This window comes from Nipponia nippon, unplaced genomic scaffold, assembly GCF_047370975.1.
Source record: "Nipponia nippon isolate SJK-2023a ecotype South Korea unplaced genomic scaffold, ASM4737097v1 scaffold_3, whole genome shotgun sequence".
Taxonomy (NCBI): domain Eukaryota; kingdom Metazoa; phylum Chordata; class Aves; order Pelecaniformes; family Threskiornithidae; genus Nipponia; species Nipponia nippon.
Window position 1 is genome coordinate 110,462,264 of NW_028262347.1, and position 60,948 is coordinate 110,523,211.

The following is a 60,948-nucleotide window of genomic DNA, read 5'->3' on the forward strand; positions in this document are numbered from 1 at the left end:
CCTGCCACCAGCCGCGGTGAAGGGGTTTGCCCTGTGAGTGGGTAGGCAGCAGCAGCGTGCACACAGGCACGCCAGCAGCCGATGTCAGTGCTACAGCTCCTGGCTTTCATGCACAAGAACAAAGAATGGTCAACAGTTTGTCACCAGTAACCACTGTGTTTTGGGTGTACGTCAGTGTAGCATGCACGTGTGCCTGCACTTCTCCAGCTTGTCTCCACCCCAGTCAGGTTTGTAGTCTGGAGCCACAGCCCAAAATCTGCCCCACTAGCGATTACAATAGCCCCAGGGACTGCCTCATTTGCACTACAATCAAAGGGAGCTGTAGCCATAGGGAAGGCAAGCAAGCCCTGGCTTCTCCACCTCCACTGCCAGAGAGCAGTCTTCATGCTTGGGTATAGCTGTGCCACTCAATTTGGACTCCCCACCCCTGTGTTACCAGCTTCCCCCAAACACTAGCCAGGTTTAAAGGTAAACTGAGGCTTATTTAGCATGCCTTAAAGTCAAACTTTTAGTTGGAAGACTAGAAACAGTTACAAAAAGCAAATAAATTATAACATTCAGTCCTAGGTTAAACTAAGTTTCATTCCATAGTGCTACAGCATCTCTCAGCTAGGCTTCCCTGGCATGGTAAAGTACAAAAACTGAGACCCCCAGGGTGCCATGGTCTCCCTGCCTGACAGATAAATTTTCCCCTCTATACTGGAATAAATTATGCACCTCCAGACCCTCGTGTGCACAGCAGGCAGGGTGTGGTAGCAAGGTTAACAGCTCACTCAAGTCCAGAATCCTCTCTCCCTGACAGCTAAAAAAGGCACCCTCTCCACTTCCCGGCTGCAGAGAGAGAAATTCCTGGGCAGCCTGGCTGCAGGGAGACGCTGGTGCCTGCTTGATGAGTGCCAGCGGGAGGGAGCTGCCCAGGCACACACTCGCACGCTGCTCCGCTCCCCCTACAGCTTGGTGGTTTCTATATTCGTGATGCCGGCGTCCTTTGCCATCGTGGAGAAGACGCCCTGCTTCTTGAGCAGCTCCTCAGGGCTGTCGTATTCCACAATCCTCCCAGCCTGCAGCACCATCACCCTGGCAGCAGAGAACGAGAAGTCCTGAGTTCCCAGGATCGGAGCCGATAGCACTGCTGCTGCCAGCACTACAGCCCCACCAACCCTCGCTCCTCCTAAGCCACGTTATGTGGTTCACCTCTCAGCACAGAGATGAGGGCACAGCTCTCCTCCCTGTGCTGGTGGGGTGACACACAGAAGGTGTTAACCACTCCTCTATGGCCTGTTGCTGTGAAGAAGGATCCCCCAAAATGTTTCTCCCCACAAAGGCATAACTACTGCATGGCCATCCTTCCCATCCCTCTATTCTACTCTCTTAGAAACTCTGTATTGCTGTCCTGGGCACTGCATCCACCCCTGCCCCTCTGGCTGCATCCTTCTGCAGCTGGCCACCTCTTGCCCCATCCTTGAAGTCCAGAGCCCCATTCCCCTTGCCCCGTGGTACCTGTTGCTGTCCATGATGGTGTGGAGGCGGTGGGCGATGGTAAGGACAGTGCAGGCAGCAAACTCACTCCGGATCGTTGTCTGGATTAAATGATCAGTTTCCAGATCTACGGCTGCTGTTGCTTCATCAAGGATGAGGATCTTGGCTTTGCGGAGAAGGGCCCGGGCCAGGCACAGGAGCTGCCGCTGCCCAACACTGGGATGAGGTGGGGAGCGTGAGTTACCAGACAGAGACCAGCATGGCTTTGGCAAGCCTACTGCCACACAGCCCTGACCCCAGCACTGTGCCTGCCCAACCCTCCCTGGCCTGGCTCCAGCTGACCATCTGCCACCCTGAGCACCATGTCCCTCAGCATCTTGCTCTCTGGGCCAGCACAGAAGGCTTGGTTCATGCTGGCTCCCTGACAGCCCCAGCTCCTGGACCGTTTTCTCCCACCTTCATTCCCAGAAGCTTATGTGCCCTTGTCCCTGGACAGCCACTCTGCTGGAGGCTGCTGTTCCCCTGGGACCAGGGGGTAGGGAGAGGAGCTGGGCATGCTCCACTCACCTCAGGTTCTCCCCTCCCTCGCTCACAAGATGCAGCAGCCCCTCGGGAAAGTCTTGCACGTATGTCTTCAGGTGGGCCAGCTCGAGGGCCTTCCAGACCTCACTGTCTGTGTACTGGTCAAAGGGGTCCAGGTTCATCCGCAGGGTGCCAGTAAAGAGCACGGGGTCCTGCCAGGGACAGCGCTGCGTTCAGCCACGCCGTGGCCAGTCAGCAGGGCTGAATGTACCTGCTGTGGTTTGGCCACAGCCTGCCCACCCTGCTGCCTGCAGCTGGGCAGGGGCGGTGGCAACGGGATGCTCACAGGCCCTTGGACTCTCCGCAGCACCCAGGGATGTGCTAAGGGCAATGTGCTGCCCAGGGAACCGAGCCTGGGGAGGACGTGCAGCAGTGGGATGCGGGAAGGTGGGCTCAGCTCACCTGGGGAATGATGGTGAGGTTCTGGCGCAGGTCGTGGAGGCCGATCGTCGCTATATCCACCTCGTCAATCATGATTGTCCCTCCAGCGGCTTCCAGCACCCGGAAGAGGCAGTTGGTGAGGGAGGATTTTCCAGCCCCGGTCCGGCCCACAACCCCAACCTGTGGAAGCAGCTATTTAGACAAGCTGACAAGGTTGAAGAAAACAGGGGGCAGATGCTCTCCCTCTTGGTCTGGTGGGCCTTCCTGCCCTGCATCTGCAATCACCATCTCCCAGACTGTCTCCTTTGGTCCCTGCCCCGCAGCTTGAGTACCCAGGAGCCACATCCCATCACCATCTCTCCCCAGCCCACAGACTGAAGCTAGGGGGACAGAAACAACTTTAACACCGTGTCACTATGGAAATGATGTAGTGAGGGCAGACTCAGAGGTCCTCACCTTCTCAGTGCTCCCAATATTGCAGGTGATCCCCTGAAGAACCAATTCCAGTTCAGGTCGGTAACGAACTTTGTAGTCAATGAACTGGATCTCGCCTTTGCTGGGCCAGCCGTGGGGTGGACGCTTTTCTGTCACCCATGGAGCCTGGGGGCACAGGAGCATTCGGGGGGTTGCACCCTGCGATGCTGGCTAGCACCATGCTGTGCAGCAGGTGTTTGCCTGGACCCTGGTTTGCTCACCTCGTTCTTCACCTTCGTGTACTCATGTACCCGCTCCACAGCCACTATGTTCGTTTCCAGCTCTGAAGATGTCCGCACCAGCCAGTTCAGTGTCTGAGTAATCTGCGTGGCAGAGCCAGAGGATGCAGAACTCAGCGGGACCCAGGAGCAACCACCTCCCACCTCAGCTCAAGGACTCAGCCTGGGCACGAGCACCCCTGGCCCGGCCCCTAACTCTCCACTCCCCCGCCACAGCCCCCTCTCCCCAGCCCTTCAAAAGCTTTGCTGCAGCATCTCTGACCCACAGCGGGAACGTGCTCCTCCCCATGGCAGCAAGCATCCCCCTCACGCTGGGATGTGTGCTCCCCTGGCTCCATACCAGCTGCCCAGGTGATGGGACACCCCAGCTAATCCCCTCTCCATGGATCAGAGCTGGAGGCAGGGCAGCATCCTGCAGCCAGCCCAGAGCCATCAGGGTGTTGCTCCTAGGAACAGCCCTGCCCTGGAATAAGAAAAAGCTTTCATTGACTCACGTTGAGGGCAGAGGAGACAGAAAGACCCACGATGCCACCCTCCAAAGTGCCCTTTGAAATCACAGCTAGAAGCGCAGAGGAGAAGACCACCAGGCTCCCAACGAACTCCAGACGGATGGCCAGCCACCTGCACCAGGAGAGCACAGCTGAGAGGCGCTGGGAGAGGCATCTGCCTGCGCCCAACACAGGGCCCACCAGTGAGACCAGCGCCCCACCAGCACCCCCATGTACCCAGCCCTGAGCCCAGCGCAGTACACGTGGTACCTGCGCCTACACAGCATGCGATTTGTAGCCAATTCTGCCAGCAGGTTCATTTTATCTGTCAGCCCCTGTGTCTCACACATAACCCCCTGTGCTGGTAATGCCATGTATCTGAGGAGCCCCGACTGTACAACCCTCACACCCCCAAAGTATCTACCCAGTAGCACATCAACACCAGGTACTGCCTCCATCGCTCTCCCACCTGGCCTGGAGAATCAGCCTCTTCTCAGAACCCACCAAGAGCATCTCAGCCCTTAACAGCACAGCTCACCCTGCCCAGGCTCTGGACACTTCCAGGAGGCCACACTCTGGCTTTCAAAATCACCCTAAAAGGTCTCCTTCCCGCAGATGGTGTCCCTGGCCCCAGCTCCCCCAGTTCCTACACAGACCCTCAGTCCTGAGATCAAGAGAGAGGACTGCAGCGTCTCAGGGAATACCCTCAGGACCCAGAAGCCCCTGGGCAGAGGTCCTGCAGGCTGTGCTGTGGCATAAGGAGTAAAACTCACCTATTTGAGACTATCCAGGAGTAAACACTTTTCTGATTGATGTCCATGGTGCTCTCATTTTGCTGCAGGAACCGTTCTTGGTGTCCATAGGCCCGGATCACAGAAAGGCCTGACACTGTCTCACCAAAGTGGGAGTAGATGGGAGACCTAGTTACAGAGTCCAGACGCCGTAGCTGGCGTGACGTGGAGACATAGAAGCGCTGAAATGAGGGGCACAGTTTGGTCACCAACACAAAGTCCAGCAGTGACACAGATACCGCTCTAAGCAGGGCAGAAGCTTCTCTCAAGCCCCGGTTACTCACCAGCACAAAACAGTAGAAGATGCTCAAGGGAATGACAATAAGAGCAAAGAATGGGGTGGCCAGGGAGATCATGAGGATTGTGCTAATGATGCCCATGAAACAGGAGAGCCAGCTGCGGAAGGACATGGGAATGGTCTCATCTATCGTGAAGATGTCCTGGAGCATAAAAGAAGTGTGGAGAGGCAGTCAGTGACCCCAGAGAGAGGGAGAAACTCAAAGGCCCCACACATATAGGGTTCCTACACACTCTTGTGGTAACATAGTGCCAGACACTTGCAAAAATATTGGATGACACTGAATTGGTGTTAGGGTCACAACCCCATTTAGGGCCATAGCTTGGGAATGGCTGATGTAACAGAGAAGCTTTCTATAATATTTCCCTATTGCACAGACCAGCTTTGGGAACTGCATCTTTGTCTGGACCCAGGATGCAGGGGCAGAAACTGAGGCAGAAAGAGGGACAGGGCTGACTCGAGGTCCATGCAGGTGCACCCAGGTCTCCAGCTGGCCATCATCCCTCTCCTAGGTGGGCACCACATACTCCCTCATCTCAGAGCAAATCCAGCAGGCCCGTAGGCTTGATCTCAGGAAAGACTTTTATTCCCAAAAATCAAGGGATGGCACCAGAGGAAGACATGGAATGGCAGCACACTTGAAACTACCTCTTTGTATTCTCCCTCCTTTCTTGTTTTCTCTTTATGAACTTCATTTACATAGCAAAGACTGTGTATTTTGCTGAGAGTCCATAACCAGAAGGACAACTTATTATGGGACATGAGCCCTAGGCTCCTGCCTCTCTTGCTAATCTGCTCTGGATCCTCTTCAGTTTCTCCATATCCTTCTTGACCAGGTTGCCCCAAAAGAGGACAGAGTATCCAAGTGTGGCCTCCCTAGCACTGAGCAGAGGAGATAATACCTTCCTGTGATCTGCTGGCCACTCTCCTCCTAGTATAGCCCAGAATGTGGTTTGCCTCACAGTCAGTCTCGCATCCACCATGCCCTTCTGGTCCCTTCCAGGCCCTGATCTGGGCTCATCTGTGCAGTGCTGAACAGCAACAAGGTTCTGCCACCACCCAACGCTCTCCAGACCTGCTGGAACAAACACCTTCTCCATGTTGGGGCTGTTCTCTTACCTTGGCAAACCTATTCACGATGCGGCCAGCCGGGGTCGTGTCAAAAAAGCTCATGGGCACACGCAGGATGTTGCTGAGCAGCTGCTGATGCATAACCCGGGAGGCTCGCATGGCACCTTGAGCAGACAGCATGGTTGCAAAGAGCAGGAAGAGAGCTGCAAGGAGAGCACAGGGTGGTCATCACCAGCTCATGTGTGACACTGGCCCCAGGCATCCTTTGGCTTAAGGGACACATTAAGCAGCTCCAAGCCAGCAGCTCTGCAGCAAGCCACTGTGATAGTCCTGCATCCCACCTTCTTGGGAGGCCCCAGTAACTGCGTCCCACCACAGGGGAAGAATGCTAACCCTTTTGGAAAGCCTTGGGCCCTAGCACTGTCTCCAAACTGATTAAGGACAGTGATCTTCAACCTAAGGGGGCAACACAGACTTCTTGGGGCAATTTATGCTGGCTTCAGACTGATATCTGTCCCCAGTTCAGCCAGGAGCCAGAAGGAAGGCACAGATCCCCTGTACTCCCACACTCACCTTGTGACAACCCCAGTGCCCCAAAGACACCGATCCGCAGGTCTCGCTGCTCCATGGGATAGGTCTGGTTCAGGTAGCGCTGCGCATCGTCAGTCCAGGCGCTGAGCCATAGGTTGGTCCCCACGAAGGTGATGTACTGTCCAATGTAGCCCATGGCAACCCAGAAAGAATACCACAAGCCAACAGCACGCAGGTACCGCAGGTACATGGAGAACTTCACCTGTGGACCAATTTAGCCCATCACCGCTGCCCAGCAAACCACGGCCAATGGCACCCAGCACAGCCTGGGGACTCCCGCCTTGCTGCCCACAGTGCTCCCCTCCGCCACCTTGCCCACCCATCCCAGGCAGCTCCGTCTCCTTCAGTGTCTCTTGGCTGCAACGGGGCCACAGGCAGCCAGCACCAGCTTCTCTGAGTCACAGTCAGAATCTTACAGCACTGAGCCAGGGCAGCACAGTGCTTCCTCCAGCCATCCTCCTCACCTTGCCGGTTTCCACAGCTTCTTTCTCGATCAGCTGCTGGCCCTTCAGCTTCTTGGGGGGCTCCTCCTGGGCCTTCTTCAAGGAATTGGTGCTGCTTTTACTAAGGCTGCAGGGGGGTGATGGGCACTATTAGTGACAGGGTGCTGGATGGGTCGTACTCTCCTGGGGGTCCATCCCCAGTGCTCTCCAGAGCCCTCTGGGAAATAATGTCCTAACTGGGGCAGCTTTGTATGATCCTTGTGAAAACCCTAGGCATTTGCAGCCATGAAGTCATACCCCTCAGCCCCAAAAGCAGAACCAGCCAGCAGCAAGAGTTTCAGGGAAGACCACAGGGTAAGGCTGTGACACACCAATGTGAGTAAAGGCAAGATTAGATGCTCGTGACCCAGCCCAGCTGGTGGTAGGAGCAGGCAAGGAGGCTCCCAGCCCCTTCTCCACAGGAATCCGCCCAGGGAAGACCCTAAATCACCTAGATCTCCTAGGAAGCAAGGCAGGGCCCAGAGGAGAGAGCTGAGAGCTCAGGGCGAGTTCCCACCTGCGACTGAACCGTCTCCGATGGATGCTGGCCTCTCGCTTCAGGGTCATGGTCACCACATCATCAGGGCCCTCCTCCACACAAGGCTCAACATCTTCATCACCCTGCTCTTCATCCCCAGCTGAAGCAACAACTACAAGCACAGGGATGAGGGGAGGTAGGGTCAGGCGCTGAGAGGGCAGATCCCATGCACCACACCTCTGCTGCACTCAGCTCCACTCCTCACCCCAGGCCCAGGCTGTGTCCTACCACCGCACGTCAAAGCCTCTTCCAACCCTGCTGCAAGCACCGTACAGCAGGAGAAGGAAGAAATCTGTTGTGCTGGAGAGAGAACTGACAGGGGACATAGGGCTAAAGGCCTGCATGGAGGCAGTCCCTGCTGCTGACTTATCCCAATAGTACTGGTGGGACCTCATGCAGAGATTTGTGCTAGTTTAGGAGGTGCAACATCTGGTAGGTCATGTCACTTCAGTTCAGGAGCACCTCTCTAAGCAGGTGGAGATGGATCCTGTGGGGATGGACTGGAAACAGCCAGGTTCCAGCTGGACAACTGGGCTGAGCCCATGCAGGGTGAGCATCCACCTGACCTGACACCACTCCTCCCCATAGCACTGCGGGACATAAAGATGAAACATTATCCAACAGCACGTTTAGAATAAATGAAAGGATCTTTCTCACCCCAGCATCACTAAGATATGGAGCCTGTTGCCACAGAAAATTATGGGAGCCATAAACATAAATGAACTAAATAGGGAGTAAAAAAATCAGACAGGTCCTTTGCTGGCTGTTCAACATAATGCCTGGATGCAAATCTTAGGCAGAAAGTCCTTGTGCTGCTGATTGCCAGAAGCTGGGATGGATTCACAGCGGCCACCGCTGGGGCCTGGGCTGGATAGAGCCAGGTCAGACTGACGGATCAGGTCTTGGGCTTTTCATATCCCCAAGACACACACACGGCCCCTCTAACCACCGCAGCCTCATTGTGTTCCCAGTACCTGTGGAACTTTTCTCTGAAGCATCCTCCTCCTGGCTGCCGTACAAGTTCAGGAACTGGGCAAAGGCCCCCCTGTTTGCAAGCAGGGTGCTGTAGGAGCCGTGCTCAGACACTGCTCCTGCCACCAGCACCACGATGTTATCGACCTGGGGCAGGAAGCTGATACTGTGCGTCACCAAGATCCGTGTCTGCAACAAAGTGGTTGCAGGGTAGTGAGCATCAGAGCAGCCCTCGCCCCCCAGCCATGGGCCTGCAGGCTCTCCATCCCCTACTTGAGGACCTCTCTGCTTATCACTGCCTGGCTATGGGGACACAGAGCACCCCTCTGAGGACCCGTGAGGCCTCTCCTGCCTGCTGCAGCCCCACGTGAAAGCACAGAACCCCTCTCTGTCCCAAGCAAGCAACCTCAGCCTTCTCTGAGTGATCAACACTGTGCCAGTGCCACTCCTGCCTGGCTGGGTGGTGGGCAGGAGGGCACGGGTGCTCACCTTCTTCTGCAGCAGCCCTTTTGGCCCCAGCACATGCTCGAAGAGGTACTTGCTAACGTGAGCATCCACAGCAGACAGGGGGTCGTCCAGGACATAGATGTCTGCATTGCTGTACACTGCCCGGGCCAGGCTGACTCGCTGCTTCTGGCCCCCGCTCAGGTTAATGCCCTGGAAGGAAGGGACCTCTCAGAGCACTGGGCTGGCACAGGGCAACAGCTCTGTCCTCTGCTGGGGGTGTTATGGGAAACCTGTAGTGCCCAAGGCTGATACCTTCTCTCCAATCTCTGTCTGGTCACCCGCAGGCAGCAGTTCCAGGTCTGGAAGAAGGGCGCAGGCTTTGATGACCTGCTGATACCTGGCTTCATCCAGTTCTGACCCAAAAAGAATGTTGTCTTTCAGTGTGGCGTTCTGGATCCAGGCCTGCTGGGGGACGTAGGCCAGCGAGCCCTGGAAAGACAGACACAAGAACACTGCCATCTCCTGCAGCTTGTCCTTGCCCTGAGCCACCGCTCCAGACCAGTCCTGCCCTGCTGCCTCCCCACTGAGCTCCCAGGCAGCCTCACAGACCCCATGCCAGCTGGCTCCTCTCACCTGGATGTTGACGTGTCCCTTGATATTCTCCATCTCCCCAAGCATGGCTGACAGCAGTGAAGATTTGCCCGAGCCCACAGCGCCCACCACGGCCACCAGGCTCCCAGGCGCGATGTCCAGGGTGACACTGCAAGGACATGAGGGCTGAGAAAGCAGCACTGCTGGGTCACCCGCCGGCTCCTGCATGGGACCAGCACAGAGCAGTGTCTCTGGGGCACTCGCCTCTAGCAGCATTGTGAGACGTGACTGTCATCCCCAACTAACAACATAGAAAGACTCCCTCTCCCCACCCATCTGCCCCCAACATGGTGCAGAGCACTCACTCTCTTATCACAGCGTTGCCATCCCGCTCCCAGGCAAACGTGGCCTCCGAGAAACGCACGGCGCTGCCTGTCAGCAGAGAGCCATCCCTCAGGGCTGGGAAAGCCTAGGGTTGGGCCAGCCTATGACCCACAGGGACTAACCTGGAGGTTCACCTACCTGCAATGGGGTTGTGGTGGATAGCTGAGGTGTCCAGGTCTTCTCCGCCCAAGTAGCGCTCCAGCCTCTCATTCGACACATTGGTCTGCCGTGGCAGAAAGAGGATGGCATGTGGGCATGGGGTGCAGCCGAGTGGGCTAGCAGGAGCTCCATAAGCAGACCACCCCATACACACAGCCCCCACCCAAGCACCAGCCCCAGTCCCTGAGCCCCGAGCCTGTGCCACATATGCGAGTCCTGTCCCATCCCATTGCCAGCAGAGTCCTGTGCACTGACCCCTGGGTGTCCAAGGCCCAGGTCTACCACACAGCTGAGTCCCCTCTGCTGGTTTGATGCTCAGAGGTATCATAAGGTCCCCCTGCATCTCTTGCCCTGTGTGAGGGCTGACCTGCACCAGGGAAGAGAGGACCAAGGGCAGCATGGCCATGGGGAAGCGCAGCACGTTGAAAAGGGAGATGGCAGTAAAGGCCTTCTGTGCATCCAGGATGTTGTTCTCATTCACCAGTATGTAGACAGCAAAGCCGACCAAGGAGACCTAGGACAGATAGCAAGGAAAGCCACCATCAGTGTGGCTGCGTGCAGCCCAGACCCTCATGCTCCCCTAAGACCTCAGCAGTGCCTTCCTGCTGGGGACTTGTTCCCCTTCTGCTTCCCTTCTCCTTTGGGCCCCGTCTCACCACTCTGATGGGACCCCTTTCCACCACAGCTCTCCACCAGCAGCCAGGACCATACTCTGCATCCCAGGCATCTGTCAGCCAGCCCCTTCCTCGCTGCAGAAGCATTCCAGCCAAGGTTCCCAATCCTTCCCATCCCCTTGGACACAGCCCAACCCCAGCTCTGAGGAAGATGCAGCCCTCCCCAGACCCGCTGGCACTCACCAGGAAGGGGGCACACGTGAACAGGAAAATAGAGATTGACTGCAGGTAACTAAAGTTCACCAAGTCCTTGAGCTCACGTGCACGGATCTCATTGACTCGCTTCTCAAATGAGGGCTCCCAGGCAAAAAGCTTCAGGATCTGTGGGATGAGCAGGGTGAGCGGGTGCTAGCCTCATGGGAATGCCCACCTCCACGCCCAGCTCGCTGGTAGCCAGCACCTCCATCACCAGCTCCTGGCTTGCTCAGAAGCCTGCCTGGCCACTGCATTTCTCCTCTCCTGTCCTGCCCCATGGCTTATAGCACTTTCCCACAGCATTGCCACTCCCTCATCCTTGGCTTACAGGTCACTGCCAGCCCCTCTGCCACCATGGCAGCCTGCTCACCACCACAGCCATCCAGGAAACCCCCAGAAAACCCTCTCTTGGCTCCTAAGTCTTGGTCCAGTACCCAGAGCTCCTCCCCAGCCAACCTTTCAAAAGGTGAGGAAGCCAAGGCAATTGCAGAGACTGAGGCTTGGCCACCCCAGACACAGGAGCCCCAAGCTAAACTATAACACTGGTGCTGTAGGGTTATACAGGTGTTCTGCCTGCAAGTACAGTGCACCAAGAAGAGAGGTGCAGCAGCTGCCCGGAGGGGTCTCCACTCCACTGCTCACCTTGATTCCATTGAGGATTTCACTCATTATTTTCATGCGTTCATCCTTGTTCTTCATGTTCCTCACCTACAAACAGAAGAACCATAAGTCACCTAAACCAGACAGCAGCTCACCCTTGGAAATACATCTGGGCTGCCACAGGGAAGGGAAGGGTGAGCTCCAGAGCCCAGAGAAGCCATCCCACAGAGCTGGACCTTGGCTCCCTGGGGCTCTGGACAACCTGGGAAAAAACAGTACCCTGTTGTCAGGTAGAAGCTAGAGCTTTATTTTATGGTTGGTAATATCTCACTTTCAGTCCTCAAGGCTGCACCTAGCCCTGTTCAAGTTCAGCTGTGATGGTAGAACAGGTCTCACCTGCCTCCTGCTCATCTCAGTTGATCACCCCCCGGCTCAGGCTAGAGACACCCCCAGCCCAAGTCAGATGAACTTCCTAGGCTGGGAAAGATCCCCAGTATAACAGGGAAGGGTAAGGGAGTGTAGAAAATGAGTGAGGGGAGCAACAGTGGGCCTCAAGAGTGGGAGGCCAGGAGGATCTTGCACCCACCACTGACCTGGATGGCTTTGGCCTTGGCCACCAGGAACCCATTTATGGGAATGAGCAGCACCATGACTGCGATGCCAGCCAGGACAGAGGGGCCCAGCTCTCTCCAGAGGAAGACAATGGACAGGATCATTTGCAGGGGGGATGACCACAGCTGGTGAACGAAGTTGGCCATGTCCATGAACCTCTGGGCATCAGCCGACATCAGATTCACAGTCTCTCCCACCGTGGACTCCTTGCGGGTTGCACTGGACATGGTGAGTGCCTGGAGAGAGAAAGCACAGTCACCGCAAGCCGTTCTGGGAGCAGCCTGGCTGCCAGCACCATGGCGCAGAGCAGGGAATTAGCAGGCCAGGCTGAAACTGCTCCTGGTGCGTCTCTGCTGGCCACGGGTGCTGTCGTCACTGCGTGCACACCAGGAGCCACTGGATGCTGGGGGCAAAGAAAAACATCCCCGTGCAGGAATCCCAGTGGCAGCTGCCCTTGGTGTTGCACTGCTCTGAAGAGAAACCTCCCTTGGCCCCTGGTAGCTGTCAAACACATGGCTGCAGCACCCAGGTCCCCAGCATTGGGTTGGTGTCCCAAAAGCCAAGCTCTCCCTGTGTCTTCCTGGGAAGCAAAGGGCACACACCCCAGTCACCCCAGGTTGATGGGGCAGGCAATGGATGTTAGTATCCACAGCCCAGCTTGGAGGAAGCCAACAGAGGCAATGACAGGGCCATACCTACCTTCTTGTAGATGGCAGCGATGAGACTGGCACGCACGTTTATGCCAAGCTGGAAGCACAAGCTGAAGTACTGCTGCAGGCAGAGGGACTGGATCAGTGCAGTCAGGAAGAGCAGGACGGTGTACAGATAACCTTGCCAGGCAAAGGACTCCTCATCCGACACAAAGGCGATCAGCAGCCTGGAGGGTAAAGAAGCCCATGAGACCCCCACCCTACTGAGACAGACCTGAGCAGGATGCTCCAAACCAATGCAGGGAGAGCATCCTCATGAGAACAGTGACAGAGACCCTGCCCCAGACAGCTGGCTCGATGCTCAGCAAGCTGGGGACCCCTGCTCTGCCAGGGACACTGCATTTCACATACAGCAGTGGGCCACTAAAGTCAGATCATCCACAGAGACTGTGCAGCTCTGCAAAACAAACTGGGCAGGTCCTGTTGGGCTGAGCTGGACTGACTCATGAAGGGCCCCAAAGAAGAGACAGGACTGTCTCCAGGGAGGGAGCAGGACTGCAAAACATAGGATGTAGGGAGCAGGGAGCAAGATATCACCAGTAAGAGCTGGCAGCCAGCTCAGATCAGTTCTTCATTAAACTGTAACCCAACACATTCTCACACCTTTGGTGAGGGCACAAAAAGTCCCCAGGGTGTGGGGCTGGGAGAGGCACACATATGGAGATGGTGGGGAATGTGGATGCATTGCACATAGGGAGCTGGTGCAAAGCCAGGACAGGGCATGGACAGGGACAGAGAGAAAGGACTCACTTCAGCAGCTGGGGGCTGACAAACACAAGTCCATCATGCACCAGCTTGAAAGCCACCGATAGCAGGAGGTTCTGCCAGAAGGTCTTGCACAGGGTTTTTACCAACCACCCCCTGGGGAAATCCTTGCGAGGGATGGAGTCCCCGTTTTCTCCCTTCTTCTTCTTCTTCTTTGGCTCCTTCTCCTCCTAGAGGGAAGCCCACACAGAAGTAAAGGAGCTGGTTGTGCAGGCTTTCTGCACCTGGAAGGATGCTTCCAGGGCAGTGCCACAGACCCCAGATCAGATCATTCCCGAATGAAGCCTTAGCTTTACCTCCTGTCATGTTCCCATCTCTGGTCATGTCATACACCCCCAGTACTAGCACCTCTCTTGTGCACCAGAGACAATTGTTGCAAACCCCAGGCCAAAAATCAGGCACCCCAGGAAGAACCTGAGGCCAGGGGTGATCATAGAGCGATGTTCGCTCTGATCACATTGCTAGGAGGTATCTGGGGTAGGCAAAGACTGAGATAAGGGAGCTGCTTGTACTGCAGACTTGAGGGTGGTTCCTGTCCTTCTGTAGGGCAGAAGGATGGAGACTTTCTTGGTCCCTCAAAATATGGGGATCTGCCGAGGACAGGGAAGACCCTGTCATGGGTTCCCTCATCCTTGGCCATGGCCCTGCAGAATCAAAGAGGTGAAAACCCAGCAAAGGGGGCTGCAGGGAGGTGAGGTGACCCTACTCCCCAAGGCTGGACCTGGATCTCTCAGTCCCATGCAAGGCCAAGAGTAAGAAGGGATTTACCAGCACCAGGATGTCTTGGCTCTGGGCCTTGCTCATGTTGTTTCCATGGTCCGAGTCACCTTCCCGGCATCTTTTCTTGCGTTTCCGTTTCTCCAGTTCTGCCTGGGCCTTCCTCACTGCAGTCTTCATGTTCTTCTCCAAAACAGCGTAAATAGCCTGCGTCTTGTCTTTAGCTTTCAATTCCCAGATATCCTCTATCTCCAAAGGCTTGCGATAGCCCTTGAAAACCATGCTGTGGGACAGAGAAATCTCCCCTCAGCAGATCTCCCACACTACACCCAAGGGAGAGTCCTTGCTGCAAATGCAGAGCTTTCTCACCCAGCCTGGCCCTGAGCTCCCCCTGCTAACTCCAAGCAGCCTGTGCTGGCTCCCCGAAACAGCGCTGGCCCAGCCCTAAGGCATGCCCGCATTTCACCAGCCCAACCTCTCGCGGAGCCCTGCTCACCTGGTGTACCATTCAAAGGTGATGGAGCTCAGGAAGGAGGCTGTCACCTCTGGGTTCTAGGGTACAAAGCAAAGTGGGTACCAAGAGATCGTTGATGCTGAGGGGTGGCATTGACAAGAGTTGACTCAGCACCCCCAGCCATTAAGGAACTCCAGGGGTTTCAAACGGTGCCAACTCCAGCCCCAGGAACCTCATCTTGCAGCCAGAAGCAGCCCCCCTTGGACACACATGCAGATGCCCCAGGCTGCAGGCTCTCAGCTCTCGCTGTGCCCCCTGCTGAAACCCTCAGGTCTTCCCTCCCCCAGGGGCCATGAGGAGTCTCTGCATGGAGCCCACCCTGCCCCATGCAACGCCAGCCGGGATGTGGTACCCCGAGCCCCGGACCCACTCCCACATGGACTTCGCACCTTCTTCCCGATTTCCTTTGTTTCTGGGGCAATATCTGAGAAGCCTGAGACAAGGAAGAGCAGCAGCTGGAGCCCGTAGGAGATGAAGAAAAGGACAAACCGTGGTACATTGGAGATTGGTGCCTGCAGGAATGGAGAGCCCAGGGTGACTGTTGGGGCTTGTCTCAAGGCTACCTGGCGCTCAGAGACAAGATCCATCCCCAGGACAGTGAGCATGGCTGAGCCCAACAGGGCAGCTCGAAACTCGCTCTGGGTCCTGGCTCAGCTGCCCTTCACCACCCATTCTGGCTTCTCCCTGACCTCCTCCCATAAGTCCATAAGGGAGAAATTGGTACTGGAGAGCTTATGCCTCCCCAAAGAGACAGGATGAATTCAAAGAGCCATTCCTTCTCGCGTCTCTTCTGGTTCTGCAAGGTCCCTAGGGCAGCTGGGACCTCACTGATACCACTGATAGTTTGTCAAGAAATTAAGTCTGAAGGGACTTTCTTTGGGGACAGAACAAGACCATGGGGAAGCACAGAGCTTCCTGCCAAACCCAACCTGCAGGGCTCTCCGGAGGAGCGACTGGAATGGCAATATCCCACAGAGCAGGGACAGCGTCCAGAAGCAGAAAAGTATCCCTGAGTCTCTGCACAAGCAGAAGCGTCGTGTGTCATGGATCAGCAGGACCAGGAGCTGGGGGAAAGAAAATCAGTCAGAGGTTCAGGTAGGGCTGCAGAACTAGGTCTGGGCTCTAAACATGCCTTTGGAGCATGCATCCTGGGACACCAGCACACGTGATCTGCTGGGATTCTCTGCCTTGAAGACGCTGTGCTCCCCGTGCCCGAGGTCGCTGCCAATCCTACATAAGCTTCAGAGTTAATTGCACAGGGCAAAGGTTTATTTCAGGAAGACATAAGATCAGGCTCCTCATAGGAAAAGCAAGGTCTGAAGACACCCTGACATTACAGCAAGGCATTATTTCTCTTTTTAGCTGTTCTCACCACAGATTCTCAGATACACCCAGCTGTGAGGAGTCACATGCTGTCTCCTGCATATTGCCTCCAGACTTGGAATAAAAGCCAGATCAGAGACCCAGCAGCACAGCCTCTCTGGGCAGTCCCTGTGGCTTATAATCTCACGTGAGCTCTGCACGTGAAACTAAATGACATGACAAAATACGAAGGAAGCAAATTGGGGTGTTACTTTTGCTTTTAAGTGTAGCTCCTGAGCATTATGGCTTTGTTAAGACTGTTAGAATACCCCATGTCTCATACAAGAAATTTGCAACTTCCATGCTTATATTCCATCAAGCTAATAGCCCCTATCCCCTCAGTTTTCTCCTCTGCCTGGGTATCCTGTGGCACTTAACTCTCCACAGAAAACTGAGCCGCAACCCATGGGAAGCTGTGAGACACCAGAGCAGCAAGCCATGGTCTCCTGTTCACACTGTGCAATCAGTCCTGTGAAACCCATACTGCTGCTACTAAGGCTTCTGCCAGAAAGCTCAGTTATGCTCACAGGCATAGTATCTATCCCAGTTTTAAGGATAAAAGGAGGGAGCACTGTACAACCAGACCCCTGCCCTCAACCTATCTCCCTTGTGCACCACCCACACACGTTCAGGGCTGGTCCCTACCCATCCTCCAGGCTACGCTTCCCTCATAGACACGGCTTCCAGCTGATCTCTGTGCTATGGGAAGTTTTCTGCTGCTTGGCCCCACAGTCTCGAACCCTGTCTCTTCGGTGACACATAGCACGTTTACCGGCTGATCCCTTACCCAGGTGGCGATGTACAGGCTGGGGTTTGTGTACCGGACAGCTGGCAGGGGGTCCTGCTCTGTGTCCTCTACAAATGCCAGGGCCAACTCTGCCACTGCCGTCAGCATCAGCAAGGTAGCCAGCACCTGCAGGGAGAGGGGAGCAGCCATGAGGGGAGACCCACCCCATCATGGGCACCAGGAACCACTGGGAGACAACATAGCTGGGCATGAAAGCACTGTGTCCTATACACCGTTACACCCTTTCCAACCCAAACCTGGCCTGGGAGAGCTTTCTAGGGCCCTGTGAAGCTGCAGCACTTCCACAGGAGCACTGCTGTCATTTTAAGCTTGGAGGGTAACAGCCAACAAGACAAGAGGCCCCAGTACACACCTCTGCCCTGCCTCCCAGTGCATCCCAGCCCTGTTATCCCTTCTGTCCCACATATGCCTCATCCTGGGCCTCCCTTTACGTTTCTGTCCCAGATGGTGCCCTAGCCCTTTGCTCCTCTCCTACACTACTCATCTCTCCATCCCACACGTGACTCCAGCCCAGAGGCTTTCCACTGACCGCCCCTCCATCCCAGGCTGCTCCAGCCTGCCCTCTGTGCCCCCTCAGCCCCACTCCACCTGTTTGATGATGTAGAGTTTGGTCACAGATGATTTCTTGGCTCCAGATTTGCACATGGGCAGTAGCTGCCATGGAGCCAAAACCCAGAAGAAGCCAAGGGGGACCCAGACCAGCACAGTCTGCTGGAAGCACACGGGCAGGTCAGCATCCGGACGAGCAAGGTAGGAGGCGTTCTGGGGGCAGCAAGGACAGACAGCCAAGTCATTTGGGATGGCTTGACCCTCACCTGGCTTACGGCACAAGAGCCAGCACTCCTATAGCTCCTGCCCACCCTGCTCCACCCCATCACAACCCCCTCCTCAACACCCACCTTCCTGGCTGAGCATTTCAGCACTCAGCCAAGGTCCCGGGTGATGCCCCCCTACCCATCTACCTGCCTGAACCTGGGAGGGCCTCCCCCACACAACCACCCCTTGCTGGAGCCAAGACAGCTGCAGCAGCTGGACCCCGAGAGGTCCATACAGGGTGTCCTGTGTTCCCAGCTGGGCTGTGGGGCTAAAACAGGACAGGGGTCACTCAGGGAACTGTCATTTTCATCATTGCCTCGTGGATATCACGCAGGCAGTGCACAGCACTCAGTGCCGTGGCAGTCCTGGATAAATACCAGAACCTCTGCCAACCGCTGGTAGTTGGGTCCCGCTGGCTGAACAAGCTGTGAGCCTTGGGATCTACTGCTCTCCCCTTCCACCAAGCGTCCCACCCCAAGAACGGGCGATGGGGGTGATGCAGCCACTCACCCAAAAGACGGAGCCACAGAACTCCTCCAGGGCTGCCGACATGGCTCAGGGGAGAGGAGACAGTGGCTCCTTCCCCTCGCTCCGCCTGGTTGTGATAGTCCTGGGTGGATGCGCGGGACAAAATTCACCACACTCCCTCAAGTGGTGTTGGGACAAATCCCTGATGACACACAGTTAATTGTTAACTTGGTGCAATTGCACAACACCACAGACCAAAGCAGTGACCAAAAGGGCTTTGGAAACGAAACATCATGGGCTCCGGGGAAGGGAGGAGAGGAAGACCCAAGAAAGAGATCAAAGGGGAGATGCAAGGAAGCCACTGTCACAATCACTGCAGGACACCACAGCCGTTGCTCAGAAACTGCAGTCTTCATCAGTGCACAGCAACAGAGACAAGCTCGTATGGACCCACTACAGACACTACTTTGGTGCAACAGACCTCTCCTGCCAGAACAAGCCTGCTGAACGCTGCCGAAACGTCCAGTAAAGGCTGTTCCCTCAGGAGCCAAAGACAACAGTACCCTTTTTCTCATGAGCCACCCAGCAAGGAGGCCCAGGACATCAGCAGTGCTCCAGGCCTGGGAATGTGCAGCATCTGGCAGCTGAGGGGGCTCTTTCTGAGTCCCCGGGATCTGGGTTCCTTTTACCAACTTCTTCCAGCCTGCAGAGCCTGGCGACCTTCCCAGCTCTTCCTTTTGCTTCTCCCTTTCCCACATCTCTGTGTTGTCTGCATGTTACAGCAGCTGGCTCTCCACAAAACCCAAAAGAGACTTTGAATCTTCATTCTAAGGCAACCCCCAACATTTGAGACAGCCGGAGGACCATTCCTAAATCACCACCCTGCTGCTTAGAAGGGTGGAGGTGTGGGGGCAAGTGGGGATGGTGCTACTCTAAGGCTGGAACTGTATTTGCTTTATCATGCATGCTCTTGGGGAGCAATAGGTAAAAGGGGATGGTGCTGCTCTAAGGCTGGAACTGTATTTGCTTTATCATGCATGCTCTTGGGGAGCAATAGGTAAAAGGGGACGGTAGGGTGACTGCAAGGATTCTGCTGTCTCATGGTTCATGGAGTTAGTAGATAGTTCAGAAGTCAAGGGTGATACAATGAGTAATTGATCAGGAACACCCCCCCTTACCATCAATACCAGAGAACGGTTCAATGTCCAACTCATTAGTTACTTATTACTGTCTTGTCTGATTAAATCCACTTGTTTTTGTAAATAAAGCTACCCCTAGTGCTAGGTCCTCCAGGCTGGGACAAATACAATGCTGATGAGAGCAGCAATCTGATGCAACAGATAAGGAATGAGGGAATGGAGCAATCACTCCCTCGGCCCTTCTCCATCCAGAGTGCTGATGTGATTCTTCTTTCTGCTCGTGGGCACACGTGTCCTCTGGCCTTGCTCGTACCCACCTGGAGCGCTGCTGCCCAGGGGACCACTTGCTCGCAACACCTTCCTATTTAATGCTCCGTCCCATCGCTTGTCGCAGTTTTCAGTACGTCACAGCCCATCCTCACCCCATCCTCACCCCACCTTTGGTCTCTCATTCAGAGTTGAAGTGCTTTGCTCAGCCCAGGATGCCAGCTATCTTTAATGTTCAAAGCAAGCACACTCCCACTTTCTCTACCCTCATACCTGGGACATGCTCCTCCTAAAAACCCACAAAGCCACGTCACTGTCCTTCGGCTACTTCCAGAAAGCTTCCTTCACTACAGTACCCAGAAAATGTTCACTGAGACAAAGCTAATCAAAGCGGCAAGACCTCTTCAGCCAACAATACCACACCGTTTCCCTGTGCTCCCCTGCCTTTACCCATCTGTTGCCCACCACCTTATAACCTAAGTTTTCAAAATGAGGCATTGCTTCATGCCTGTCTCGCACAGGGTCTGGTCCAGGACAGAGGCTTCTGCAAGGCAAACTACAAATTAGTCCAGCCCTCGCTGCTCATCTCTGTTTCTGAAGGGTTTGTTTCTCTGCTTTGTTATGCTGTAAGCCCACATGAGTTCAAAAGCCTTTTTTTCTTTCCTTTTTTTTTTTTTTTAAACTTTACACAAAAGAGAAGAACCAAACTCTGTGTTTATGATGCTGAGGGGACTGTGTTAACAGAATACTCATGTTAATTGAGCTACTGGTATCTTAATCATCACCATGACTCATGAAATTTCACAACATAAGCCATGAACTCTTAAATCAGGTATTCTGAACTATATTGACTATAACCACAAATCTAATCATTTCTTCTGCTGAGTTTGGATCCTTCCTACTGCCTGCACATCTGTCAGTGCTGAAGCAGGCCCTGACACCAGCACTAAGCAGCCATTCCCTTCCCAGCTCCTGTGTTGAGAACTACCACGTACATTCCCGAGGTGTGTTTTGGGAGACGGATACCTCTGACGGATCCATGGGAAAAGGTGGATGTACCCTTTGAGCTGAAGGTATGTAGTTAGTCTTGGTTATAGGTTTCAGTGACCTGATTCTGTTTAAGGTGACAAAAGGTGCTGCCACCTTGTCAAATATTACATTTTCCTGTACATCCTCACAGGCTGTATGCTATTGCCAAGATGGGCAGACAAACCTGAACCTTTTTTTTTGCTTCCTAAGGTCTGCTATCTCTGCTGTCAGGGGGATTCTCTTCAGCTTTGTGGATCTTTTAGGGAAGAGTAGGCAGCAAGAATAAAGGTGCTTTATCTCTGGGTCTCTACTCTCTTAATGGACCGCTCTGACACCATTCAGATCTTTCCTTGGGTATTTTCCAGGGTAACAGAAATGAGCCTGAGGCTTCAATTCTGATTCGGCAGCAATAATCCAACAGGCACGTTCCCCCGAGCACTGTCTGTAGAACAAGCACTTTGTGCTTCATGTTGGGAAAAGGACCTGGAAACTCCCTGAGAAAAAGCAAGGAATTTTATCATACACCCACCCCACCTCAAGCGCTCATGGCCCACAGCCCAGCCACAGCCCACAACTACCTCACCTAAGCCGTCAGGTAGTCACTGACTCCTTCCCGTTACAACTTAATGTGTTCATCACCTCTACCTAACCATGTGCTTCTCTCTACCTAGCAGCTGCTGTGTTGCTAATCCCCAGCCGTCCTGCTGGCTGACCACAGCAGGCCTTGTTTTCCATCTGTAGCTACGATGTTTCCCTCCCTGGCATTCTGGATGTGATTGTATTCTCCTCTGGTGCAGTAGGGGCCTGATTAATTCAGGCTATGCAACACAGATCACAGTCTTACCTGTAAAATATAAATAAATTTTAAAAAAGCACTGCAAGAGAGGGGCAGCTGCAGTGTTTATTTGACAGTCACATGCAGTGCTACACAATTCAGTCCCCCTACTTGCTCAGCTCCCTTCCTCCCAAATACTGCCAGCTTGTTGCCGCAACATCTGGGAATGAGTCCTTTTATTTAAAATGGCCGGCGTAAGTTTCCAGGCCAGGGACTGGTCATTCAGGGGAAGCCAAGGGAAGAGATGTCAGGCTTCATCACCTAGTTCACCTCCTCTGCAGCCTGAGGACGGAAGCGGTACCCATCTGTCCATGTGGCAGGGAAGACCCTGGAGTCTTGGCGCTCTTGTCCCAGCACGGTGCCTTCCACTACAGAATGTTCTTTGCGATCGCGTTCAGGGTCCTCACTTTGGCCACATCTGCAACCTTTATGGAGTATTCAGGGGCAGAGAAGGACGCTCCCATGGCAACGTTTGGATTTCTGTCAGGAAAGCCACTGATTACTATGTGCAGGTGATACGGATGAGTAAGGCACACTAAGAAAAACCCACCATCTCCCCTGGCCTCAGCAGTGGCCAGAGAACCTGCTGGTGCCACCCAAACCAAAGACGAGACAGCAATGGAAAGAAGAATAATCCAAAGGCAAGAAACAGCAGCATCAACAGAAACCCAGTGCAGACCTGTGGACAAATGTAAGCCATTCCTCACCCATTCCTCAGAGGCACATCCCACTGGGCTCCCAAATCCTACATGCTTGTGTTAAAGGTCTAACTACACCAGAACCTGCCTTCCCGAGTGCCACACAAGTGCACTCACAAGCCCTAGGGCAGCAGTAGCAGAAGAAACGCCCCAAGGATCCGGTTCTGCGTGGAGCTCATGTCCAGATGATGAGCACTGCTGGATTCATACACTGCAGAATACAGAGCCAGGCATCATGATGCCAAGCACAAGAGCGCAATTAGCACCCAGGAAGCTGTTTGAAATTTATACCTGTTCTACAAACTCATGTTCACATTAATCCAGCTTTTCCCTTGTGCAGTTTTGCTAAAAAATAAAAATAAATAATCAGTTACCTGAACTTCATCCCTGAGTCCCGGGCTGAGCGAGCAGAGCAGTGAAACTCAGAAGCAGTGGAGCCTTCCAGAATCCTCTGCAGGTTGCGCTCTGTGATGCCACCCCCTGGTGGGAAGAATCCCGATGTCACACACAGCGCAGATGGCACCGTCCCAGACCTGACATCACCCTGGGACCTACCCCCTAAGGGACAAGCGCCATCGACACTGAAGGGAAAAGACAGCCCTTGAGACAACGGAGACCAGGGCACGTGAAAAGAGGTGGGAGAAGCCTTGGCTCATGTTCTCCCACAGATCTAGAGCTGTCCCCAAACCCTCCAGTGAGCAGGAGCTGCAGGGCTCTGCCATCCCCAGCTGGCTGCGTGGCCTTTACTCGCACCAGGGCAGGAGCTCCTCCTCCGGGGGACCTGGCTCAGAAAGCCAGACCAGACAGCACATCCCAGGGCAAGAGGCTAGAAAGCAGGGGCTAGGGACTACAGGGCCTGTTACAGATGACAAAAAAAATTACCTGGCACCACCACAATTCTGCCCTTCGCCTGAAAGAAGAATAACATGTTAGCGATATTGCTCAGCACTACATTCGCACGTGCATTTGTGGGGCGGCAAAGAAACCTTACATGCAGCGCCTTCCATAAGCTCATGGATGTCACCGCGGCTTACGACTGTGCACTCTCACCCATCTTTTTTTGTACTATTCACGTTTTACAAGGAAAAGTGGAAAAGAATTTGCAGTTACAGCTAAGACAACTTGTCACCATTTCCTCCTGCCTCTCTATCCCACCGGGCTACCTCTCAGGTACGTCCATTGCATTTTCCTAACAGTGACTGTGAAACCCCAGCAGGGACCTCGCCTGGCTGTTTCCATGGGCTAATCACGTCAGCTACTGAAACCACCTCTTACCGCCCTCCTCCCTGTCTGCGAGCAAGAACAACCCAACAAGTCTTTGCTGTGGGAGGCTTCGGGCTCCAGCCCACGTGGACTTGGGAAAACAGATTAAGGCCAAGCCAGACAAGAAGGGCAAGTGCTTCTTGACGGAAGTTCCCTTACAGAGGTGAGGGCTACTATAAAGGAGCTGCCTCCAGGCAATGCCCAGGAAGCAGCCACGGTAACCCAGGGGAGCACAGGGAACACTTACCTGTTCCGCAAGTCTCTTAATTAAGGACAATCCTTCCAGCGCTGAGCTGTCACAGCCACTTGTCAACACCCGCTCAAACCCCAGAGAAATCAGGGTCTCCAACGCCACCAGAGGGTCGTGCACCATGTCGAAGGCTGAGAGACCAACACAACAGGTCAGAAATCACTGAGTTCATCGTGCTCAAGCCCTGTCCCCCAGCCAGCTCAGGAGCCCAGGAGACAACAATAGGAAGGGTCCTTCTCACAGCTGGCCAGCCCCATGGGGAGCCACAGCTCCTGACTATAACATCCCCCTCGCAGCAGTGGCGGGGCCACTGTGCTCAGCTCCTCAGACACCTCCTCTCCACACAGGGCAGCGACACATCCCCCAGGCCCGGACCCTTCCCCTGCTGGGGGAACAGCCCAGCCACAGCCTGCTCTTGCCCAGCACACAGAGCTTCCCCCCCCTCCAAAGAATGACTCAAGTACAATAAGCTCAGCTCCCTCCTGGCCCCACCTTCCCCTGGCAGCGGGGTCCCTGCCAGGGCCGCTGTCCCAGGTGACTCACCTCGGTGAAACGTGACTGGCAGGGGACGGCACACAGCTGCAATAAGAAGAGATATGGTCAGTCAGCGCTGGCACAGAGAGTCCCTCGCCCTAGAACCAGAAAAGCTCATGAGGCGAAAGAGGGCAAAGGCTTCTCGGGCCGTTCCTGGGCAGCTCAGAAGTCTCCCAGTACTTGCTGGAAACAACACAGCGGCTCCTCTTTGGCCACACTCTTGGCAAGGAAAACTCTTCTGCCCTTTGAGGAAGCAACAAACCTTTGTTTTTATGAGTAACCCCAAAATCCTCCATCTCATCTGGATCATGCAAAACCCTCATTCCCACCAGAGATGTCTTTCTCTGCAGGAAGGAAGCAGGAAAGTTGTCTCTTCTACCTGGGGAAGGGACAGGACCAGTGCTCCTTGAAAGCAGGAGAGTTGATTTTTGTAATTTCTTTCACTACCTATAATTTCTGCTCTATTTCAGACCACAGCAAACTTCACCAGCGGGGCTCTATTTACTGGGCAAAGGTTATTTATTTCTATGAAAAGAAATCCAACTGCCTCCTGCCCTGGAAACACAGGTTCCAGCAGAGCACCTCATTGCTCTAGTGGAGGCAAATCCTGGCAAGACCCCTCTCTTTTGCTGCACTCCCTACAGCACATTCACCTTCATACGAGAACATCAGCACCACATCACCAGGGAAAGGCCCAGCCCTCTTTAGCTTTAGTTGTAGCTCACAGAAAAGATGTGGAAGCAAATTCTCTTTCTATGTGTTAGGGGTCTGGACTAACAATTTCCCACTGCAGCTTCAGTAGCCTTTTATACGTTTCCATCTCTCTCTCATTATCTTTTCTCACTGGCTGTGTTAGCGGAAGAAATGAAGATGAGTTGCCAGCTACCCACAAGGCCAAAATCCAGGAGAGACATATCCTAGACACCTGTAGCAGGGACGTAAGAAAAAGAACAAAGGGCAAAGAAGATGAAGAAGGGAGAGAATCCAACAGTTTCATATTCTGATGCCCCCAAAGCAGCTCACCTAAGCCTCTCTCCTTCTTAGACCCTATTATGTCCCCAGTGGCCTCAAACTCTGTGTGAGCTGCTTGGGGCAGCGGTCCTTGATCTGCAAAGCTTCTTACCTATTTACCGTCTCACAGGTATGACACTACAGGAAACTGGAGAAGGTGGAGAGAGACATCAAGACCACAGACAAGGCGTGCAGACCAAAGCACCCTGGAGTTCTTTCTACAGCATCGGACAGAGCAGCACCGAATTCCCAGTCACGGCACAGACATCGCCCACAGCTCAGCACAGCCTTTCTGACCGGAGGCACTCTTACCCAGCAGCGCCGTGCAGAGCTCCGTGTCAATGCGCCCGTCCTCAGTCAGGGCCCCGAACACCAGCCCGTCGGCCCCGTGCAGCTTGGCAAGGCGGATGTCAGCTTTCATCACTTCAACCTCCCGGTCCGAGTAGAGGAAATCTCCCCCACGAGGTCGGATCATCACGAACACGGGGACCCTGACGCACTGCTTCACCACCTGCAGCAGTCCTGGGGCGGCGGGGAGGGAGGAAGGCAGCTCAGCACCCAGCTACCGGGGGAGGCAGCAGGGAGGGGCACACGGGGCGGGGGCACGGAGAGAGGGGAATCATAGAATGGTTTGGGATGGAAGGGACCTTTAAAGGCCATCCAGTCCAACCCCCCTGCCATGGGCAGGGACATCTTCAACCAGATCAGGTTGCTCACAGCCCCATCCAGCCTGGCTTTGAATGTTTCCCAGGAGGGGGCACCCACCACCTCTCTGGGCAACCCCTTCACTGTTTCACCACCCTCATCGTGAAAAATTTTTTCCTCGTGTTCAGTCTAAATCCACTCTCCTTTCGTTTAAAACCATCACCCCTTGTCCTGTCGCAGCAGGCCTTGCTAAAAAGACTGTTCCCATCTTTCTTGTAGGCCAACTGTACGTATTGAAAGGCTGCAATAGGGACGGCTGGGGAAGGGCAGGAAGGCGCTGGGGGGGCGCTGGGCGCCCTGACACCCCCGCCCGGGGCGGGGGAGCGGGCTGAGGGCAGGGCAGGGAAGGGCCCGGGCCGCCGCGGGGCAAGACGGGGGCGGGCGAGGCTCACCCATGCTGGGGGTGGTCCCTCCTTCCACGAGGCCCGCGCACAGCTCGATCCGGCCAGCCCCTGGGGAAAGGCACGTCAGAACCGGCCCCGCCGGGGCCCGCCGCGGCGCTGCTGCCGCTGCCGCCCCCGAGGCCCGCGGGCCTTACCTCCGCGCTCCGCGTTGACGGCGGACTCCACCGAGTCCACGCACACCTCCATGAGGAAGCCATCGTCCATTCCTGGGGGGGAGCGGCGCCGTCAGCCCCGCCCGCCCCATGGCGGCCGCCCGGCCCGGCCCGCCGCCGCACCGCCGCCGGCCGCCGGCCCGCCCCCGCCCCACTTCCGCCGCAGGCCCCGCCCCCTCGCTCTCGCTTCCGGCCTCGCCCCCTCGCGGCCCGGACCCGCGCCGCCCGCGGGCGCGAGGGCGGGCGCGGGAGGGCGGGGGGGCGGGGGGGGGGGGGGGGGGAGCCGGCGCGCCTCGCTCGCGCGCGGCGGCGGAAGCCCCGCCCCCGGCGCTCGCGGCTCCGCCCCCGCCCGGGCCCCGCCCCCGCCTCGCACGCGCCCTCACCTGCGCTGGCGGCGCGCGGGGGTCGCTGCTGGTTCTCGGTCACGTGCCGGGGATTGTCATGGTGACGCCCAGGTGTGTCCGGAAGTGCTCGCCCCGCTTCCGGCGGCGGCGGCAGCGCGCCACTTCCGGGGTCACTCGGGATGCTGCGTGCGGCCCGCGCTGGCGTCCGGCTCCTGCGGCCCGCGCGGGGCGGCGGCGCTGCCGCTGCGGGACGGGGGGCGTCGGCACCGGCACCGGGCCTGGCCCCCGCCCCGCTCCCGCCGCAGCAGCGGTGCCTTCAGCGGCGGCTCCTGCAACAGGAGCCGCCGCCCGCCGCCACCCCGCCCGCCGTGGGGCGATGGCTCCTGGCCTGCAGCGGCGCCGTGGCCGGTGCCGTGGTGCTGGGCGGCGTCACCAGGTGAGCGCGGCACCCCCCGCCCTGCCGGCACCGCTTCGCGCCCCGCGGCCGTGCCCGCTCTGGGGCCGTGGAGGGGCTCAGGGCTGAGGCCGTGTGGAGGCAGCGGCCCCCGCCGCTGGTGACCCGCTTAGGCTGTCCCTGCGGCCCGCAGCCGCCTCCCGCGGCTGGGACCCGCCCCGAGTGCGCCTGTGAGAGCCGCTCTGGTGCCGTCCATCCGCGGTTGCAAGGGGCCACGGTGGGGTAGGGCTGGGAGTACCGGAGAGACACTGTCCCCAGTGCGTAGGTGCCAACTGGGAATAACTTTCTCTCACGCATTTTTGGTAATTTTAGGTCTGTTGGTCACTCACAGACTCCCTGATCTCTATCTTATTTCTAACTGTGAGTTTAAGGGTGGTCTAGCGCAGCCAAGAGCTCTCATTCTGACCCAGTAGAGCTGCGTGCTGTCAGCGAGCAAGTTGTGCCCACTGGTGTCTCTGTCCGCTCCCAGGCTGACAGAATCAGGGCTTTCTATGGTTGACTGGCACCTGGTGAAAGAGATGAAACCCCCGAGAACACAGCAGGAGTGGGAAGCTGAGTTCCAGAAGTACCAGCAGTTCCCGGAGTTTAAAATGTGAGTGTGCAAAAGTGGAAGGAGGGTGGGCTGGGAGCGTCCCTCCTGCGACTGAGCAACACCAGGAACCCTCGCAAGAAGGGAAACGTATTCTAACATCACTGGGAGGGCACACAAAGCGTGTCTGATGGCGGCTCCTTCCCTGTCAGCTCTTTTCTCTGAGGAAGGTGATCCCTTGTCATGGACTGCCACATCACACTGAGCAGTTCTTTGTTTTACTGTCTTTTAACAGCCTGAATCATGAGATGACGCTGACAGAGTTCAAGTTCATTTGGTACATGGAGTATTCGCACCGTATGTGGGGCCGCGTTGTGGGTTTGGCCTACATACTGCCTGCCGCCTACTTCTGGCGAAAGGGCTGGCTCAGCCGCCCCATGAAGGGCTGCGTTCTTGCACTCTGCGGGCTGGTCTGCTTCCAGGTGAGCGAGCTCTGTAGCCACAGGGATTAGTGGCAGCGTGTCTTGTGAATGTCCTCTGATCGAGTGTAGTTGAGACGGTGGTATTTGTGAAAGCTTGGGCGGGGGGGGGTCAGTGCTGGTTGCTGGTTGGAGAGGGAGGAAACCAGTTGCTTTGACCCTAATGTTTATCTGCTCTTTGCAGTCGCTGCTGCCCTGTCTGTGCCGAGACAGACATGAAGGGTTATTCACTGCCCTCTCTTTAGCTGGCTCTGACCCCCCTCTTTTTTTGCCAGGGACTTCTGGGATGGTACATGGTGAAGAGCGGACTGGAAGAGAAGCCAGACTCGTACGACATTCCTCGGGTCAGTCAGTACCGTCTCGCAGCACATCTTGGCTCTGCACTGGTTCTGTACTCTGCTAGCCTGTGGACGGGGTTGTCTTTGCTGCTCCCACGACACAAGGTATGGAGTGGTGTGTCAGAAGTCAAAAGCATGGGAACATGTCAATTCGGAGAGTTGGGGGTGTGACGTGAAGGGTGAGGAAAGGCTGTGAAGGGTGATGGTGCTTCCATTGTAGTCTCTGTTCATGACTCTGACCTAATACTGTGTTACAAAATACTCTTTCTGTAAACTTCTTGGTTATGGGACACTTCCTTTGACTCGTGCTGTTCTGCTCAAAAGTGATTACCCTCAGAGTTTGTGCAAGCTCAGGCAGGGGTGTGCCTGGCTGGACTAAATGATGTGTGCCAGTAACTGTCCAGTGGCTGTTTCAGTTTCTGCACAGGGTTGGACTTGATTAGTTGTGGTTTTGAGGAACCACTGCAGTGTGACTGTGCTGCGTGGTGGTCTCTACGTTCCTCCTGTAAAACACAGGCCAACCCCTTGGCTCGTATATGCAGTGAAGGCTTTTCTTACCTGCTGCAAACAGCACTGGAAATGCTTTGCCTTGATCATTTTCTTTTTTATTTGTATTTTACAGTTACCCGAGACCCATCAGCTTCTTCGCCTGAGGCAATTTGCTCATGGCACTACAGCTCTCATTTTCCTTACTGCTCTTTCAGGTAAGAGTGTTTCTTACTGCTGTCCCACCTGCGGCTCATTCCTCTCTGCCTTGTTTTTCTTCTGGTCTGGCACGGACTGTGAGCAACCCCATTGTGTTTTCTGGGAAAACTTTATTGCTGTCAGGGAGCTGAAAGTCAAGAACCTCCCTTACTGGTCGTTCCTGAGCAGGTGGAGATGCGCCTTCCAGCCTGCCTGTTGCTGTGTGATCTCTGTATATGTTTCTGAAAGAAATTCAGGGTCAAGCTGAGCTCTTGAATCAGGACTGTGCAACCTGGAGTGCCACCTGTGCCTACTCTGGTTGTCTCATTTTCTGCTCTGGAATTGCAGGTGCCTTTGTGGCAGGGCTGGATGCCGGCCTTGTGTACAATTCCTTCCCCAAAATGGGGGAGCGCTGGATCCCGGATGATCTCCTTGCCTTCTCCCCCATGCTGAGAAATATCTTTGAGAATCCTACAACTGTACAGTTTGATCACAGGATCTTGGTAAGTGCTGTCTTCCTGCTATGTCTGTGCTGCTTCTCGGTTGCCTCCTGCAGCCAAGCTGTCCTCTTTGGGCTGTGGTTCTTGAGTGATATCCAGGGTGTCCGAAGGTCCTGAGAGCGTGTTACCAATTCGCTTCTGCAGAAAGAGGAAGTTTAGCACTTATTTATTTTCAGTGTGGTCTCCTTCCTTAAGGATGTCTTCCTCCTGCGCAAGTTACAGACTGTTTCTTTGTGTCTCCTTTTCCGTAACATCAGCTGCAGACCAGGGTAATGGTTTCGGTCCTGAAATGTCTGGGAAAGTTGTGTGAAATAAAACTTGGAAATCCCGATATTGAATGCTTCCTTCGGCGTTTCTGAACTTGCTTTACCCAGTAGCACCCTGTGAAAATAGCTAGCTAGAGCAATCCAGATATTAAATCCCACTGCTGGCACTGCTGTGGACTAAGCCATTGCTAAAACGAAAAAGGAAGATTAAGTGACTTAGAAGAGGAATCCGCTGGGGTGACCTGCACAGCCAGGTTATGCGGGTAAGCTACAGCTGAGTGGTGAAAACAAGATCAATTTTTGCAGATTACAGCTTCCACCTTTAGTTGTCAAGGTGACAGACAGGGAAAGGGCAGAAAGAATCCCTAATGACTTGAAGAAATGAGGAAAAGCTATTGGAAAGTAAAGCATTAATTTGGAGAAAAATGGAGCTCTCTGTGACTTTAGTTAAATTTCAGGGCTGTTAACCTGGTGGGCATGGGAGCTCTGGGATTTGGTCACGGCCGTTAACACATTTCTACAGTTAAGTATTGCTGGCAGAGTTTCTTCTCCTGCTTGGAAGGCGCGGCCAAAGGCCACTGCACCCATTTCCTTTGAACTTTCCTTGAAGGGTCGTTGTTTCCCTTCCCTTCTGTAGGGGATCACCTCAGTCACAGCTGTCACAGCTCTGTACCTCTTCTCGCGGAAGATCCCACTCCCTCGCAGGACCAGGATGGCAGTGACTTCCTTATTGGCTGTGGCTTGCATGCAGGTACGGGTTTGGTTTGTCTTTTTTTCCCCTTTTATTTTTTTTTTCTCCCTTTAGTCCTTTGTAGCACGTTGACAAGACAGAAGAGCTGTCCCCAGCTTGGATCTGTGCTGGCCCCAAGAGCCTGGAGCTGAGAGGCGGAGCTGCCTTGACCCAGGGCCTCACCATTCTGCATGCACAGCCTGAATTTGAGGGTGGGAAGTCTAGCTGCGGCTGTGGGCCTTTCATCATACTTTGTGGTGGGGATGTGTATTGACGCTGCGTCCACAGCTGCTCTTACTCCTTCTCCCTTCTTGGCAGGTGGGCCTGGGCGTCAGCACCCTGCTGCTGTACGTCCCCACGCCTCTGGCCGCCACACACCAGTCGGGCTCCCTGGTGCTGCTCAGCATGGCACTCTGGCTCATGAGCGAGCTCCGGCGGGTCCCCAAGTAACCCGCCGGAGGGAGAGCCCTCTCGGGGGAGCTGGGCCCGGCGGCGGCCGAGACCCCGCACCCACCCCGGGTGCACGGCAGGGATGTGCACCCAGCCGGGCTGCGCGCAGGGAGGAGGCGGCGGGTGCGAGTGCGAACTTTGTAACATAAAGGAGTTTGTACGGAGCGGCTGGTGTCTGGCTGGGTGCCTCCTTTCCGGAGCGAGGTGAGGAGGGACGCGGGGGGCCCCGGCGGGAGCGGCTGCAGCGGGCGGGGGGTCCGAGCCGCGCCGCCGCGGCGGGGAGGGGAGGGCGGGCGCGCTCCCTCTGGCGCCCCCTGGCGGCCGCCTGCCGTACGCCCGGCCTCGCGTCCCCGCCAATGGGAGGCGGCGGTGGCGCCAGCGCGCCGCGCTCAGCCCGCGGATTGGCCGCCGCGAGCGGCAGTGGGCAGAGCCGCATCCGGTGCGGCGGCGGCGGCGGTCGGTCTGTCGGCGCGGAGCGGCCATGACGGCGCACAGTTTCGCGCTGCCGCTCGTCCTCTTCTCCGCCTTCTGGGGCCTCGTGGGCATCGCCGCCCCCTGGTTCGTGCCCAAGGGGCCGAACCGCGGGTGAGTGAGGGCCTCGGAGGGATACCGGGGGCGGGGGGGGTCCGGGACCGGGCCTCCCCGTCCTAACGGCGGTGTCTCCGCAGGGTGATCATCACGATGCTGGTCACCACCGCCGTGTGCTGCTACCTCTTGTGAGTACTGCGGACCGGGCCCCGGTACCCCCTCCGCTCCCACCTCCCCCATCCTCCGTGTGGCTTCACCGGGCCCGGTGGCTGCTGCCCAGCCTCCTGCCCGTGGATGAACGGGGCAGCCCCCGGGCCGCGGCCCGCCTCCCTCCCGGGCACTTCACCCTCTGCCAGCCCTTTGAGGCAGCCGCGTCCCGGGATCCTGGTCCCTGCTCCCGTGCTGCTGGCGCTGACGGCAGGCTGGGTCCCTTTGCAGCTGGCTCATCGCCATCCTGGCCCAGGCCAACCCCCTCTTCGGGCCGCAGCTGAAGAACGAGACCATCTGGTACGTGCGCTTCCTCTGGGAGTGAGCAGCCCCCGGGAGCCGGCGCCTGCACGGAGACCCCCACCACCGCAATCGTCACTGTGAGTGGGCAGAGGGCTGGGGTGGCAGAGGTGTCCCCACTTGCCTGCCTGTGTCCGGCTGGGGAGGGAGCTGCAGCCCGGTCCTTGCTGGATGGGAGATGCTTTGGTTTTTGTCCATTGTGGCTGCGGTGAGCTGGTCGCAGTGTGGGGCTACTGGCTCTGCGCTGGGCCTGAGAAAACCGAGCACTTCCCCCTGAGTCTGTGGTTCTCTAGATTTGTGGGGGCTCCCTCATGGGTGCAGTTTGGTGCTAACTTCTCCTCCTTTCTCCCTCCCCCAGCTCTTGCTACTGTTCCAGCCTCTACCCTCCCATACCAGGCAGCCCCCAGAGGTGCTGGGACAGAGGCTGGACCCGCTGCCCCAGCGCACCCTGAGCACTGCAACCTGGACCAGTGATGGCTGGGCCCCTGAGCATGGCAGGCAGCACCCCTGCCTGGGATGAGGGCCCAGTAAGCCCGGCCCTGGGAGCAGCCACGCTGCCAGGGAGAGGTCTGCTCAGCTGGCTGAGTGCTGCGGTCACTGACACTGAGCACTGTCCTAAGAGAGACCTGTGTGTAGTGCCAGCAGATCCTGCCCCTGCAGTGCTCGCCCCGCTCCCTCCAGTGTGCTAGTCCCCCCGAGTGAAACCCCTGCTCGTAGCCCAAGCTGCCCAACTCGTTACCATATCCCTGGTCATTTCAGGCACTGGCTGCCCCTCTGCATGAGAAGGCAGGAGCCCATAGCATCCTCTGTTTTATGGTCAGTCCCCTGCAATGAGCGTGGTCCTTGCTAAGACAGATTCTGGCTGTGGGTGTGAGAAGGGAGGGCTGACCCTGGAGGAGCATGCGGACCCCCTTGGTGTGATGAGGGAGATGCTGGGGTGCAAAGCAGGCGGTTCTGCTGCTTGGCAGCCTGCTGGAGGGGATTAAAGGGGTGCTGTGTCTCCTCCCGCCTCAGCAGTGAGGGTGCTGCAGTAGTGTCTAGGTACCACCACCCCCCGCAACCTGTGTCCAGGTTCTGAGAAGAACTGAGTAGGGCATTGTGTTTTAGGTGTCCCCTTATTTATCATATAATTTATCTGTATTTATTTACTTGTCTGTATTTGTTAAATTTGTGTTGTGGAAATAAATCCTTTTTCTAGTAAGTGATGCTGAAGGGAGAGTCACTTGCTGCTTTGAGGCTGAGGAGCAGTCTGGGCTTTATTCAGACTTCTTCCCTTCCCCCTAACCCTGCTCTTGCACCATGAGAACAAGGCTGGGATCCTCAGCTGTTGAGCAGGAGGTTGGCAGCATACTGGTGCATGGAAAGTTTTATTGTTGCTGCCACCTGTGCACTTGCCCCTGTGGGACCAAGGTCACAGGCAGGCAACAGCATGTGCTATAGAGGGAGAACTGGGTACCTGCCCAGCCTCTCTGGTGGTAGGCAGCTGTGCTGGAGCCATCCCCATGGCTGTGCAGCAGCTGGGGAAGCTTAGTGGCCTCCTTCCCAGGCTGTGGTAGGGAATAAGGCAAAAAGCAGGGAGCAACATCTTCAAGGGGCTCTGAGTGGGCAGGCTCAACTTCCTTGTCTTGGGAGGAGAGAGGGGGGCAGCAAAGGATGCTGTCTCCAAGGATCACAACACTCCGGTTTGGATCAGAGCTTCCTTTTCTGCTACCAGCTCTGGAGTCAAGCTCAGCTGTCCTGCTGCTGGAATCACAGAGAACATCTGCTGGCAAGAAAGCAACTCCATTGTTCCACCGCGGTGGCACAAAGCAACGCTGTGCAGATGTGTGCTGGCCCCCAGTCATGCCGCCAGCCCGGAGCTGTCGCTGCTGGGGAGGTGCTCGCTAGAAAACAAGACCAGTGCTGGATGGCTCAAGGGGTTTGTTTATTGCTACAGGAATGGGAACAGTTGAGTTCAAGTCAAACATGATGAACTTCATTGGGTCCTTGGGGGGCTCCAGCCCCAGGGGAGGAAGGCTCATGCCTGTGCGCACAGCTGCAGCTCAGACCTGCCCTGGGGCAGTGAGCTGGGCTGGAGTGAGGTGGTTCCCCCATGGGCAGGCCCAGCCTGCGCTCACAGGGGAGAGAACCACTGGTCCTGGTGCTAGTGCCCGATTAACGTGTGGGACACCACGGGGCAGATGTGCCCAGGAGGGAATGTATGAAAGGAAACACAGCCCACTTTGGTGGTGCCGTAGGAACCGATCCCTGAGCCCTCGGTGCTGAGCCTGGGGCGTTGGCTAGGACCGTGGGAGGATTGTCCTGGGAGGGGAAGACATGGCCAAAGAGCAGGATGCTCCAAGAGGGACTGGGCTGGGCAGCAGAGCTCACAGCTCACTTGATTCCTGTGGTGACTTTGACTTTGCTGGCACCTGCTGTTCTCCAGCCCGTGGGCTTGTAAGGGACTGCAGAAGGGCCACCCCAGGTGATGAGCTGCAGCACCTCACCAGGTTGCTCTGCAAACTGGTGACTGAGTCATGGGGTGGCCTGGTGCTTCAGGCCACAGCCCTGGGCTGGCCACCTCAGTGAGTGTACTGCTTATCTGAGGGACCTGTCAGGGCTGCAGCCTTGAGCCTGCTGGCAGCAGAGGACTTTGCTCTACCCCACGTAGCGAGGTGAAGGCCAGAGACCAAGGAATGCAAAGATTAGGACTGGGGCGAGGCAGAGAAGAAAGGTCTGGTGTCCATAGCTGCCTCAGCCCACAGGCTCTGGTTCTCCTGTGGAGATGATGGAGTGCAGAGTGGAGATGGTCTTTAAGAAACAGTCCAAGCCCTCGGAGCCCAGGCTGTCAGCCAGTCCTGGTTCTGCTGGTGCAGCTGGACGGTGGGTATCACGGCCCATTTCCCTGGCCTGGTGGCACCACCACCTTGTCCAGCCAGAGCAGGGTGAGCTGGGCTGAGCGCAGCTGCCGGCGGTGGATGCGGCGCAGCCGCAGGAGGTAGAGGACTATGGCCAGCGCTACAACCAGGATGCAGGCAAAGAAAAGATAGTGGTTGTAGACGAAAGAGAGGCGCAGCCAGGAGGTGTGGGCTTGCCGGATGCTCTCCTGACGGAGATCCCTGCGGAGAGGAGTCAGGACAGGCAGTGAGATGCCATGGGGTACTGCCAGGGTCCTGCGCTGCCGCTCCCCTTGCCGGGGTGGCAGAGCCCTTGCCCAGTGCGGTAACTCCTGCTCCTCCCCAGCCACCCTTCCCTGAGCGACGCCATCAGCAAGCCAAGGGTACCTGAGTGGCAGAAACCGCGTCTTGTAGAGGATGGCTCCCAGCGTCCACTGCACCTCCCGGTCGTACACCAGCTGGGCCGTGCGCAGGCTGGGGTAGTCCAGGGGGAAGTGGAAGCCCTGGTGAAGGACTTGGTACATCCAGGCTGATTTGAAGCACTGATACCTGTAGGCACGGCACGTGGGAGCATCAGCCCGATGCTACCCCCGGCACAACAGTTCCTCACCCCAGCAAAAGCCCCCTCAGGAGCGCCAGCCATGGCACCGCCCCAGCAAAGCCACTTACTTCAGACGGTGCTGGTCAGCGTGCGACGAGTAGAGGCCTCCACGGAAGCGCTGGGTCAGCACCTCCCATCGCTGGCTGCAGTACTCCTGGGTGACAGAGAAGGGGCTCAGAGCAGAGAAATGGCCCCCACTCCCTCCCAGCCCTGGGAATGGCGGCTCCCTGGCCCCTGGGCTGGGGCAGCACCCACCTGGGCGGCGGAGGTGAAGATGGGGGCACTGTAGCGGCCTCCCAGGCGCAGCACGTCCTCGGTGCAGTAAAAAAACTCGGAGAAACCATAAAACTCGCTGTTGTCGAAGTCGATGGGTGCTTTGTAGGCCCCCGCCAGGGAGGCCTGGCTGCTGTTGGGCCCGGCCAGGAGGGGCTGCAGCTGCTCTGCGCAGGTTGGCCAGTCCCCTCGCCCCCGCACATACAGGGTTTGGCCGCCCCTGGCCACCGTGTCCTCCAGCCCCACAGGCAGGCAGGGGTCCAGGAAGGGCGTCTCGGGGCTCAGCCCTGTCTGCTGGCCATGCAAGCTGGAAAACAGGCCAGGAAGGAAAGGCAATTGCACAGGGGGTCCTGTACCACCCTCAAAAGCCTAGTCTAGCGCTGCCCTGCATCCGGATACCCCCCCTTGCCAGACCAGGCCATGTCCCCTTGTACCCCGCGGTACTGGCACCTGCCTTGCCACCTCCTGCTGAAGCCAAACTTGCCAGATCTGTCATGCTGACCTGCGGCCGCGTGCCCCCAGCACCTGCAGGGTGCGACAAGGCACAGCCACCCCACCCAGCTCGTGGGGATCCGCACCCCTGCACAGCCCCCAGGGATCTGGAGGCAGGGTTTGCTCCCGGCACAGGAGTACCTGGGCACCAAGCCTCTCCGCCTCTGGCGACAGCTTCACGTAGCGCTCTGGGAAGGGGAGACAGGAGACAGAGAGCTCGAGGTGGGGATGCGATGGAAAGATGTGCTGAGTGAATCGGTGCTGGAGAAGGAGGGAGAGTTGGAGCAAGAAAAGCCGAAAGCCGCCAGAGGGGTCACCCCGCAGCCTGCCGTGAGGGGAGGAGGAGCAAGGCAGGGAGCTGTGGCAGTGATCACGCCTGCTGGGCTTGGAGAAGGGCAGCACCCATGCACCCCGTGCCAGCCCGAGCATCACTGCTGCCAGCATGGCTGCAGGAGCTGTTATTGCCACAGGCGGCTCTTGGGGCAAATCCAATGGGGCACCACTAAGCAAGGCAACAATACCGGTTGTGCACAAAGGTCTGGTTCAGCACAAGCTCCTCGTAGCGCTGCCGGGCAAAATTGCCCCCGAAGCCCAGGAAGGTGTTGACATAGACGCGGTACACGTGGCCAGTGTGCTGCACATCGCAGCCCAGGTTGAATTCTGCCAGTAAGCTCTTAGCAGCCTCTTCCTGGGGACGCAGAGAGGTCCGTGATCAGCAGCGACCCAGGGAAGGCAGGGGCTGCTCTCGGGGCCGGCCAGCCAGATACGCACCTGCTGCGGGGAGGAGAAGGCTCCAGAGTCGGGCACTTCGTAGGCAATCTGCAGGGAGGCACCCCCCATGTCTAGGATCCCAACTGTTCGTTTCCGAACCAGGGGCTCTCCCTGGTCCCCCAGCGCTACGGTGATCATCGCATCCTCCTCTGAAACCCACAGCGGCATGTCAGCGAGGGGCAGGGCCTGGGGCACCATCTCTTCCCTTCCACCATTACCCCCCAGAGCAGCCTCATGGGGCTCCTCCACCCGTGAAAGCAGCCCCCAGGGATCAGCTGCAGGGCAGCAGGTCCTGGCACTAGGGGCTGGCTGCCCCCCAGCTTTGTAGTTTCCCCCAAAGCATCCACAGCTGGAATCCACTACAGGAACACTACTACAAACCCTCTCTCCCTGGTTCTTCTCCCAAAACGCTGCAGGTGTCCCCCTCCCACATGCAGGGACTCATACCTGCAACCGGGGCAGGTGCCCCTCCAGGCCCCAGGTCCAGGAGAGTTTTGCACACATGGTCAGGCATTGCCTGGCCAGAGGGGCAGATGCTGCCCGCTCCAGAGCCTGCTCTTAGCTCCAGCGCCAGGGCGAGCTCCAGCAGGGCTTTGCTCAGACCCTCCCAGCTGCTCTACAAGCAGCCAGACTCACCGTCCTCGTGATCACTCACCGTCCTCGTGATCAAACCGTCCCAGGACAAAGTTGATGCCAATCCAAGCATAGACACCTGCGCGAGACAGAATGGGTCATTACGGCAATACGCTAAAGGGAAGCAAGCGGTGCTCTGCAGCAGCTCCTACCTTCCTGTTTCCCTGAAATCACTTCTGCATGTGATTTGGAGAAGAGGAAATCAAACTCCAGGGGCACGTTTCTCACCAAGTCCTCCAGGATTGCAGCTTGCTGCCTGCAAGGACGCAGGAGAGGGACAGATGCCGAGAGACCTTCACCAGCAATGCTCCTTTGCAGGAGCGCAAGAGGCAGCAGGAATCCTGCTGCAGTGCACCCCACGTCCAGCCCCGCGAGCCCTGCTGCTGCACCCAGCATGCTTTGGAGATGAGAAACTAGATATACTCGCTTAGACTTTGAAGCGTCTCCTCTCACCTCCCTCCCAGCACACTCAAACCCTTCTCCTGCAGCCCTCGCTGCTCGCTCCTTTCTCAAATCCCCCCCAGGATTCCCAGTTCTCCCACGAGGCTCCAGACGAGGCAGTTCTCTTTCCCCATTCTTGCTGCTGAGGGATCCCAGCGGGTCCCCGGCTCCCCCCGAGGAGGGCCGACGCACTCACCCCTCGGGCAGCAGCCGCATGCCCGCCGTACAGAGGATGTAAAGCGGAGTTTCCTTGTGCTTCTGAGCCGGGACGTGGGCTGCGGCGAACCGAAGCAGAGGGCGCAGGTAGGGCGTCGCCTGCTCCGGGGCTGCCGCCGTCACGGAGATGCCTGCCCGGGGAAGGGGAGGCCGTGAACCAGCCGCGGGCAGCAGCCGTGCCCGTCCCGTGTGCCGGGAGCCGGGAGGGGCGGGTGGCACCGACCTGGTTTAATTTTCTTGACGACGGGGCGGCTGCTCCGGTCCCTCATCTGCTTGATGTCCAGCAGGTCGTGCGGGTTCCCGTTGTGCGGGGGCCAGAAGTAGACGAAGACCCGGGACCCGCTGCTCCCGCAGTCAACGACCACCCCGTAACTGAGGGCCGAGTCCTCGGTGTCGGTAGCCGTCAGCTCCGCCACCCGCGCCAGGTACCTGGGGCCCGGGGAGGCGGGCGGGGAGACAGGACGGCGCCTCAGCACGGGCGGGCAGCGGTGAGCCCCGGCGCCCCGGCAGCCCCCGGCCCCGCTCACCTCTCGTCGCGCCGGGCGGCGCGGGGCGGCGCGGCCCAGCGGCGGGGGGCGGCGGCCGCCAGCAGCAGCAGCAGCCCCACGGCGAGAGCCAGCCCCAGCGCCGCCGGGCGCTGCCGCGGCCCCGGGCAGGGGCAGGGTCCCGCCGAGCGCCACGACGGGCAGGGAACGCCGATCCTGCGGGCAGAGGCCACAGCTCAGCACCGGGCCCGGGGCCGACCCCGGCCCCCCCAGCCCGGCCCCGCTCACCTGGCCATGTGCGCCCGCCGCCGCCCGCCCGCGCATCGCCCCGCTGCCGGCTCCCGGCGCCGGCACCGGCGGCCACGTCACCAGGCGCCCCCGGCGCGGCCAATAGGGGCCCCCGCAGCCGAGCCCCGCCGGGCGCCGCCCCGCCCCCCCGCGGCCGCGGGGCCCAATCGGCCCCGCCGCCCCCCTCGGCGGAGCCACGCCCACGCGGCCCGGCGACCAATCGGGGAGGGGCGGGCCGGGGCGGGGACCCCAGGCGGCCGAGGGCCGCGCCCGGCTGCGCCCTTGCTCCTGCGTCCGACCTTCGCCGGGCGACGTCACCCGGGGACTTCCTCCCGCGCGCCCTATCGCAGCGCGGGCTCGGGGCGCGGCCCGCCCGCCGCGGGCCGACGCCGGCAGCGCCCAGCCAATCCGAGGCGCCCAAATAAACAACACGCGCCGAGTGCCGGAGTGGCGGGCGAGGCGGCCAATGGCGGCTCTCCGGCCCCGCGGAGAGGACGGGCGGGCGGGCCAAAGGTGGCGGGCTCGCCGCCCAATGGGCTGCGCGGCTGGGCGGGGCGCGAAGTTGAGGCACCCAATGGGCTGCGCGGGACGGCGGGGCGGGGAGTCCCGGCGGCCAACCGACAGCGCACCCCAGCGCGCCGGAGGGAGCGGCCGGCCAGTGGCGGCGTCCGACTCGCGGCGGCGGCGGCCAATGAGCGCGGCGCGCGGGGGCGGTGGGCGGCGGGCCGAGCCAATGGCCGCGCGGCGGAGGCGGGCGACGGGCGGCGGCGGCCAATGGGCGCGGCGGGGCGGGGCTGGAGCGGGGCCGGGGGGCGGAGCGGCGCGGCGCGGGGCCGGGGCGGCGGCGGCGGCGGCGGCGGCGCCATGGAGCTGGGGGCGGGCGCGGGGGCGGGCGCGGGCCCCGGCGCGCGGGGCGGCGCGGAGTCGGGCCGCGTCCTGCTGCTGCTGATGGGCGGCGGCGGCGGCGGCGCGGGCCGGGCGCGGCGGGGAGGCGCGGAGGCGGAGGCAGGGCCGGGCCCCGGCCCCGGCCCCGGGGCCGGTCCGGGGGGGGCCGAGGCGGCGCGGGGCCCCGAGCCGCGCTCGCCGCCCGCCCCCGACTACGAGGCGCTGCCGCAGGGCGCCGCCGTCTCCACGCACATGCTGGCGGGCGCCGTGGCGGGCGTCATGGAGCACTGCGTGATGTACCCCGTCGACTGCGTCAAGGTGCCGGCACCGGGGGCGCGGCGGGGAAGGCGGGGGGTGGGGGGGTGGAAACCGGCGCCTACCGGCGCGGGGGAGGCAGGGGGTGCCCCGGCCGGGCCCCGCGGGGGTGACGGGCCGCCCGCCCGGGCCTTGTGTTGCAGACGCGGATGCAGAGCCTGCAGCCGGAGCCCGCCGCCCGCTACCGGAACGTGCTGGAGGCCCTGTGGCGCATCGCCCGCACCGAGGGCGTCTGGCGGCCCATGCGGGGCATGAACATCACCGCCACCGGCGCCGGCCCGGCCCACGCCCTCTACTTCGCCTGCTACGAAAAGTTAAAAAAGACGCTGAGCGACGTTATCCACGCGGGGGGCAATAGCCATGTGGCCAACGGTACTGCTCCCGACCCCCCGCGGGGGGACACGGGGGCCGGGGGCTACCGGCGGCCAGCCCCGCCACGCCAGGGTGGGGAGCGGGGCGGGGAGAGGCCGAGCTCGGCCATAGGGAGGTCCGGTCCCGTCCCGCTCGGCCGTCGGGCCTCGGCCGCTGCGGGGTCGGGGTGCCACGAATGGCCTAAAGCCCTGTGCTCTCTCCAGCCGCGGAGCCAGCCCCCCGGTGCTGCGGTGCCGGGCAGGGGGAGCACCGGTCCTGCGCCTGCCGGAGCTGCTCCCAGGTATCTGGCTCGAAGCAGGTTGGTGGCCAGCGGCAGCCCTGGCCCAGGAGGATGCTGGTGGAGGGGAGCTGCCCGCAGACAAGCCAGGACCGGCTGCCACCCCGTGGGTCGGTGCCGCTGCTCGCTCCAGGAGCACTGCCTGGTTTCGGAGCCCGTCTCGCCATGGTGCCTGTTACTCGTCTCGATGAGCCGCCACGGTGGGGAAAGTGTGGGGCCGAGGGGAGAGCAGGGCACATCCCGCCCTCGGTAGGCACACGTGTTGGGTTTCTGCTTCTCCGTGGGGTGCAGGGACGCTCGCCATCCTCTGGGCCCCCTGTCACCTGGTGGCATCAGTCTGTCCCTGAGCGAGTCCCAGTCAGCCCGCGGGACTTGGAAGCCTGTCGCGATCCTCTCCTTTCTTGAGCTCTTTCTGGGTGGGAACCGCTGAGGACCGACCCGTCTTTTGGAGGGGAGATGGAGGCTGCCTTCGGATCTTGCCCTTTTCCAGGGGCCTCCTCCTGTGCCCTGGTGGAGGACTCGGGGCACTGGTGGAGCCCCGGGGTCCCTCGCCTCCCCCCGCCTCACATGTGGCAGTTCTTGTTTTGCAGGTGCAGCCGGGTGTGTAGCAACGTTGCTCCATGATGCAGCCATGAACCCTGCCGAAGGTAACGATGGTCCTGGCCTGCCAGGGAGGGGAGGAGCAGGGGCTGCCTGGGCCACTCGCGTCCCCTCTGGGGCACGGAGGGTGCGCTCCTCGTTGCTCACCCGACCACAAGGATCTTTTGGGGGCCAGTAGCTGCAGCTCCGGTTAGGGAGCCCAGTGGCTGCCCATTACAGAGGGGGTAGATAGAAGAGGTTAATTCTGGGGAGCGCAGCAAACTCCAGCTTAGGAGGAGCTGGGAGGGCACCAGCCTTTTGCCCAGGGGTTTGGCTGGTGACAGTTACCTGGAGCAGGAGAGAAGGCATGAGAGATGCGATCCATACTGTGGAAGTTGTTCCAAGTGCGTGGGAATTGGGCATTGCTGTGGTGAGATCTCAGGAAGATGTGGTACGGTTCTGGGTCTGGGTTCGGGAAGAAAATTAAAAGAATGGGGTACAAAAGGTGTGCTAGAGAAGTCAGGAGAAGGGAGATCTTGTGTTGTGAAACGTCTGGAAGATACTGATTTTGTGGAGCTTGGTATGTATGAAAAAGGCAGAGGGAGTTTGTAATTAAAGTCTGTGAACCTGATGGGAGAAGGAGGAATAACAAGGAAAGGCCAGTCTTGAGCGTATTTTTTCCTCTTAAAACTGGTGGGCTCGTGACAGTGCAGGCTCCAGCTGATCTGCGCCCAGCGCGGCTCCTGCCTGCCCACTGCCTGGCTGGGACCGACCCTGAGGAGCAGGCGGCTGCGTGGCCGGGCCAGTGTCATTCCTTCCCTGGAGCTCATCTTCTTACCACGACTGTGGTAGCTTGTCATCGCATCGTTTTCAGCTTCTTGTGGTCGTGTTGAGATGGGGGGAGGCAGGACAGCAACAGGCTGCACTCTGGGCTCCCCTGCCCCCTTCTTGGATGTGTTGACCGGGAGGGTCGGCATTTGGTTCTTGCCCCGGAGCGGCTGCGTTTCGGCAGCGGCCGCTAACAATTCCTGGCTGGTGGGCTCTGCGACGTGCTGTGGTTATTCTGGGCTGCAGCGGGGGCGGCTGGGGAGGGACAGGCTCAACCAGATTGAGAGCTGTCTGGAAAATAAGAGAATAGATGCAGAGGGGGTTCTCCTGGCTGCACGGTAGCTCTGCGGTGGTGGATGGGGAGACGCCTAGGTGGATGGAGGGTGGATCTGCAGCATAAGCACTTGGGTGTCGGGGTGTTCCCTGGGTCTGTGGCAGCTGTGGGGTTTGCAGGTGGTGATGTACATGTGACGGTGATGCCTCCGCAGATCTAAATGGCTGCAGTCCTGCCTGGGGACGCGCAGGGCACTGCTGGTCCGAGTTGTCTGTCATTAGCTCTTAAACCCTGCGAGTGCCCGGAGTTTAGTCGCGCTGAAGCCTGGCTTTGCACTTACCCTTTCTCTCTTCTCTTCCCCTCCACGCCTGGGTCCTGGCTGCTGCTGCTGGCTGCCGCCGTCCATCCCAAGTGGTCAAACAGAGGATGCAGATGTACAACTCGCCTTACCAGCGTGTGACGGACTGTGTGCGGGCTGTGTGGCACAACGAAGGGGCCGGAGCTTTCTACCGCAGCTACACCACCCAGCTCACCATGAACATCCCCTTCCAAGCCATTCACTTCATGACCTACGAGTTCTTGCAAGAGCAGCTCAACCCCCACAGACAGTACAACCCAGGCTCCCACGTGGTCTCCGGAGCCTGTGCGGGGGCTGTCGCTGCCGCTGCCACTACGCCTTTGGACGTTTGCAAAACACTGCTCAACACCCAGGAGTCCCTGGCCTTGAGCTCCAACATCAGCGGACACATCACAGGCATGGCCAATGCCTTCAGGACGGTGTACCAAGTGGGCGGCGTGACCGCCTACTTCAGAGGGGTCCAGGCGAGAGTCATTTATCAGATGCCCTCGACGGCGATCGCCTGGTCTGTGTACGAGTTCTTCAAATACATCCTCACCAAGCGCCAGGAGGAGTGGCGGGCTGGGAAGTGAGCCAGAGCCGAACGCCATTCCAGACCTGCTTCACTTCCCCTCCTGGTTTGTCTTCTGACCCCTCTCCCTTTCAGTTTGGTTTGTGTTGAAGAGAGGGGGCAGCAAAGCCCTTTGGGGCTTAGCAATGCGATTTCTTGCCTGTGGCTGCTGCAGTTCTGCTCAGGCTGCGCGGCTTGCCCTCTCCCAGGGTCCTCCGAGATGTCCTACTGGGAGCTGCAGCCCAGGTCACGTCCCCTGGCACTTCGGTGGAGCTGTGCTCCTGTCCTTCCCTTGACGAAAACCTCCTCTCACGCAAAGCTCGCCCCTCCTCGGAGAGGGGAAGGTGAATGTCCTGCCCTGCCTCTGGCAGGGCCAAGCTGAGCTCGCAGTCGCCAAGGAGGTGGCGGCGGCAGCGCTGCCCGGGATGCTGGGGGCTTAGTCTGGCTTTTGGCTGAAGCGAAGTGTAAGCCTTGCCGTTGTCTTGTAGCACGCACACGTGATGCTGACTGCCCCGGTGGTGGTGGTGGGAGGGGGAGGATGGCACTTGAGGAGGGGAGCCTGTAGGTTTGTTATTGTTCCTGCTCTTGACACCTCCAATAAAAACAGTTCTGCTCTATCTTCATGTCCTCTTCATACTCCCACCTGGCCCAGCTCCCAGCACCACGCCTTTCTGACTGTGCCTGGTGTTGAGCTCTTTTGATGGGTGCCAGAGAGGACGGGAAGCAGGGTCTGGGGGTGGTGGTGGGAGGAGGGGGCCTGCCTGGCCCTGCCACCCTGGCAATGTGCTGGGAGGAGGGTGGTCCCCATCCCCTTTGGCTCGTGGCCGAGCCCGTCGCCTGCTGCTGGCATGAGCTGTGACCCCAGTGGAGAAGCTGAGGTTGATGCTCCTCGGCCAGGCAGTCCTGCACCCCCGGTCTGACCAGGGGTACTCAGGATGCCTGCAGACTGCTCCAAATGGAGGCGATAGCAGGAGGGCCCTGGGTTGGGTGTGTTGGGGACAGCACAGGGGTTTCGGCACTGTGTGAGGCTGGGGGGCTTTGTGCACCTCGCAAAGGAGATTTGGGGCTCAGCAGGGCTTTTGCCTCCTCATTTTGAGTAATGAAACTTGCTTGTGCCTTGTTGGGCATCTTAAAAGTCTATCAACACACTTGCTCAAAATGCTACTATTTTGTCTAATGATAATTAATAGAATAGCTAATTTTTTTACCATTTTGTTAGCTGTCTTGATACTGACTTCTTTTAGGGTCCCACCCAGCTCTGGATCTGCAAGCGAGCCTCGGCGGGTTGTGTGCTGAGCACTGAAGTTGCACTGATGTTCCCAGCGCAGAGCTCTCGGTTCCTTGAGCCAGGTGCCCACAAGGGACGCCTGGCTCTCGCAGGATGCTCCCGTAGTGCCTGCAGGAGCGGCGTCCATCCCATGGTGCCATGCCCAAAATAACTCCCTGGAGGAAATGCGTTCACAGCCGTGGTATGCGCTGCCGGTGAGCATCTGGGTTGGCTCAGGGCTGCTCCAGAGGATCCACCAGCCTGGCCTGGCCTGCACAGGGGGCTACTGGGGTGGGCTGTGGTGAGGTGAAAGAGGGGTTTTCCTGCGGCTGGAAAGGCTGCTGGGTGAGCAGGGGGGACGCGCAGTCCTTGGGGGCATTGGGTCCCAGCACTGCCGAGGGGCTGGAGGGCAGGGACCCCCGCACTGCAGGGCTGGGTGCTCGACAGCCTGCCCAAGCCCCATCCCAGCCCCGGCTCCACCTTTCCCTTAAGTATCTCTCTTGTCCCTGGTTCCTGAGGGTGGGTGACAGATGCCCAGTGACTCCCAGTGGGATTTTTGATGGTTGTCCAGCAGGTCTGGGTGTCCCTGGGCACAGAGCAGCCACGGCCACTGCTCCGCAGCCCAGGCCCACCTGGGTTGTGTGCCCATCCTGTGCTTCCTGGCAGGGGCTGCAGGCTCCTGGTCCCTGCTTTTTCTGCACAAGCAGGAGGATGAGAAACTCCTTAAAGAAACAAAAGCCACTAGAAGGCGGGAGCCTCCAGTTTTCCCACCATTTCAGGAGCTGGGGCTTTAAGAAATAGCTTGAGTATTGCAAGATTTGGCAGTCCTGCAGCTCCTCCACCCAAGAGGGAGAAATCCGAGAAGCAGAAATGGCTGGAAGAGAGCAGGGGAGGATTAGCTTGGCGGGCAGGGCATTAGACGGAAGACGGGTACAACTGGGCTCTGCTGGGGTGGGTCTCCCTGCCCAGAAGCCGAAAGCTGTTGGCAGTGGAGCTGCAGCTTTGCCTTTAGCCCTCATCACGCACCGGGGCAATGAGAGACCCCGCGGAGGGAAAGGCATAAACACGGGCTGGGGCTGGGGAGAGATTCACGCTATTAAATCCATCAGCCGCTGGAAGAAGCTCTATAAATGTCAGCGGGCGAAGGCATGATTGGAGGTGACTCCAGGATGTTTCCAGGAATAACTGCCCACAGAAGTGCTGGGGGAGGGAGCGAGACCCCTGGGAATGGGGAGATGATAAGCCAGCACAGCACAGAGATGCTGCCACGTGAGCAATTGGCCTCAGCACTCCCCTGGCAGGGGCATGGCCTTTTTGATCTCCCAGCACTCTGCCAGCTTACCCAGCGGTAGCTGGGTGTTGCCCAGTGCAGGCAGCAGCAGGCAGCAGCAGCCCCGCAGAGGATGGCATTGCCTGCGAGGGGTCTGGCGCCGCAGGGACGGCGGAGCCGCCCAGGGGGTTTCCAGATATCCCTTGGGCCAGGCCACGAAAGACTGGAAAAATCCCCTGTCCTGCTGCCATCTCCATCCCCTGAGATGAACCTCTGGCACAGACCAAGTGTGGCCATGGCGGCACGTAGCTGCTCCCCAGCTCTGCCGGGGTGGGGTGTCCCCTCACCAGCCGGCCCGATTCCTGTGGCACCTTTGGCGTGATGAGGTGCCCAGAGGTAACGGGATTATTGGCTGTTTCAGCTACAGCTGCTGCCTTTTCAAGGTCTGATAATGCCTTGGTGAAGCCACGCTGCTCTGGGTCTGTCCTATGGCCTCCTAGGTATTTGGCTGCGCTTCGGATGAGATCCCTCCTACAGCCTCTTCTGAGTAAAGAGACTATTTTTGGCTTTCCAGCAAAGAAGCCACGCTCAGCCCGGCAGAGTTCTGGAGACAACCCCTTTGCCTTTCAGCTCCCTGCAGGATCCCAGGCCACATCCAGCGCGGGCAGGGATTTGCTGCCTTGCCTTCCCATGCCCAACTGCCCCTTGAGCCCCGTCCTGCTGCTGGTGCCCAGTGGGGGGGGGGGTCTCGGGTGGGGGTGAGCCCTGCAGCCCCCTGAGCAGGCTGAGCTGGGCAGTGCTGCCAGCCTTGCCCCAATCCGGGGGACAGATCTGGGGCTGCCGCAGCTCTGCCATGGCACGTGCCCAAGCTATTCCAGGCAGCCCGAGTCTGCGATGCCAGGAGCAGCTCAGGAGCCCCCAGCCGCCTTCCTGGGGTAACCAGAGATGCCTGCACTACCGCAGGTTAAGGGCAGGGCTGGGGATGGAGTTGCTTATTCCTGCTGGAGCGGAGCTGGGGGGGTCATCTCCCCCAGAGCAAGAAGGGGAGACCCCTCTTGTGTGTCTGCCCTGTACCTTCAGCTGGGGGCCGGTGGGCTCCCGAGCTGCTCCTGCCTTGGGGACCCCACGCAGGGTGCTGGGTCCCAGCCCAGCTCAGGGGCTGGCAAGAGGGGCAAGGGCGCTGCCCTGTCAAACCACATCCTTGCCTCTCCTCTGGTGGTGCCCTGGGCTACCTGGAGTCTTCCTGCCCCCCAGCCCCTCTGCAGCGGGTGCCTGACAGCCCTGCTGGGTGGGAGGAGGTGGCCAGAGCCTGCGGGGAGCGCAGAGGTGGGCTCCCAGCCTCCCTCCAGCCCCAACTCACCCCAGCTCTGGGATTCCTCAGGGCTCTGTCAGACCCCAATAAAGTCGTACAAGTTCTCATGACCCCACGGCCTTGCAGCGGTGGTAAACGTGGATGCTGGGGCTGCCTGGACACAGAGCAGACATTGCCTCTGGTGGGCCCTGGGAAACCCTCTTCTGACCCACGTTGCTGCCTGGATTAAACTGCTGAGAGACAGCCCCTGGCTGGGCTGGTCCCAGCCTGCCTGTCTCCGGCTGAGCATCGTGGCAGTGCAGGGAGGCAGGGAATATAGCCTGAAAGGTAAAGCTGAGGCTGAAAACCTGCTTTCTTGGCTGTAAAGAGCCACCAGAGGAAGCAACCCCCAGGGCTGGGCTGGGACTGCTCTCTGCACATCTGGTTTGATGGGGAGATATTGGTAATACCTATACTTAGCGCAGGGTTATGTGTCAAAGACCCCTGACAAGGGGCTGCAAAGTGGCCCTGGGAAGATGCTGCCTGGCTGGAGCTGGGGTGCGGGCAGCTGGCGTGTCACACTGGGGAGGTGGCAGAGGTGGGAGAAGAGCCACTCCTGAGCTGGATGAGGGTGGCACAGGGGTGGCAGCAGGGGGTCACTCTCCCACGGACACACGGGTGAGAACAGTGGGGACAGCTCAAGTGCACCATGACACTACAGCCTGCCCTGGGAGCAGTCTCAAAAGCAGCTGAAGCAAGGGCTGTTCCAGGAGATGGTGGGGGGCTCCAGCCCTAAGCTCCCCAGCCCAGCATGCCTGCAGGTACAGCACTGCCGGTGGTGCTAACCCCGGAGAAACCCTGCAACCCCCCCAGGGCACTTAAGGCACAGGGCTCTCCTGCGCCTGGCATGGCTAGATGAGTGCCAGGAGAAATGCAAACCCAAGCAGCCTTCTCCTCTGTCCCCAGCACCTTTGGGTGCCCGTTAGACCTGGGCAGTATGTCGCGTGGAGCATTGCCAAGGGCTATAAAAGGGGAGGGAGTAGGAAATTGGGCCGAAATTGGGCCAAAATTGTGCCGTGCCTTCGGCAGGGACACAGCTCCCTCTGGCGAGGACGCAGCTGTAACAGGCACCAGGTGCTGGACACGACAACCATCAAAAATGTCCTTGGGCAAGGACTTGCCGGGGGTGAGCACGGTAGCTGGAGGCTGTGGGCAGTGCCAGGGCATTAAAAGCTCTGCGGGGGATTCTGGCATTGGGTGAATCCCACCGCTTTGGGATGGAGAAGATAACCAGAGCTAAAAACCTGCTGGGTCTCTCACAAAGATGTGCTGGATGCTCATTTGCAGTTGAAAAAACCCACAGAGACCACAACATTGCTCACTAGAAAGGGACCTGCACGGTGGCTAGAGGCCGGGAGGGGACACTGGCCCTGTCCCCAGCTCTCCCACCGCAGCGGGGGCACGCGCGGGTGCTTTCCTCTCGCTGCACGTACAAGCCCCAGCGATGCTGCCTGGTGCAGCAAAGCTCCTGCGTGTGTCGGGGGACCCCAGCTCCCGCAGAGCTCAGCCGTAGGGAGATGCCAGCCTGCCCAGGGCCAACGCAACCAGCCCAGCCTTCCCAATGCCTGGTGTGTCCCACTGCCGTCCCCAGCGCCGGGGACGCAATGCTGGTGGGGGAGGCAGCCCTGCCCGCCTGCTCTGCAGCCCTCCAAGCCTTGCAGGGGCACTCGGGCACCCCCAAACCGAGCCAACACCAGGCAGAGTCCCTGTGGCGGGGGGTGGCCGGGACAGAAGGGTACCTGTCGCTCCCTGTCGCCGGGTGCTTGCCGATAGATGGCGGTGGCGTATCTCGCTTGGGGACAGGCCTCGGAGGCAGTGTCCCAGCTGGCAGCCCCGGGGGACCTGGGGTCCCCAGGCAGCACCCCACCGGCAGCGGGGGACCCCCCGCGCCCCGGCAGCACCTGCCTGCAGCAGCCCTGGGCACGGCGAAGGGTCGTCCCCGGGAAAGCCACTGGATTTTATTGCCCAGGCAGGGGACGGCGGCGGGGCGCAGCCGGGAAGGGCGACAGCAGGGCCCGGGGGTGGCTCTGGCCTTCAGCAGCGCTCTGCTGTGGAGGGGATGAAGATGCAGTCCCCTTCTCCAGACGGGTCACCTGAATCCCTCGTAGCACCACTGTGCCTGGTCTCACCGGTGCAGGAAGGAGAGAGGGAGCATCTAAAATATGCGAGTCCCCCACTCTGCTTATTCAGGTGCAGTCATCTGGTGATGCACGGGACAGGCTGGAGGATGGGGGAGGGTCTGTGGCCATCAGTGACTGATCCATGGAAGGGCGGCAGGTCCCTGGCTCTCATGCTGGCAGGCAAGTAGTGGGAGAAACCCCCCACAGCCCAAGTACCGATATTTTAATTTAATTACCTGATCCATGGCTGGCTACAGCTTTCTCAGCACTGGGGAGTGCTTGTGCAACAACCCCACGTTGCCATTGCCAGGAGGAGCTTCCAGCATCTCCAGCGCTGGCTGCCCACCGAGCACTGATGGCTCTGCAGAGCCCCGGTGGCCAGGCAGCCTCGGCAGCTCCCAGCTCCTGGCCCTTCGTAGCGCTGCGGAGCAGGACCTGTTGCTCCAACCTGGCTCCAACGCAGAGGGGCAAGAGGTGGGCACCACCCCAGCACCCAACTGGGTCCCCGGGCTCCCAGTCCCGAGGCAGCGGGAGGTGGCTGTGCCCGGGTTGAAGCAGATGGGACCAGAATGCAGCGATGTCTGCCCAGGTCCGTGGGCAGCCTGGCCGGCCTCGCTAGGAGCAGGCGTCTCGCTCCATGCCCAGGCGAGCTCCTTGCTGATGGCAGCAAGGGGGTGGTGAAGAGAGAAGGATGAAGGGTGTGAGGGGGAGGGATGACCACAGTGGCAGGGAGGGCGGAATGGAAAAAGATGTCGGGAAGGAGAGGAAACAAGAGCACATCTGCAGCGCTGCAGAGGGAACAGCGCTGCTACCGCACGATCCTGAGCATGACGGAGAGATCACAGAACACCAGCTAGCACTGGGGTTTGGATAGAGCCTCCCTGGGAACCGCTGGACAGAGGCAAGTTCTGCCCATGGGCTCCTCCTTGGCCAGGAAACCTGAATGAAAAACAGAACTGGAGCTCGTGCACAGAGTGGGCCTGAGGCCCGGTAGTTAAAGCCTGGCTGCCCCCCCAGTCCCTCCTTTGCTTAAGTCAGTGCGTGGTTTTAGAGAATCTCATCCCTGTCCGAAATCAATCAGCACCTTCCCTCCCTGACTCCCAAACAGCAGTAAATCCGTTTGACCAGCAAGAAACAACACGCACCCTCCACCCCTTGACCATGGCCTTCCCCATCCCTCCCTCCCCAATGTCCCTCTGGCCACACCACCGCCGCAGCGGGACCATGCCGGAAGGATTTCCACCAGCACGCTGCACCTCTCGCCCCGCCAGCAGCACCCCGCTTCGCCCCGGGGCGTGGGGGACAGGGCGCGTCATGGGCGGGCGCTGCCTCCATCATGGCCACGCAGCGACTTCCCTCCATTGTGTCTCTCCTCCCTGGGCAGCCCGTCCAATCTGCAGTCTCCCACCATCTCCCTCCCACTGGCCTCCGCCGGCTGTTCCTCCTCTTTGGAGCACTTCACTTCTGCCGCCCTGCTCTGGGCCCTCCGGCACTGCTGGCTCTTTGTGCTGCTCCGTCCTCCCCATCAGCTCAAGGGCTTTGGGCGAGAATCCGCAGAGGGGTCCCTCCCACTAACCCCCTGCCCTCTCCCCAACCTGAGCTGGTGGGACAGCTGGGATCTGTCCCAGGAATGGAGCTCGCTGTGGTGGACATCTAGAAACTTCCACTGCCGTGCCACATCAGCCTGCAGCCAGGCCTCTCGGCATCTCCCGGCTGGGCGCTGCTCCAGCTCTGCGTGGGGAGAGCAGGGCCGGGGAGCACCCGGGTGTCCCGGGTGTCCCGGGTGTCACCAGGCGTAGGTGGGGTGAGGACAATACTGACCTCACGCCTACAGCAACGCTGGGCACTGTTGGTGCTTGATAATGCTGCTACTGCCTGGCATCACCTCTTGCAACATGGCCACAGGGTCCCCATGTGCCCCTTTCCTTCACTTAACTGTCAGTGCTCCAGAGGCTGGCTACGGACGTGGGCAGCGTATCCCATGCCAGGGCTCTGGTCTCAGCCGGAGCCTCTGGGTGATGCAGTGGATTTCTAACCAGCTGCCATGTACTTGGAGGGGACGTGCTAAGCTGGGAGCTCCTCTCACACACCCTGATTTCGGAGGAGCTTGTATTGTGGCTACAATTCCTCTGACTTGCACACTGAGGCATGAACTATTTTTGCAGACAGGAGTCTGGCAGAACATGGAGGAAAATGCAACTCTTTCCTATGGCAGAGACAAATCTCCCCAGCCTGATCGCTGCGGCGAAGAGAGAGCATTACCTATCTTTGTTCTTGGCTATCCTGTTTCTACCCACGAGACCACAGGGCCTTAACCACTCATCTCCGAAAGCCAAGAGCGGGGCCTGGGCTTCCTCTCCCGCGACACCTTGCTGCCATCCAGCAAACAATCGGCTGGGTGTGCCGCATCCTCTCCCAGCACTGGCCCCGCGAAGCCTGCCGGCCTCGGGGTGGCTCGTGGGCCAGCGGGGTGCCGTGCCGAGGCAGGGCCGGGACCCGGGGCCTCCTGGTTGCCCACTCTGTCCCCACGGTGCCCCAGTGGAAAGAAATTCTCCGTTTCCTTTCAAACGGCAAACCCCAAGGGTGCACGTTCGGCTCGTGTGGTGGAAATGTGCAGCGTAAAACCGAGTTTAGCAACGTGAATGGTCGTTACCTGCTGCTTCTGCGATGGCAGGCTACGAAACCTGGTCCTCTGCTCGTGGCGGAGGGACCGTCACACGACACGCGGTGGGGAGGGCGGGGGGGACACGGTGGGCATCGCTGGGCGAGGGGGAAGCATACCAAGCCCCCGGGCTGCGTCTGTCCTGGCGGCTCCGAAAAGGCTCTGCTGGAAACATCTTCGGGAGCTCCAGCGTGGCGGCTGGAGAGACGTGCGGGACGGTGCGGGAGAGCTCCCCGCGTCTCTGGTCTTCCCCGCCGCCCGGGGTGAGCCAGACGGGGCTCCGCGGGTGTCCGGCCCTCCCCGAGCGCGGCCCCGGCCCCGGCGGCGGCGCTCGGCAGTACCCGCACGGCAGAGGCACGGCCGCGGCGGCGGGGCCGGGACCGCCCCGAGAGCTCCGCGGCGACGGCGACGGCGGCGGGACGGGACGGCCCGGTCTGGGGCGGGCGGGCGGGGGGCGACCCCGCGGCCGGTCCCGCGGGGCTCGGGGGCCTCGGCCGCCCCCTCCCCCTGCAGCCGAGCGAAATGGCTGAACATGTAGCAATAATGCCCCGGCATTCAGGCTGCCCGGCCCGGCCGGCCCTAATCAGCGGCCCGCGGACCCCCCTCCTCTCCCCCTGCGCTCCCAGAAAGGGGAACAAAACCCAGCACGTTTCTGCAGCCCCCGCGCATAAAGCGCCGGGCCTGGGCCTCAGTGGGGGGCAAAGCGGCCCGTCAATCTCGGCGCCGGGGCCCCTTTGTCCCTCGCCTCCCTGCCACACCTTTTGTTCCCGAATCCAATAAGCGCCTATTCCCGCTACCTTCCTCGGCGGCTCCTTTCAGCGCCGGCCCGGCGGCCACAATGGGCCCGGCTCTGAGCTGCGCGGCCCCATTCAGCGCCCTTGGCACGCTCACAAGCCGGCCGGGCCGCCCTGCCCCGCGGGCACGCCGCCGCGACCGCCCCGTCGCCGGGCACCGGGCCCCGGCCCCGCCGGGCCCCGGCCGCTGGGCGAAGGAGGAGCGGGCGGCGGATATTGCACCTGGTTTATTGACTGACTCGGCGAGCTGGCGCTGGCAGTAACCGATACAGAGTAGATAGAGGGGCCGCGGCACCCCAGGGCCCCGCCGTCGGCTTTTTACAAGCAAAGCTGTTCCGCTGGCGCGGCGCGATCGGCCCCGGCCCGCCCGGCCCGCCCGGCCGCCGCAGCGGCTCCGCGGGGTGACGGCGCTTCGCTGCGAGCTCGGGCGGCCCCGTCCCGGCGCCCCGCTCCGCTCCGCCCGCCGCCGGCCCCGCACCGCGGCCCGCGGGAGCGCCGGGGTCCCGCCGCGCCGTCCCGCCGCCGCCGCCGCTCCTCCGGTCCAAGGCGCGCGTTGCGCGGCGCGCAGCCGGGCTGCGGTGCGGGTGAGAACCGGGCCCCGGAGCCGCCGGGCCGTCCTGCCGGTCCGCTCCCGGCCCTCAGTGCGTGCGGGCTACCAGGCCCGGATGCCCTGCAGTGCGCCCTGGCTGCAGGAGGGCCCCGCCGCCGCCTGGTGCAGCGGCTGCCCGCCGCCGCCGAAGCCCCCCAGGCCGCCCACGTTCACGAAGGGGCCGGCGGCGGCCGCCGGGCTGCAGGCGGCTTGCATGGAGGCGCCGCCGGTGCCTGCCGGGTAGGTGCAGCCGTAGCCGGGGTTGTAGGAGGCGGCGTTGCCGTAGCCGTAGGCGGGGAAGCCGTTGTAGGAGTAGGGCCCGTTGTACGCCGAGCTGTAGCCCTGCGACCCGCCGAGGCACGGCTTGCCGTCGCGGACCAGCACGGGCACGGCCACCCTGCGCGGCGGCGGCGGGGCCGCGGGGCCGCCCAACTCCAGCGACTTGTCCTGCCGCTGCCGCTTGCACTTGTAGCGCCGGTTCTGGAACCAGATCTTCACCTGCGTGGAGGTGAGCTTGAGGCTGCTGGCCAGGTGCTCCCGCTCGGGCGCCGACAGGTAACGCTGCTGCTTGAACCGCCGCTCCAGCTCGAAGACCTGTGCCTGGGAGAAGAGGACGCGCGGCTTCCTCCGGCTCCGCTGCTTCGGCCTCTCCGCCTCCTCCGCCTTCTCCGCCGCATCCAGCGGCTTCTTCAGGACGCAGCTCTCTGCACGGGGGAGCACAGGTCAGGGCTGCGCCTCGCCGACGCCCGGCGCTCGCTGCTCCCGACGGGCCCCGCCAGCGGGCGAGAGCCCCGCGCCGCTACGCGCCCGTCGGGGAACCCCGGTGCGGGCGGGGAGGCAGCGCCGGGACCGGCCGCCTCCGGCACCGCCTGCGTTTGCGAGGGGCCGGTTCGGGCGGCGGGGCCGGGCGCGTCCCCGCGCCTCCGGGCCGGCTGCGGCGTTGCTGCCGCGGCACCGCGGGGCCGAGCCCCGGGGCCGCGTCGCGCACGGCGCCGGGCACCTGCTCCGCCGCCTCGCTCCCGGAGGGCCCCGCCACAGCGGGCGCCGGTTGGGCCTAACCCGCCCCGTTCCTCCCTCTCCGCTACCGAAATTACGGAGCGCGGGCCTGATCCGGCAGCTCCGGATCGGGGCCCTGCGGAGGCGCTTCCCGTAGAGGCGGCGAGCGGGGCGCGGAGGAGGGCGGTGGCAGCCCCACGACGTGCCAGTCCCGGCTGAACATGCCCAGGGGACGCGGCGGCGGCGGCGGCGGGGACCGGGCTGCAGCACCGGGACCGGGGCTTCGCGGGGCGATGCCCAGCGGGCTGGGAACGCACGGCGAGGAGCGAGAGCGGGCCCGGCCCGGCGGGGCGGGGCGGGGGAGCGCGGCGGGGCCGATACTCACTTGGGTCGCGGGCCGCGGGGTCCAGCTCCTCTCCCGGGCCGGGGCCCTCGCAAGAGGCGCGCAGCACGGCGTGCACGTAGTTGTCGGCGGAGATCCGCGCGTCCGCCTGGCTGCCGGACGCTGCCATGGAGCTCAGGTAGGACAGCTTCTCCTCCTCCTCTTCCTCCTCGCCGTCGGAGAAGCGGGCGCCGTCGGCGGCCGCCAGCAGGCAGGCGGCGGGGTGGAAGTGGTGCTCCAGGTGGTGCGGGAGCTGGGCCCCATAGTGCGGGTCCTGCTGCTGCTCCAGGTTGAGGATGTCTTTGACAGAGAATGGGGTGGAGGTGACGGGGCTCGGTAACATCATCGGGGCAGCGGGAGCGGGCAGGCAGTCCCGCGGGCCCGGCGGCGCTCGGGCGGCGGCTCGGCGGGGAGCGCCGCGCCCGGTGCGGGGGGAGCAGGCAGCGCCGAGAGACGAGGGGCCGCGCCTGCTCCTGTCTAAGTTGCCTCCATTAGCCCGGCGCTGGGGGTCTGCGTTTTGTTACAGCTTCTGCAGGGACAGCCAAGGGCTCGGGAGCCTCCTCTGCCCCGGGCCGGCACGTCACGGCGAGGAGGGGCCGGGGGCGGCCTCGCCATTGGAGGGAGGGGGAGGCAGAGCCGGCCCCCTGCCCGGCTCCGGCCGCCCGGCCAGAAATAGCAATGTATTAAGGCTGGGCTCGGGGAGGCCGCTTCCCCGCTGAGCGCCCCGCCGGCCCGGCACCCGCCCGGCGGGCGCGGGAACGGTGCGCCGGGGCCGGGGTCCCCGCAGAGCGCCGCGGCCGCCGCCGCCGCCGCGCCTCCCAGTGCTAAGCACGTGTAGGTAGGTAGGGACCCCCGCCCCGGCGCGCCCCGCTGGCCCCTGCCCGCAGACGGCGCGGCCCGGTCCCGGAGGGGCGAACACGTGCGGCCCCGCCGGCCCGGCCTCCCCGCCCCGCCAGCAGCGCCGGCCGCCCGGCCCCGCAAGTGCCTCCCGCCGCCCAGGACGCGGCGCGGAGGAGAGGTTCGCCTCCGCCGCCCCGCGCTCCTGCCGGAGCCGACGGCGGCCCTGCCGTCCCGGGCGGACCGTAGCCGTGCGACGTACACGTAGCCTACCCACTCCGCATCCCCTGGCACCCCCGGTGTCCCCCGCCGGTGCCCCCGCCGATCCCCCGCGACCGGCCAATCTGCCGCCCGCCCCGGCTCGCCGCGGCCGGAGCGCAGCGCGCTCGCCCGGGGAAAGGCGCGCTCCGCCGCCGCCGCCGCCGGATCGGGCCCCGCAGCCCGGCGACCGCCAGGCCCAACCGTTCCGGGCCGGGCCGGGTCGGGCGGGTATCCCGGGGCTGCGGCGGTGCGGGGCTCGGGCGGAGAGGGCTACCCCGCGCCTTTCGGTGTTTTCTTTCGTTTTCTTTCGTTTCCTTTCGTTTCTCCCGCCGGTAACGGGCGGCGAGCAGCTTCACGGAGCCACCACGCCGCCGTGCCGGCGGGTAACGCACCGAGCGAGCCTGCCGAGCCCCATCGGCACCGCGAGTCCCCGGGCCCCGGGGCTGCGCCGAGCACCGGCCGAGCACCCCGGTGCGGGGCGGCGGGGGGGGAACGCGGCCCCGCGGCGGCGCCCCGCGGCCTCCGAACCGTCCAAGGGCTCCGCGCCGCCGCGGCGCGGGGAGCGGGCGCACCGAAGGCGGGGCGGGGGGTCCCGGGCGAGATATTTCGTTGTGATTAAAATCCTGCCGCCCCGCAGGGCTCGGATCGGCGCCGAGGCGAGGCCGCGGGGAGCCGGGCGCGCACGCCGGGCAGGTGAGTGTCCCGGGGCCGGGGCTTCGCGGGGCCTTCCCGGGCGCTTCTCTCGGGTCGTTACCGTCCGGCGGCTCCGCCGTTTACCGCCTCTGTCGGTGCCCTCGTTTCCCCGGCTCCCGCCGCTCCGCACGCCCCGAAGAAACCCATTTACCGGCGGCGCAGCCCGGGACGGGAGCCCGGGTCCGGCGCACTTCGCCGCAGCTCGGGCGCTGCCGGTCCCGCGGCGGGGCCGGTTCCCGTTCCCCCGGCGCGCCGGATCGTTCCCACCGCGTCGCTTCAACCCCCTCGCCATAAATCGTGGCGGATCGGTCTCTCCTAGCCGCTGCCGGTGCCGGCCGCCTTCCTCCCGTCCTGAGGCCGCCCGGTCCGGACGGTGGGCAGGGAAAAATGCTCGCCGTAACCAGGCCTGATCGGGGCCCGGCTCTGCTGCCGGTGCGCGGAGAAGCCCGGCGCTGCCTCGCTGCCGCGGCCCCAATAACCATTAGTAACAATTAGCGCCTTATCGGTGTTACACACCCGCCGCCGGCCCGGCCCGGCCCGCTCCCGGCCCCGCTCCCGGGGAGCTGCGGGCACGGAGGCCGGGCGGCAGCGCGGCGGGCGGCCGGGGCTCTGCACGGCGCCGCGCTCCCCGGGAGCCCCGCGGCGGCCGCTCTCCCACGGAAGGAGCAAGCCGCAACCGGGCTCCGACACGCGTGAGAGTACCCCTGTGTTATTCCGGCCATTCCTGCGGCCGCCTCGTCCCCTGCCGGTGCTCCCGGTGCGGTAACCGAGCCCGCGCCTTCCCGCCCTGCCGGCATCCCCGTTTTGGTGGGGCCGGATCAGGCCCGCTTCGGCGGGACACAAGCGGCGATTTCCCAGCTGGGGAAGCCGAGGGAGCGGGGAGATGCTCGGTCCCGGTCGTGCCCCTCGGCGCCCGCCGCCCCGTACCGGGGAGCCGAGGGGCACGACCGGGCCGGGGGTGCAAAAACCAGGGGAGGGCGCAGCCCCGGTACCTGCCGGAGGGTGTCAGCCCCGGGATGGGGCTCCGGGGCTTTCCCAAACCGGCTGGTCTGGGGTCACCGGGCTATTAATGGTTATTTTATTTATATCATTAGCGGCGTCCCCTGAGCTCTGTTTACAGCGGGGCCTTGTTGTCCCGACCGCTCCTGCGCTCTGTTTAGACAGGGGATTATTGTAATGGATGGAGCTCGCCCTGCGGATGCTGCAGCGGAGCCAAGAGCCCCCCTCCCGAGCCCGGGAAGGGGGGAAGCAGCCCTGCAGCGGCTGGCGGGCAGCCCCCCCACCCCCTTCCCCGGGGCCCCGGGCGCAGTCAGCCCGGTAGCAGGCGGCCGCGGCCGGGGGCCTCGCTCGGGGCGATGCTATCAGCCCCAGGGCTGCTAATTGCGCCATTAGTCTCACGGGTGCCGAGTGCTGGAGCCGGCCCCGCGCTAATGGCCGTAAACAAACAAACACGTTAATCCGGCCCTGTCTCCAGCCCCGGTGCTCGGGGAGCCGAGGAGGGACGGCGGCGCGGCCCCGGGAGGCCCTCGGCGGACGGCACCCACCTGCCCGCCGCCCCGGGCAGCCCGCGGGCCGGGGCCGGTGCGGACCCGCGCCGCCGGGAGCTGCCCCCCGCGCCCGGCTCTATTTACACAGAGCCTGCCCTTGTGTAAACGCTGCGCGCCGTGGTTTATCTCAGGGCCCGTCTGTTTCTCGTTCTCTGTCAGCAGCGCCCGGTGAAGGATGGCCCTTTCCCAGGGGTTCGGCCCTGATTTATGTGAGAACCGCAGCCACCGGGGACGCCCCCGCACGGCGGGGCCGGCGACGGGCCGCGGAGAGGCGGCGGGTCCCGGGGCAGCGACCCGCCGACGGGGCCGTCGGTGGGGACGCGCCCGGCCCGGACCGCACCCACCGCACCGCACCGCACCGCACCGCACCGCACTGCCGGCAGCGGGCCCGCCCGGCGCCCACCGAGAAGCCCGGCACGGCCTGGCACGGCCCGGCACGGCGCTCCGCCCGCTCCCGGGCCGTGCTCTCCCCGCACCGAGCCTCGGCCGCGCATCCCCGGCGCGCCCACCTGGGCACGGCCCCTGGCCTGCCGCATCTCCCGGGGCAAAGGATGGCTTTTACCCCAGCCCCGCCGCTTGCCCAGGAATGACTCTTTTTCACAACTTTTTGAAACGAAATGTTATCTTTATTCCGCAGGAGAGCAGAGAGCTCCTGCACCCGGCGGAGCCAGGTCTGGGCAAGGGATGCTGCACACTCACCCAGCAACGCAGTCTTCACCTCCCACTGCTCTGTCCCAGCCCTGCCCGGGCAGTGCCCAGACCGTCCTGCTCGCTCGGGTCTGCCAGTTGACACCTCTTAGGGTCCTGAGAACCCCCTGGCTTGGCTTTGCCAAGAACCACCCATCTAATGCCCATTTTCTTGGGAAATACATCACTGCCAATATTTGCTTTTCTTCAGTATTCTCTTGCTCCGCTGGCATTGGCTGATTTACTTTTGCCTCACAGTCCTTGCAGGGGTGTATGGCTTGGAAATACGTCCCAAAGCAAAGCCTCGATGAGAAATGTGTTTTCTGAGGGTCAGAACCAGACTCTTTAGCATCCTGAGAAATGCATTCGTTTCCAAGGTGGGAGCTCGATTTGGGGAGTACCAGTAGCTGTGTGCAACATTCAGTGCTCAGTGCTTTGGGGGACAGGAGCGGCGCATGCAAGGGTCATTGCAGCAAGGGGAGCTCGGTGGGTTTGGACACCAAAGGGAAGGTTGCCCTTGATTTCAGTGCCCGGTGGACCTCTGAAACAGAGGCTGACACATTGAGCTCGGTGAGAGCCAACTTGCAGGAGCAGGTAAAGGTCATCCTACATCTGAGGCAATGTAAGATAGGAAATGTCAGTGCCAAGGACCCCCTCCTGCCTGCTTTTGTCTGGTGTCTCTCGTGCACAAAGGATATCCAGGCTTCACAAAGCCACCCTGCTGCACAACACAGCCCCGCGACTGTGGACGTGCAGAGGGTAGCAAAGCGCTTCTTCCTCTGGAGGAGAAGCTGTCATAAATCACCATTTACTGCTCATGCGATGAGAGGGTCCCCTGTCCAGCAGAAGGAGGACACTGCTATGGACACATGTACACCACCCCCTTGCTAGGGCAAAACCCACTGGCTTTCTGGAAGCACCTTTGCTCCGTGCCTCGGAAGCCGTTGCTGCACGTTTGCGTCCGTGAGGTTAAGAAGCTGGGCTGAAATTCATCCTTCAGCAGAGGCCCAGCACGAGGCTTGCTCACCGCTCGCATCCGCAGGCCTGCGTACCACTTGCATCCCATAGGGCTTAAGTGGAGCCTAAGTGGACCCTGGGCCTTGTGCTGGCAGCCTGCCCGGCCCTGGATTTCAGCTCCGAGCCCAGGCCTGCAGCTCTGATTCATGCACGTAATCCTGCTGAGGTCAGCGGGTTTCATCCTGCTCCCACCGCAGCCCACGGGACGGTTCAGACGAGAGTGGCAGGGTCAGGCTCTGTGTTTGCACACACCGTAGAAAATGGAACAATTAAGATTAAACCAATTAAATTTTATCAGGTCTGGAAAGCGTTTTATTACATAATAAACAGGAGGGCTTAGCCGCGTTGGGCTTTGCTGTGTGTGCTGGCGGAGCGGTTTCTTGCTGTCCGCGGCACTTGGTGTTCCTCCGGGCCGGGGACCTCCCTGCGCTGCTGCTGGGGCCGGCCCGCTGACACACACACAGCGCTGGGAGCGCAGCTGCACGCTGGCTCCCGTTCCCGTCCAGCGCCTTCCCCTGGAGCATTCTGGGTGCAACGCTTTTCTTAGCCCGAGCAAAGCCTTTTCTAGAAGAAATTTCGCAAGTTATTCGGTGGCTATTTCTACAGGCATCCTTTAGGGAGAGGGAAGCCCTCCGGCTTTTGTACAGGCGTGCTGGT

General features: G+C 60.5%; 7 protein-coding genes and 1 pseudogene across 15 annotated transcripts; 4 read left to right on the forward strand and 4 right to left on the reverse strand.

Annotated features, from left to right (window-relative positions):
- Nucleotides 1-486: 486 nt before the first annotated feature.
- Nucleotides 487-21,580, reverse strand: ABCC2 (ATP binding cassette subfamily C member 2). Of its 3 annotated transcripts, XM_087767776.1 has the most exons (33): nucleotides 21,488-21,580; nucleotides 18,251-18,410; nucleotides 17,513-17,686; nucleotides 16,904-17,029; nucleotides 15,684-15,818; nucleotides 15,144-15,266; nucleotides 14,737-14,792; nucleotides 14,292-14,523; nucleotides 13,509-13,693; nucleotides 12,748-12,925; nucleotides 12,030-12,284; nucleotides 11,479-11,544; nucleotides 10,825-10,962; nucleotides 10,335-10,481; nucleotides 9,947-10,031; nucleotides 9,790-9,856; nucleotides 9,467-9,593; nucleotides 9,146-9,322; nucleotides 8,876-9,043; nucleotides 8,389-8,575; nucleotides 7,394-7,526; nucleotides 6,859-6,964; nucleotides 6,377-6,596; nucleotides 5,852-6,006; nucleotides 4,719-4,874; nucleotides 4,417-4,616; nucleotides 3,650-3,776; nucleotides 3,138-3,239; nucleotides 2,899-3,042; nucleotides 2,464-2,622; nucleotides 2,047-2,213; nucleotides 1,501-1,695; nucleotides 487-1,077 (listed from the first exon to the last, which is right to left on the reverse strand). In XM_087767776.1, exons 2-33 carry the CDS (start codon nucleotides 18,290-18,292, stop codon nucleotides 948-950), a joined length of 4,662 nt encoding a protein of 1,553 aa, XP_087623902.1. In that variant the 5' UTR covers nucleotides 18,293-18,410; nucleotides 21,488-21,580; the 3' UTR covers nucleotides 487-947. The 3 variants fall into 3 exon arrangements, with proteins under 3 accessions (XP_087623902.1, XP_087623903.1, XP_087623904.1); XM_087767777.1 differs by lacking the exon at nucleotides 21,488-21,580 and having other exon boundaries at nucleotides 18,251-18,441; XM_087767778.1 differs by lacking the exons at nucleotides 14,737-14,792; nucleotides 17,513-17,686; nucleotides 18,251-18,410; nucleotides 21,488-21,580.
- On the reverse strand, nucleotides 21,527-26,959 carry CUTC (cutC copper transporter). Of its 3 annotated transcripts, none has more exons than XM_087767783.1 (9): nucleotides 26,879-26,959; nucleotides 26,478-26,549; nucleotides 26,332-26,391; nucleotides 25,547-25,796; nucleotides 24,233-24,268; nucleotides 23,687-23,820; nucleotides 23,059-23,086; nucleotides 22,551-22,656; nucleotides 21,527-21,958 (listed from the first exon to the last, which is right to left on the reverse strand). In XM_087767783.1, the coding sequence occupies exons 2-9, from the start codon at nucleotides 26,538-26,540 to the stop codon at nucleotides 21,847-21,849; spliced, it is 789 nt and encodes a 262-aa protein (XP_087623909.1). In that variant the 5' UTR covers nucleotides 26,541-26,549; nucleotides 26,879-26,959; the 3' UTR covers nucleotides 21,527-21,846. The 3 variants fall into 3 exon arrangements, with proteins under 3 accessions (XP_087623909.1, XP_087623912.1, XP_087623913.1); XM_087767786.1 differs by having other exon boundaries at nucleotides 25,547-25,756; nucleotides 26,879-26,957; XM_087767787.1 differs by lacking the exons at nucleotides 26,332-26,391; nucleotides 26,879-26,959 and having other exon boundaries at nucleotides 25,547-25,756; nucleotides 26,478-26,654.
- On the forward strand, nucleotides 26,902-31,434 carry COX15 (cytochrome c oxidase assembly factor COX15). Of its 3 annotated transcripts, XM_087767780.1 has the most exons (8): nucleotides 26,906-27,275; nucleotides 27,763-27,885; nucleotides 28,118-28,304; nucleotides 28,577-28,744; nucleotides 29,262-29,343; nucleotides 29,672-29,826; nucleotides 30,727-30,840; nucleotides 31,138-31,434. In XM_087767780.1, the coding sequence occupies exons 1-8, from the start codon at nucleotides 27,019-27,021 to the stop codon at nucleotides 31,267-31,269; spliced, it is 1,218 nt and encodes a 405-aa protein (XP_087623906.1). In that variant the 5' UTR covers nucleotides 26,906-27,018; the 3' UTR covers nucleotides 31,270-31,434. The 3 variants fall into 3 exon arrangements, with proteins under 3 accessions (XP_087623907.1, XP_087623906.1, XP_087623908.1); XM_087767781.1 differs by lacking the exons at nucleotides 30,727-30,840; nucleotides 31,138-31,434 and adding an exon at nucleotides 30,548-30,713 and having other exon boundaries at nucleotides 26,902-27,275; XM_087767782.1 differs by lacking the exon at nucleotides 26,906-27,275 and having other exon boundaries at nucleotides 27,776-27,885; nucleotides 28,092-28,304.
- On the forward strand, nucleotides 31,340-33,509 carry ATP6V0E2 (ATPase H+ transporting V0 subunit e2). Of its 2 annotated transcripts, none has more exons than XM_087767788.1 (4): nucleotides 31,340-31,473; nucleotides 31,938-31,985; nucleotides 32,236-32,384; nucleotides 32,663-33,509. In XM_087767788.1, the coding sequence occupies exons 1-3, from the start codon at nucleotides 31,352-31,354 to the stop codon at nucleotides 32,327-32,329; spliced, it is 264 nt and encodes an 87-aa protein (XP_087623914.1). In that variant the 5' UTR covers nucleotides 31,340-31,351; the 3' UTR covers nucleotides 32,330-32,384; nucleotides 32,663-33,509. The 2 variants fall into 2 exon arrangements, with proteins under 2 accessions (XP_087623914.1, XP_087623915.1); XM_087767789.1 differs by lacking the exon at nucleotides 31,340-31,473 and adding an exon at nucleotides 31,635-31,854.
- Nucleotides 33,510-34,207: 698 nt separating this feature from the next.
- ENTPD7 (ectonucleoside triphosphate diphosphohydrolase 7) lies at nucleotides 34,208-39,679 on the reverse strand. Its single transcript, XM_087767779.1, has 12 exons — nucleotides 39,381-39,679; nucleotides 39,135-39,308; nucleotides 38,831-39,036; nucleotides 38,588-38,738; nucleotides 38,103-38,206; nucleotides 37,973-38,029; nucleotides 37,318-37,466; nucleotides 37,068-37,234; nucleotides 36,037-36,361; nucleotides 35,850-35,935; nucleotides 35,568-35,729; nucleotides 34,208-35,402 (listed from the first exon to the last, which is right to left on the reverse strand). The coding sequence occupies exons 1-12, from the start codon at nucleotides 39,386-39,388 to the stop codon at nucleotides 35,174-35,176; spliced, it is 1,818 nt and encodes a 605-aa protein (XP_087623905.1). The 5' UTR covers nucleotides 39,389-39,679; the 3' UTR covers nucleotides 34,208-35,173.
- Nucleotides 39,680-40,208: 529 nt separating this feature from the next.
- SLC25A28 (solute carrier family 25 member 28) lies at nucleotides 40,209-44,417 on the forward strand. 2 transcript variants are annotated; one of them, XM_087767595.1, is made up of 4 exons: nucleotides 40,209-40,583; nucleotides 40,724-40,952; nucleotides 41,820-41,876; nucleotides 43,323-44,417. In XM_087767595.1, the coding sequence occupies exons 1-4, from the start codon at nucleotides 40,245-40,247 to the stop codon at nucleotides 43,838-43,840; spliced, it is 1,143 nt and encodes a 380-aa protein (XP_087623721.1). In that variant the 5' UTR covers nucleotides 40,209-40,244; the 3' UTR covers nucleotides 43,841-44,417. The 2 variants fall into 2 exon arrangements, with proteins under 2 accessions (XP_087623721.1, XP_087623722.1); XM_087767596.1 differs by having other exon boundaries at nucleotides 40,724-41,478; nucleotides 43,323-43,460.
- Nucleotides 44,418-53,796: 9,379 nt separating this feature from the next.
- Nucleotides 53,797-55,762, reverse strand: NKX2-3 (NK2 homeobox 3). Its single transcript, XM_087766256.1, has 2 exons — nucleotides 55,253-55,762; nucleotides 53,797-54,575 (listed from the first exon to the last, which is right to left on the reverse strand). The coding sequence occupies exons 1-2, from the start codon at nucleotides 55,593-55,595 to the stop codon at nucleotides 53,935-53,937; spliced, it is 984 nt and encodes a 327-aa protein (XP_087622382.1). The 5' UTR covers nucleotides 55,596-55,762; the 3' UTR covers nucleotides 53,797-53,934.
- A 1,223-nt stretch (nucleotides 55,763-56,985) lies between these two features.
- LOC148054837 (uncharacterized) lies at nucleotides 56,986-58,759 on the forward strand (annotated as a pseudogene).
- Nucleotides 58,760-60,948: the final 2,189 nt, after the last annotated feature.

Coding starts and splice junctions, on each gene's coding strand:
- ABCC2 (XM_087767776.1), bottom strand. CDS start 18,292: ATGTCGGCAGCCCTGGAGGAGTTCTGTGGCTCCGTCTTTTGG. Junction 17,030..17,512: donor AACTCTACATCATCAAACAG/GTGGAGTGGGGC, acceptor CTCTCCCTGCAG/GTGCTGGCTACCTTGCTGAT. Junction 3,043..3,137: donor ACACGAAGGTGAAGAACGAG/GTGAGCAAACCA, acceptor CTGTGCCCCCAG/GCTCCATGGGTGACAGAAAA.
- COX15 (XM_087767780.1), top strand. CDS start 27,019: ATGCTGCGTGCGGCCCGCGCTGGCGTCCGGCTCCTGCGGCCCGCGCGG. Junction 27,276..27,762: donor GTGCTGGGCGGCGTCACCAG/GTGAGCGCGGCA, acceptor GTCCGCTCCCAG/GCTGACAGAATCAGGGCTTT. Junction 29,344..29,671: donor TTTCCTTACTGCTCTTTCAG/GTAAGAGTGTTT, acceptor CTGGAATTGCAG/GTGCCTTTGTGGCAGGGCTG.
- ATP6V0E2 (XM_087767788.1), top strand. CDS start 31,352: ATGTGCACCCAGCCGGGCTGCGCGCAGGGAGGAGGCGGCGGGTGCGAG. Junction 31,474..31,937: donor TGCCTCCTTTCCGGAGCGAG/GTGAGGAGGGAC, acceptor GTGTCTCCGCAG/GGTGATCATCACGATGCTGG. Junction 31,986..32,235: donor GCCGTGTGCTGCTACCTCTT/GTGAGTACTGCG, acceptor GTCCCTTTGCAG/CTGGCTCATCGCCATCCTGG.
- SLC25A28 (XM_087767595.1), top strand. CDS start 40,245: ATGGAGCTGGGGGCGGGCGCGGGGGCGGGCGCGGGCCCCGGCGCGCGG. Junction 40,584..40,723: donor ACCCCGTCGACTGCGTCAAG/GTGCCGGCACCG, acceptor CTTGTGTTGCAG/ACGCGGATGCAGAGCCTGCA. Junction 40,953..41,819: donor CAATAGCCATGTGGCCAACG/GTACTGCTCCCG, acceptor CTTGTTTTGCAG/GTGCAGCCGGGTGTGTAGCA.
- CUTC (XM_087767783.1), bottom strand. CDS start 26,540: ATGGCTTCCTCATGGAGGTGTGCGTGGACTCGGTGGAGTCCGCCGTCA. Junction 25,797..26,331: donor AGGGACCACCCCCAGCATGG/GTGAGCCTCGCC, acceptor CTCCCCCGGTAG/CTGGGTGCTGAGCTGCCTTC. Junction 24,269..25,546: donor GCTCTGCACGGCGCTGCTGG/GTAAGAGTGCCT, acceptor TTCTTATTGCAG/CTGTGTGCCGTCCCCTGCCA.
- ENTPD7 (XM_087767779.1), bottom strand. Junction 39,037..39,134: donor GCCGCCCGGCGCGACGAGAG/GTGAGCGGGGCC, acceptor CCCGGGCCCCAG/GTACCTGGCGCGGGTGGCGG. Junction 35,403..35,567: donor ACGCGGTTTCTGCCACTCAG/GTACCCTTGGCT, acceptor TCCTCTCCGCAG/GGATCTCCGTCAGGAGAGCA.
- NKX2-3 (XM_087766256.1), bottom strand. CDS start 55,595: ATGATGTTACCGAGCCCCGTCACCTCCACCCCATTCTCTGTCAAAGAC. Junction 54,576..55,252: donor CCCCGCGGCCCGCGACCCAA/GTGAGTATCGGC, acceptor TCCCCCGTGCAG/AGAGCTGCGTCCTGAAGAAG.